The 72,089-nt window shown below is 41.2% G+C and overlaps 1 long non-coding RNA gene across 1 annotated transcript; it reads left to right on the plus strand.

Moving 5' to 3' along the window:
* Nucleotides 1–30,649: 30,649 nt before the first annotated feature.
* On the plus strand, nt 30,650–42,801 carry LOC108411870. The gene is made up of 3 exons (XR_001856598.1): nt 30,650–30,752; nt 31,255–31,413; nt 42,583–42,801. It is a non-coding gene; the product is annotated as an uncharacterized LOC108411870 (long non-coding RNA).
* The last annotated feature ends 29,288 nt before the right edge of the window (nt 42,802–72,089 follow it).

Consider the following 72,089-nt stretch of genomic DNA (forward strand, 5'->3'; position numbering starts at 1 on the left):
TGGGCCTCTTGGCTGCCTCTCTGATCAGTGATCTCCTTGTTCGGCCTGTAAGTTTAGGTGGACGGCCTTGTCTTGGCAGGTTTACTGTGGTGCCATACTCTTTCCATTTCCGGATGATGGATTGAACAGTGCTCCGTGAGATGTTCAAAGCTTGGGAAATCTTTTTATAACCTAAGCCTGCTTTAAACTTCTCCAAAACCATATTCCTAACCTGTCTGGTGTGTTCTTTGGACTTCATGATGCTGTTTGCTCCCCAATATTCTCTTAACCAACATCTGAGGCCGTCACGGAGCAGCTGTATTTGTACTGAGATTAGATTACACACAGGTGGACCCTTTTGAGTCATTAGCAGTCATCAGGCAACTTCTGAATGCAATTGGTTGCACTCAGGGAAAAGGGGGCTGAATACTTTTGCACGTCGCACTTATTAGTTTTTTATTTGTAAAAAATGTTTTGATTCATGTATAATTTTCTTTCCACTTCACAATTGTATACCACTTTGTGTTGGTCTTTCACATTAAATTCCAGTGAAATATATTTATGTTTGTGGTTGTAATGTGACAAAATATGGAAAAGTTCAAGGGGTATGAATACTTTTGCAACCCACTGTATATAGTATATATAAATTAATGGATAATTAGTGGATAGGGCTGCCCACCGCTCCGGGCAAGTGTGCTCACTGCCCCCTAGTGTGTGTGTATTCACTAGTGTGTATGTGGTGTTTCACTTCACGGATGGGTTAAATGTGGAGGTGGAATTTCCCCGTTTGTGGGATTTAAAAAGCATCACTTAATTATTTGTAACGACAAACCCAAGTTCAAAAATGTAAATAAAAAGAAAAAGTAGTGATTTCCAAAGCCTTTTTGACCTGTGTTCAGTTGAAAACAATATAGAGATGAGATATTTCACGTTTTTACCATTGTAATTCACACTTATTATAAACTTGATGCCTGCAACATCTTCCAACAAAGTAGAAACAGGAGCACATCACCTTTACTTTTAACAACACTAACACAAACCAACACCATGCTGGCTTTTGAACTTTAAGCTGGTAACAGTCTGGATGACCCATCTCCTTTTTTGCCTGGAGAACAAAGTCCATTACATACATATACATTTTTTTCCTCATTAGTGCTCAATCAAATCCTGACAGCAATGCTTGGACACGTGTAATGTAAACATGTGTAGTCTAAAGCTTTCTTAGAAGAGAAGCTGCTAATATTGTTTATTTCATTCATTATATGTGAATATTACATCACAACTGGACCAACAAAATAATACAAATTTAATTCAAATAAAATCCTGTACATGCAAGTTAAGAATGTCTTTACCTCTCTAAATTAAAGTAGCATTTCAGAAAGACAAGCCATTGACTACAGAGATAACAAACTAACAAGTAAGAAACAAAAAAAAAACCTCACATCTACTCAGTCTAAGATACTGTACTATCAGTCAGTGTCCAGAAACCTGTGCCCAGTTGTGTTTTAACAATATACACTATATTGAAAAAAGTTTTCACTCCCCCATCCAGATCATTGGATTCAGGTGTTCCAGTCACTTCCATGGGTTTCACTGTGTTTTACGTGTTTTACCGTGTTTTACTGTGTTTTGCCGTGTTTTAACATGTTTTACCGTGTTTTAACATGTTTTAACATGTTTAACGTGTTTTACCGTGTTTTACTGTGTTTTACTGTGTTTTAACATGTTTTACCGTGTTTTAACATGTTTTAACATGTTTAACGTGTTTTACCGTGTTTTAACATGTTTAACGTGTTTTACCGTGTTTTAACATGTTTTATGTGTTTTACCGTGTTTTAACATGTTTTACGTGTTTTAACATGTTTTACAGTGTTTTACTGTTTTACCGTGTTTTAACATGTTTTACGTGTTTTACTGTTTTACCGTGTTTTACTATGTTTTCCTGCTTACTGCACATGATGCATGTGTGCCGTGTTTTTCTTTCCACTTTGTGTCCATCACACCTCACAGCGCTTCATTTTTTTTCTTTTGGCCACAACCTAAAATCATGAAAATACTTTGATCACAAATTTTTCTTCTCTCTGTCTCTCTCTTTCTCCATCTGTCTCTCACACATTGTAGCTGTTGAAAGTAAGAAAGTCAGACATAACATATGGAACAGCATCTCAAACTGACTTCGGCTTCTGCAGATGGTTGTTCTGTGGGTCTGCAGGGACTCCATCCTTCTCCTCCTGTATCCGGCTCTGGCTGTAGAAGCTGGGCTTCTTGGAAGGTGTTGTCTTCTCTGGGTTTGAGGTCCCTCCAGCAGAACATACAGGAGGACAGAATGAAGGGACACAGCACCTTCACACTCTTACTGCCTGCAGGTCCAGTGGGGGGTCAACAGTGTGAAGTCAGCGGAAATGTATTTGTTTATATGATCTTCACAGAAAACAAGCCAAAGACCAAGAAGTTTGAGCTTGAAATAATAATAAATCGCATCATTTTTCTTTTGGCAAATATTGAAAACTGGTCCCACAGACTGCAACACCACACGAGGGAGAAGCTGTAACAGATACAATCTCTCTCTCTCTCTCTCTCTCTCTCTCTCTCTTTCTCTCTCTCTGTCTCTCTCTCTCTCTCTTTCTCTCTTTCTCTCTTTCTCTCTCTCTCTTTCTCTCTGTCTCTCTGTCTCTCTCTCTCTCTCTCTCTCTCTCTCTGTCTCTCTGTCTCTCTGTCTCTCTGTCTCTCTCTCTCTCTCTCTCTCTCTCTCTCTCTTTCTCTCTTTCTCTCTCTCTCTCTCTCTCTGTCTCTCTCTCTCTCTTTCTCTCTCTCTCTCTATCTATCTCTCTCTTTCTCTCTCTCTCTCTCTCTCTCTCTCTATCTCTATTTCTTTCTCTCTCTCTCTCTCTTTCTATCTCTATTTCTCTCTCTCTCTCTCTCTCTCTCTCTCTCTCTCTCACTCTCTCTCTCTCTCTCTCTCTCTCTCTCTCTCTCTCTCTCTTTCTCTCTCTCTCTCTCTCTCACTCTCTCTCTCTTTCTCTCTCTCTCTCTCTCTCTCTCTCTCTCTCTCTCTCTCTCTCTCTCTCTCTCTCTGATGAATTTCAATCATTATTTTCTCACACTCAGCCCATTATCCTCACACACCTCTCAAAAGTGCTGCCTTATGAATGACAGTGAGGGGAAAAATGCCATTTTAGGGAAATTGACTTCAAGAGCTGAAGTCTGTCTTTCTAGCAGACAAGAAAAGACACAAAAATGACTTTTATGAGGGAACTTCTGCTTCTTAGCTAGAGATAAGGGAAGTCTGTGTGATGCCTAAGGTCTAGTGCGTACAGTAAATATTTGGACAGTTGGACAGTTTTAGTTGTTTTGGCTCAGAACTTTAGTACATCAATTCAGAATCAATGATAATAAACCATACATAATAAAAAAATGATAAAAATACAGAATATTAGCTTTGATTCAAGGGTAATTTATATTTGTATTAGGGAATCATATGTAAGGGGAACCATGTGTTAAACTGGGGATATTTCCATTTTTGCACTCGATATACCATTAAAATATGGAATGATTTCATCTATGAAATAAAAAAGGGGAAGGCAGTTCTAGTGTCATGTTTTTTGGACATGAACTGCTAAACTATAATAAACTATAATATTAGTGAAGGCAAACTCATAAAACTGGGTACTAATTAAGAAACTTTTTAAACCAGGTCATAAATTCATGGTCAGTTGCTTACCATGGTGAATGAAGCTCATAAACTAATAAACCCTTTATGGAAATAAAGTCACTCAGTAAAAAGCGTCTCAAAAGTCACTAAGTCTACCACAGCGGTCAGCAACAGAATGCTCTTTTATGAGAAATATTTAAGATGAACATTGATAATTTGGAGACAAATGGACTTATTTGCCTTTATAATCACTCCAGCTGGTTTTCTGGTATGATTAATCTGCAACGACCCCACAACCCTGACGGAGAAGCAGCTTAGAAAATGGTTGGATGGATGGATGGATGGATGGATGGATGGATGGATGGATGGATGGATGGATGGATGGATGGACGGATGGATGGACAGATGGACGGATGGACGGATGGATGGACGGATAGATGGATGGATGGACAGACGGACGGACGGACGGATGGACGGACGGATAGATGGATGGATGGACAGACGGACGGATGGATGGATGGATGGATGGATGGATGGATGAATGGATGTATGGACGGACGGACGGACGGACGGACGGATGGACGGACGGATGGATGGATGAATCTGCAACGAGAAACTGTCAAACACTGAAAGGTTTCGGAGCTGAAGTCACTTCTCATTCACCAGCTTCTTATTCAGATGTTCCTGTTCTGTTTTTAATGGTGCAGCAGTTACATCCTCACCATTTAAGGTGGAACAGAAAACACATGAACACAGAGCTGGTAAATGAGAAGCGACTTCAGTAAAAAGTCAAACGTTGAGCAACATTTTATAAGAAACTCTTCTTCTTTTGAGTAAAAGTTTCCTGCTGGAGATGCGAGAAAAGCAGCTATAGCTGAGCTGAAGCTTAAAGCAGAGCAAAGTGAGTCTCTGTTTTTGTTTAGAATATATTTTTGTCCTATGCTAGCACAATAACACATACTGACATTTACAGCCAAGATGGTAAAATGGACTTAAAATGTGGCTCTCGCGGTGAATAGATTTTTGTAGAAAGGACAAAATGGCTCTTCTTAACATTTCGGTTGCCAACGCCTGGTCTAGCGCCTGGTCTCATTGGTTGTATAAGCCCAAAATTCATATTGATATGAAATATTTTGTCAGTAAACAGAGACCCATGACCACAGAAAAAAGCCCTGTGACTGCCTCCCAATAGCCAGACCCTAAACACACCACTGGGCAGCTCCAGTTCTGGACAGACAGCGACGCTATGTGCCATGGGTCATATATGGAGGCTCAAAAAGTGACGCAATTTCAAAAAATAATGCTGTGTTTGCTGACCACACGGTAGCTACATTCTAGTAGATGTATGCTTATATAAATCAGAGACCACCGATCACCTGGTAGTATGATTCAAGTCCCGTAATTCCACCCCTGCTTTAATTGCTGGGTTAAACCTTGAAACGACTCACTTGACACGTGTGAGCTTCTGGTCAAATTTTACACCGCAGCGTTCTCTAAAACTAGGTGAGACAGCGGTCAGTAGATAGCATCAGAAGCGCCCTCTGTTGGCCTGGCCTGCAAAACGTCTAGACGTATTACTATAAACAGATGCATATCACTGCTGTCGGAAGAAAACCTCGTATCTCTAATTTTGTCATCTTTTCAGTTATTGGCATAATTTGAAAATGCCTGTTGACATAGTGTGTAAATTTCATGAAGACTAGACTAAAAGAAACACCCCCAAAAGACTTGGAAACAAGTCTGGTTCCACTGACTTACATTAAAAGTTTTTGTTACCATTTTTAAGGTACAACATTTTCTTCCAACAACAGCGACATGTAACCAGCTACAGGACTTGGTTGGCGTAAGATCAAGTGACCCTTATTAGTTCCACAATGGGGAAATGTGACCTCCGCATTTAACCCACCTGTGGGGTGAAACACCACATACACACTAGTGAGCACACACACACTAGGGGGCAGTGAGCACGGTTCCCTAACCTCCAGCCCATGACTGCCCCGTAGTAGCAGCCTGTTGGGGGAGAGGTCACAGCTCTCAGAGGCTCCCATCCTCAAGCCTTTGGTGACAGGGGTCTGAAATTTTCTCAGAGAGGTCTTGGCTCTTCGGTGCACTGCACACTTTTCCACGCAGCCAACGGGCCGCCTGGTGTAGTACCTGGTGTAGGTCATCTTGGTTAGTACCTGGTGTAGGTCATCTTGGTTAGTGCCTGATGTAGGTCATCTTTGTTAGTACCTGTTGTAGGTCATCTTTGTTAGTGCCTGGTGTAGGTCTTCTTGGTTAGTACCTGGTGTAGGTCATCTTGGTTAGTACCTGGTGTAGGTCATCTTTGTTAGTACCTGTTGTAGGTCATCTTTGTTAGTACCTGGTGTAGGTCATCTTGGTTAGTGCCTGGTGTAGGTCTTCTTGGTTAGTACCTGGTGTAGATCATCTTGGTTAGTGCCTGGTGTAGATCATCTTGGTTAGTACCTGGTGTAGGTCATCTTGGTTAGTGCCTGGTGTAGGTCATCTTGGTTAGTGCCTGGTGTAGATCATCTTCGTTAGTACCTGGTGTAGGTCATCTTCGTTAGTACCTGGTGTAGGTCATCTTGGTTAGTGCCTGGTGTAGGTCTTCTTGGTTAGTACCTGGTGTAGATCATCTTGGTTAGTACCTGGTGTAGGTCATCTTGGTTAGTACCTGGTGTAGGTCATCTTCGTTAGTACCTTGTGTAGGTCATCTTGGTTAATACCTGGTGTAGATCATCTTGGTTAATGCCTGGTGTAGATCATCTTCGTTAGTACCTGGTGTAGGTCATCTTGGTTAGTGCCTGGTGTAGATCATCTTGGTTAATGCCTGGTGTAGATCATCTTCGTTAGTACCTGGTGTAGGTCATCTTGGTTAGTACCTGGTGTAGATCATCTTGGTTAATGCCTGGTGTAGATCATCTTGGTTAATGCCTGGTGTAGATCATCTTGGTTATTGCCTGGTGTAGATCATCTTCGTTAGTACCTGGTGTAGGTCATCTTGGTTATTGCCTGGTGTAGATCATCTTGCTTAGTGTCTGGTGTAGGTCATCTTGGTTATTGCCTGGTGTAGATCATCTTGCTTAGTGTCTGGTGTAGATCATCTTGCTTAGTGTCTGGTGTAGGTCATCTTGCTTAGTGCCTGGTGTAGGTCATCTTGCTTAGTGCCTGGTGTAGATTATCTTGTAACTAATGTGAATTATTTAGTAGCGTTGCTATTTCTGCATTTGACTAAAGCTCATAATTCATAATTCATAATTTTCCCACTGGAACAAATCAAAGAAAACACCCCCTTCACTAGAAATTCCTGCTCAGAAAGTTGTGACGGGGTTTTCATTAACTCCAAGCTCAGCGTAAGGTGCCCAATCAACTCCATCAATAATAATACCTATAGTAATACCAGTATAAGAAATTGAAACTGATGCAATTCTGAGCTCCAGCTTCCTACCTTCAGGGAAAAACGGAGCACAGCACACCTACAGCACCTGCTAGAACTTTGCCAAAATTAGGAAGTTCTGTCACCTTTTAATTTCCAGTTTGTGAAAGTGTAATTTCTATATGGTTCACACAATATAGTTGTAATTCTCATGAACTAAAGGGGATGGTGTAATCAACAGCACGATGTTGAACGATAAAGTGCTAATTTGCAGAATTCTCACACCTGCTGACTCATACAGAACTGTGAAATGAAGCACCAGTGTCTTTCAAGGACTTCCATATAAAAGACATTCATTATGGTAGAAATGGCTGCTTTTTTGTGTGCAAGTAGTATTTTTATCCAGGAAAAATAAATCGTGGACGATGTGGCCATTTTAGCTGAGATAAAATAGGAACGTGTACAAAAGGAATGGTCAGAATGCTCAGTTAATTCAGTTGTTTTTAAAATGCCTAAAAATCTAAGAATAGCTCAGTCAGTTTGCATACTAGTCCCTGTAGTTACTGAATAATAAGCTGTAGTATATAATAACCCTGAGATTTTAAAGGATTAAACAAATCTTAAACAGGTTACTCAGCCCTCATGGTCAGTTTGTTTCAAGGTTTATATAGTATGTGGGTCAGAGTTTGAGATGCGATTATTATTGACAGGGTCTCAGGACAGAAACTTGAAGTTTGGTATTGATTTGGAAAATATCTGCATCACTCATGTCAAAGGCTATAACAGCCACAGGCCATAAAGCATACGGTGATTTATCATTATGGATTATTTTGGCGAAACCTTTACTAAAAGTAAGCCCTGCAATCAATACTTCTCAAACACTTGGAGCGGCATCAAAACAAGGCAGCAGAAGCACATTCGGGTAGAGTAAACATTCAGGACACAATGGAATGTAAACTATTATTATTATTATTATTATTATTATTATTATATATCATTAGCAGTAGAAGTAGTAGTGGTAGTAGTGGTAGTGGTAGTTGTGGTAGTAGTAATAGTGGTCATAGTGATAGTAGTAGTAGTAGTAGTAGTAGTAGTGATAGTAGTAGTAGTAGTAGTAGTAGTAGTAGTAGTAGTAGTAGTAGTAGTGATAGTAGTAGTACTAGTAGCAGTAGTAGTAGTACTAGTAGCAGAAGTAGTAGTGGTAGTAGTGATAGTAGTATTAGTAGCAGAAGTAGTAGTGGTAGTAGTGATAGTAGTACTAGTAGCAGAAGTAGTAGTGGTAGTAGCAGTAGTAGTAGTAGTAGTAGTAGTGATAGTAGTACTAGTAGCAGAAGTAGTAGTGGTAGTAGCAGTAGTAGTAGTAGTACTAGTAGCAGTAGTAGTAGTAGTAGTAGTGATAGTAGTACTAGTAGCAGAAGTAGTAGTGGTAGTGATCGTAGTAGTACTAGTAGCAGTAGTAGTAGTAGTAGTGATGGTGGTAGTAATTGTGGTAGTAGTAATAGTGGTCATAGTGATAGTAGTAGTGGTAGTGATAGTAGTAGTACTAGTAGCAGTAGTAGTAGTGGTAGTGGTAATAGTGGTCATAGTGATAGTAGTAGTAGTAGTGATAGTAGTAGTACTAGTAGCAGAGGCAGTAGTGGTAGTGATAGTAGTAGTACTAGTAGCAGTAGTAGTAGTAGTAGTAGTGATAGTAGTACTAGTAGCAGAAGTAGTAGTGGTAGTGATAGTAGTAGTACTAGTAGCAGTAGTAGTAGTAGTAGTAGTGATAGTAGTACTAGTAGCAGAAGTAGTAGTGGTAGTGATAGTAGTAGTACTAGTAGCAGTAGTAGTAGTAGAGGACATATAGTACTGCTTATTCACTTAGCTGTTCTGGAAAAGTGAAACTCTGGCCACTATCACCAAAATAAATTGGGGGAAAGCATTTGATGAAAGGAACACCTTGCCAACTCTTTCCATAGAGATTGGATCTGTTATGCTTTGTGGTTGTATGGCAACCCGTTTCACAGGGAACATTGCACAGGTAGATGGAAAAATGGAATCAACTAATCTCACCAAATCCTGGAAGCAAAGTTGACACAGTCAGTCAAGACACTGAAGCAAAAAAAGAGTCCAGGATCCAAAGCACACGTTAAAATCCACAAAGAACTAAATCCGCCAAGAACCAATGACTAAGATCATTGAAAAGGCTTCGGAGAACTGGAGGTTTTCTGTGAGGAAGGTTGAGTGAATATTCCTAAATCAAGAACAGAAAGACTCCTAGATTGCTTAAAGTTCAGCAAAAGGAATGAATGGCTACACCAAATAGCAGTGATTTCTGCGTAATGTTCTTCTCCTGAAGTCTACAATTGTGTTGACTCGGTCTCTCACTGCCTCAAGGACGCCAAACATGAGGGCATGTTGAGGAGGGCATATAATGTTTGTTAGCACAGGTGCTGACTTTGGCAGTGTTTTGTGTTGTGAGGCTTAAATAAAACCACCAATAAAAACTTAAATCACTGAATATATTAGAATAATAGTAATAATAAGGGAGTTTATTTGGATTTCCAGGGAGGGAATATAGGACCAAGAACTGTGGAGCAAAACTGTTGTATTTCGCCGCTTGTTTCATCGAGCAACAAGTGCGAAACATTACAATAAATCTACAACGTGCTTTTGTTATCGCTCGATAACTGCAGTGGTCAAACCGCATGGAATGAATGGCAAAAACTGACTGCCAATTCCTCAGCAATGCAGACTGTGATTCAGCAGGAATAAATAACTCATTTAATCCCTCAAAGGAGGGGCAGAAAAGTGGGGAATATGCAGTTACCTGCTGGGGATTACAGATGTTTCCCTGAGAAGCGTTTAAATCTCCTCGGCAGCATCATCTTATCAATCACCCGCTAAGCACTTGGGACGTTTCGGAATATATTATACTGTGCCTGATGTCTGCTACAAAGACAGCGTGAAACATGAGAGGAGCTTGATGAAGGGCTTTCTTCTCCGGATCAACCGAAGCCAATTATGAGTACTTTAATTCTGAGTGGCTGCTGCATAGAACCGTAATCTTTCTTCTCTCTTTTTTGTCTTTGCCTTGTTTTAGCATAAACGCAGTTGCCACCACATCTCAGAGCGCAACCTTGAGCTTGTTTGCAAGGCGGACTTTTGTCCACCGACGTGGAGAGTTTTGATCAAGTGCTCTCGGAAATCAGGAGCTAGGTCCGGCCGTATTCCTCCATGCACACGCCCCATCATCTTCCCCAGCGGGTTGCCAGACTCGAGAGAAATTAACGCACTCAAGACATCGACTTAAGGCCAAACAAAGTAAAGCTGACCGCCTCTCAAACCAGCAAAGTCCTCTAAGTCTACACTCAAAGCACAAAACTTCCCACTTCAGATTCCACCAGCCTGGCTTCTCAGACTTGTCCATTTAATTGCTCACCAACTTGACTTTTCAATCTCAAACTGAAGCGAATGCATAAGGCCATTCAGAGCGCATATTTATTTTGCCGTTGACCTTCTTATGGGTAAAGATGAGAAGGAAATTCTCCAGAGTGTTCGAGAAGAGCAGGGATGATGAGCACATATTTATTTCTACCACACTTTACATTTAGCCCCAAAGTGTCTCCAAGGCAGTTTTTCATAGCAGTAAATATGAATAATAACAGTTCCAGCTGAAGACGTAATTACAGCAACCTTGCAAAGCAAATGAAAGGGCAAATTCACCATCCTGAATCCTTTTAGAAGAAAACGGCATGACGTCCTCGGATTGAACATTTCATCTCGGTGCCACAGGGAGATATTTTATGTTTAGCATGTGCACTAATGCACATAATGCTATGTACCTTCACTGTGTATATAATACTTTGTACGTTTCCATCTGAAAACAGCACATTTTGTCATGTAGGAATGGAAAAAAACTGAAAACAAAATAGTATTTATTGTTTTCAACATAGAACCTGAACATGCAAATCACAAGAGCAACAGGCAACAGTCTGCATGTTCCAACCAATGACTGTTTGCATTTATATATATATATATATATACATATAGCTCTTTATTAAGAAATGTTTAGATATCAATGTCCAATCTTGTTTGTTTAAGTGATTTAATTGCAATTAAACAACACAAATTAACATTTTTAATGTACAGCTCATTTTAAGTCACTCCACAGCATCTCAATGGGATTAAGATCCGGACTTTGACTTGGCCATTCCAGGACTCTCTGCTTCTTAGTTTTCAGCCAGTTCTTGGTGGATTTACTGGTGTTTTGGGTCATCGTCACGTTGCAGGGTCCAGTTCTGCTTCAGCTTCAATTCTTTATACAGATGGTTTCACATGTTCCTCAAGCACCCTCTGATGCACAGTAGAATTCATGGTGGATTCTATGATGGTAAGCTGGCCAGGTCCTGCTGCAGCAAAGCATCCCCAAACCATGACACTTCCACCTCCATGCTCCACAGTTGGTATGAGGCTCTTTTCTTGGAATGCTGCATTTGGTTTGCGCCATTTGTCCAGAGAACATTATTCCAGAAGTCCTGGTCTTTGTCTGCGTTCTCTCTGGCAAACTTCAGTCTGGTCTTCATGTTTTTCTCAGAGAGCAAAGGTCTCCTCCTTGCACACCTCCCATGAAAATTAAACCTGTGCAGTCTCGTTCTGATAGTCGAGTCATGCGCTTTCACATCGACAGCAGCAAGAGCCTGCTGAAGGTCCTGTGATGAAGTTTTAGGATTTTTCATGACTTCTTTCAGAGTCTTACGGTCTGCTCTGGGGTGAACTAGCTTGGACGGCCAGACCTGGGCTTGGTCGCAGTTGTTTTGAACGTCCTCCACTTGTAAACAATTTTCCGGATGGTGGAACGGCTGATGTCAAATTGTTTTGAGATCTTTTTAAATCCCTTATCAGACTCACAAGCAGCCACAATCTTCCTTCTGAGGGCCTCAGACAGCTCTTTGGATTTCACCATAGTGCTCAATCTCACTTCAATAGGCAGAGACACACCACTCTAATTTTCTGAGGTTTAAATAGAGCCAGCCTCATTCAGGACGCTGGGTAACGGTGTTCTGATCACGTGCACCTGATGTGATACACCAGTGTGTGATACGTAACTATTTTAAGTGGGACAATATGTAGGGGTGTCCTAATTTATGCCTCACCTGAAATTGCATTCTTTTTAAATTACATTTTACAGAAAATTGTAAAAAGGCCTTTCTTAATTTTTAATTGTGTAGTCATATTACTTAGATCCCACAGTATTGTTAATTGTTAAGTATCCACATGTCAAAATATGTTAAAAGATATATAGGACTTCATAGGGTGTCCTGATTTTTTCACATGACTGTATATATATATATATATATATATATATATATATATATATATACACACACACTATATTTCCAAACGTTTTCACTCCCCCATCCACATCACTGAATTCAGGTGTTCCAGTCTCTTCCATGGCCACAGGTGTATAAAGCCGAGCCCCTCGGCCTGCAGACTGCTTCTACAGACATTAGTGAAAGAATGGGTCGCTCTCAGGAGCTCAGTGAGTTCCAGCGTGGTGCCGTGATCGGACGCCACCTGTGCAGCAAGTCCAGTCGTGAAATTTCCTCACTACTAAATATTCCACAGTCCACTGTCAGTGGGATTATAACAAAGTGGAAGCGATTGGGAACGACAGCAGCTCAGCCACGAAGTGGTCGGCCACGTAAAATGACAGAGCGGTCAGCGGATGCTGAGGGGCATAGTGCGCAGAGGTCACCGACTTTCTGCAGAGTCAATCGCTACAGACCTCCAAACTTCATGTGGCCTTCAGATCAGCTCAAGAACAGCGTAGAGAGCTTCATGGAATGGGTTTCCATGGCCGAGCAGCTGCATCCAAGCCTTACATCACCAAGCGCAGTGCAAAGCGTGGAATGCAGTGGTGTAAAGCGCCGCCACTGGACTCTAGAGCAGTGGAGACGTGTTCTCTGGAGTGACCAATCACGCTTCTCCGTCTGGAAATCCGATGGACGAGTCTGGGTTTGGCGGTTGCCAGGAGACGGTACTTGTCTGACTGCATTGTGCCGAGTGTAAAGTTTGGTGGAGGGGGGATCATCATCCCAACACCTTTGGGACGAATTAGAGTGGAGACTGTGAGCCAGGCCTTCTCGTCCAACATCAGTGTCTGACCTCACAAATGTGCTTCTGGAAGAACGGTCAAAAATTCCCATAAACCCACTCCTAACCCTTGTGGAAAGCCTTCCCAGAAGAGCTGAAGCTGTTATAGCTGCAAAGGGTGGGCCAACATCATATTAAACCCTATGGATTAAGAATGGAACATCAGTCAAGTTCCTAGGCGTGTGAAGACAGACGACTGAATACTTTTGTGGAATACTTATTTAATTTTGCTATTGTTATTGTCATCTTCTTAAACCACTTGACCCAGTTTGAGTCACAGTAGCAATAGGGACACCAGAGAAGCCCAGATGACCCTGACTCTGCAAGCCATCCTCCAGCTCATTCTGGGGCATTCCAAGCCGCTCCCAGACCAGGAGATATAATCCCTCCAGCAGGTCCTAGGACAACCTCAGAGTCTCGCCCCAGTCAGCCGTGCCCGGTAAACCTCCAACAGGATCCTAATCAGATGCAAAAACACCTCAACTGGCTCCTCAATGTGGAGGAGTAGCAGCTTTACCTCCTAGTGTGCATTTTTTTAAACTTCTTTCCTGTTCCCTCCAAACACCACACAACAATGACAAACTTCAGAGTGACAGAGATGATAATTCATCCTTCTTTATTCCCCACCAAGCTCCTCTTCACTCCTCCTTTATACTCCACTGCAGACATGCAGAGAGGGGAGGTTTTAAAACCCTCATTTTTCATATCATTTGTCAAAATTTCCCATGTTTTTTCAGAAGATGTATATATCTAAGCTCTCATTCATCAATGGGGTTCTGGACTGGGCCTAAAATGAAATCAATAAGGACTTTTAACAATAAGCTCTAAAAAAAGGAAATTGACTGATGATACCTGGTGGGAGTCTCAATGCTAAATTGATTGGATTCTGTTCTGTTAGGGCTCAGTGAGAGGACGATGAATTGGGCCTTGAGTTGATGTGCAGGTTTCTAGCTCGGGCCTTCTGGCATTTTGCTTTTCCACAATTCAATTTGTCAAAGAAACAGCACAGCAGCTAAAATAAAGAGCTAAATATACATTTGCAGGGAGAAATGGCAGCGAGGAAACACAAATTGTTTTCCTTTCTATGATAAACAAACAGAACTGCAATGGAAAAACTAAACTATTACCTTCTTAGGCTAAAGTTCAGCCAAAAATCAAAACTGCAGTTTCCCAGTCTTTAGCCTGAATGTAACTGATCAGCCAGAATCTTTTTTTCTTAAGTATTTTAAGTGTTTTTTGTTAGTTTAAGCTGGAGCTTTGAGGCTAATATACACCATAATTCCAAAAGTATTCGCTCGTCTGGCTTCACACGCTTATGAACTTGAGTGACATCCCGTTCTTAATCCATAGGGTTTAATGTGATGTCGGCCCACCCTTTGCAACTATAACAGCTTCAGCTCTTCTGGGAAGGCTTTCCACAAGGGTTAGGAGTGTTTATGGGAATTTCTGACCGTTCTTCCAGAAGCACATTTGTGAGGTCAGACACTGATTGGTTGGACGAGAAGGCCTGGCTCACAGTCTCCACTCTAATTCATCCCAAAGGTGTTCTATAGGGTTGAGGTCAGGACTCTGTGCAGGCCAGTCGAGTTCTTCCACACCAAACTGGCTCATCCGTGTCTTTATGGACCTGCTTTGTGCACTGGTGCGCAGTCATGTTGGAACAGGAAGGGGCCGTCCCCAAACTGTTCCCACAAAGTTGGGAGCGTGAAATTGTCCAAAATCTCTTGGTGCTGAAGCTTTAAGAGTTCCTTTCACTGGAACTAAGGGGCCGAGCCCAACTCCTGAAAAAAAGCCCCACACCATGATCCCCCCTCCACCAAACTTTACACTCGGCACAATGCAGTCAGACAAGTACCGTCTCCTGGCAACCACCAAACCCAGACTCATCCATCAGATTTCCAGACAGAGAAGCGTGATTGGTCACTCCAGAGAACACGTCTCCACTGCTCTAGAGTCCAGTGGCGGCGCTTTACTCCACTGCATTCCACTCTTTGCACTGCGCTTGGTGATGTAAGGCTTGGATGCAGCTGCTCGGCCATGGAAACCCATTCCATGAAGCTCTCTACGCTGTTCTTGAGCTGATCTGAAGGCCATGGGGCATGGAACATCACTCAAGTTCATATGCGTGTGAAGGCAGACGAGCGAATACTTTTGGCAATATACTGTATGTATGTTTTAACAGTAGAAACATTGACTTTGTAGATATCCATTTCTATATATGTATCTGATTAGCCCTGCTACAATAAAGCTAATTTCAGCTTGCTATAGGATTCAGTCTCTCAAGGCTTTTTAATGTCAGGTTAGCACCAAGCTAGTAGTGGTGTATATTTACTATATCACTAAGTTTAATAGTATATAACTCAAGCTTGTCAGACAAGTACCGAGCTTTACTTTTAATGTAAGTCAATGGAACCAGACGTCTTTCCGAGTAATTTTGGGTCATTTCTTTTGGTCCATTCACCATGAAATTTAGATCAAATTTAAAAGGACAACAGGCTTTTTCAGATTACAAGAAAAACTGAAAAACTGACAAAAACAGAGAGACGAGATTTTGTTCCAACAGCAGCGACAGAACTCAGCTAGACAAAGCTTGCATAGTTTATGATGACCACCAGCAAAACCAGCAGATGTTGCGTTTAAGCCGGATTTGGACCAGTTTAGACTGCATAGAGTTTATGTTGGTCTGTGCTGTGTGTTTTTTTTTTTTTTTTTTCAGTGAATGTGTGATGAATTATGCACGCAGTTAGCATCATGCTAATTCATGTTTTAGTCCTAAGACTAAAAAGACCTCATAGCATCAGTCCTAATACTAAAGAAGCAAATTTCAGACCCCTAATGTCAAATGTCTTGGCTCTTGGACATTTTGGTGGGAAATCAATTTTTGAGCATACCACCTTAAAAAGAGCAAAAAGAGGATAATTAGATAATTACACAGTGAAATGACTGATTATTCATCACCTTTGGCCGTTTGCAGCCTAATTTGTGAGTAAAATTGATGCTCCAGTGTGGCGAAAACCAAGCCAAGTAAACAGCTTTGTATCTAACGCTGTTTTTTTTCTCACTCGCCTCTTTGAAGTCAGAGTTTGCTGACAAAAGAGCAAGAAGCGATCTTCGGATCCAGGGAAAAAAAAGGACAGAAAGCAGCGGGGGGATGTTTAGCCTGTGTTATATGCTGGTTGCCTTTTGAAGAGAAACAACAATTTACTGTCTCGTCCTCTATAGCCTTTGCTCCGAGGCTTTTTCCGGAGATTTTGTTTCCAATAACACGATGGGCCGCTGGGAAATAAATGACAACAGCTTGAGAACATGGGGAAGCGAAAATTAAAATAGGTCAATTAAATTCAAGCAATCAATATGCAAAAGTGTTCATTCATTTTTAATAAGTGTGTTGAGACAGGGCTGACTGAAATGTCTCAACCGTGTCGGAAGTGGAGGCTGTAGGCACAATCCGAAGAGAACAAGCCTGTTGACTGTCGCATCTCAAACATCAAGGGACAATCTCCAGTACGCTTACAGCACAGCCACTTTCAAAATGACAAACACACAGCAAATATCATTAAGGTTTGATACGGTGTGCATATTCATAGAGCTTCAGTTAGTCAGGGAGAGCTTTTCCTACTCCTGATCAGCATCAATCTACTGGGTTTCAGCACCTATCCACTATATATCTAGCTCTCTATGCACACACACACACACACACACACACACAGATCAGGCATGACGTTCTGACCACCTCCCTGTTTCTACGCTCACTGTCCATTTGATCAGCTCCACTTACTGTATAGTGTATATACTGTTCAACATAAATGATGAACTAACCTAACTTTGTGTAAATAGAGCTCAATATAGAAATATGTCCACATATGCAGTCGAGACTGACGCGGCTTTTTTCTGAATTTCTACAAACACCAGTTCATTTTATAGTAAATGAGTTTGGGCTGGTTTATGTTTATGAACAGACGCCTACAGATCAACATAGTAAAGGAGCTCATCTGTGATCCTGAGTTTAAAGCCAGTTTTTATTCAACTTAAACTTGGAACTAAGTTGTAAATAAATCTGAAACTGAAACTTTGCTTGTGTGTAAAAAGTGATTTCAGAGCCACTCGGTTCTCCCTGATGGAAACTGTTTACCTTCAGTGTTTTGTGCTTCTGATCATTTTAATAGACGTCAGCGTCACTAATTAATGACGTTCTATTAAAAGACTGGTTTACCAAGAGAGACGCTGGAGGACTTTCACCTGAAATGAGTTCATGAAGCCAGTCTGGTTATAAAAATGATAACAGGACATCAGAGCCAGAATTACTCTTTTAGTACTTTTACTTTATACTTAAGTACATTTGAAGGGAAATACTTTAGTACTTTTACTCAAGTGGAGGTCTAAAGGGAGGAACTTCTACTTTTACTGGAGGAATATTTTACTACTTTAACTCAGGTACCTGATTTGTGTACTTCGTCCAGCACTGATATCCAGGGACCTGAAGTGGGAGTGAGAAACGCTCTCCATCGCCAACAGAGCACAGCAGAGGTTTTCTTCCTGAGACGGAGAGCTGAAGAAATTCAACCTGCTTCAGAGTCGGATTATCCAGTTCTACACAGCGAGTCCTTCCTCACATCATCATAACCATCTAATCAGGACAGTGGAGAAGATCGTTGGATGTATCCGCCAATGCTTCAGGACATCTACAACAGCAGGATGGTGAAGCAAACTTAGAGCTGACCTCTCTCTTCCTGGAGCTGACATCACCTCGTCCAGACACTCCCCTCTGGTCAGGGCCATCAAAAGCAGCAAAGCCAGACATGCTAACAGATATTTCCCCAGAGCTGTAGCTCATTAACGACAGTGGACACTCACACTTAAACTAAATCATCTAACCTGGAAGTGCAAGATAGGTGTTTCTAATAAAGTGGCCAGTGAGTGGAGGAACAAGCCAAGTGTTTCTAATAAAGTGGCCAGTGAGTGGAGGAACAAGCCAAGTGTTTCTAATAAAGTGGCCAGTTAGTGGAAGCACAAGGTAGGTGTTTCTAATAAAGTGGCCAGTGAGTGGAAGTACAAGGTAGGTGTTTCTAATAAAGTGGCCAGTGAGTGGAAGCACAAGGTAGGTGTTTCTAATAAAGTGGCCAGTGAGTGGAAGCACAAGGTATGTGTTTCTAATAAAGTGGCCAGTGAGTGGAAGTACAAGGTAGGTGTTTCTAATAAAGTGGCCAGTGAGTGGAAGCACAAGGTAGGTGTTTCTAATAAAGTGGCCAGTGAGTGGAAGCACAAAGTAGGTGTTTCTAATAAAGTGGCCAGTGAGTGGAAGCACAAGGTAGGTGTTTCTAATAAAGTGGCCAGTGAGTGGAAGTACAAGGTAGGTGTTTCTAATAAAGTGGCCAGTGAGTGGAAGTACAAGGTAGGTGTTTCTAATAAAGTGGCCAGTGAGTGGAAGTACAAGGTAGGTGTTTCTAATAAAGTGGCCAGTGAGTGGAAGCACAAGGTAGGTGTTTCTAATAAAGTGGCCAGTGAGTGGAAGCACAAGGTAGGTGTTTCTAATAAAGTGGCCAGTGAGTGGAAGCACAAGGTAGGTGTTTCTAATAAAGTGGCCAGTGAGTGGAAGCACAAGGTAGGTGTTTCTAATAAAGTGGCCAGTTAGTGGAAGCACAAGGTAGGTGTTTCTAATAAAGTGGCCAGTGAGTGGAAGCACAAGGTAGGTGTTTCTAATAAAGTGGCCAGTGAGTGGAAGCACAAGCCAAGTGTTTCTAATAAAGTGGCCAGTGAGTGGAAGCACAAGGTAGGTGTTTCTAATAAAGTGGCCAGTGAGCGGAAGCACAAGGTGGGTGTTTCTAATAAAGTGGCCAGTGAGCGGAAGCACAAGGTAGGTGTTTCTAATAAAGTGGCCAGTGAGTGGAAGCACAAGGTAGGTGTTTCTAATAAAGTGGCCAGTGAGTGGAAGCACAAGGTAGGTGTTTCTAATAAAGTGGCCAGTGAGTGGAAGCACAAGGTAGGTGTTTCTAATAAAGTGGCCAGTGAGTGGAAGCACAAGGTAGGTGTTTCTAATAAAGTGGCCAGTGAGTGGAAGTACAAGGTAGGTGTTTCTAATAAAGTGGCCAGTGAGTGGAAGTACAAGGTAGGTGTTTCTAATAAAGTGGCCAGTGAGTGGAAGTACAAGGTAGGTGTTTCTAATAAAGTGGCCAGTGAGTGGAAGCACAAGGTAGGTGTTTCTAATAAAGTGGCCAGTGAGTGGAAGCACAAGGTAGGTGTTTCTAATAAAGTGGCCAGTGAGTGGAAGCACAAGGTAGGTGTTTCTAATAAAGTGGCCAGTGAGTGGAAGCACAAGGTAGGTGTTTCTAATAAAGTGGCCAGTTAGTGGAAGCACAAGGTAGGTGTTTCTAATAAAGTGGCCAGTGAGTGGAAGCACAAGGTAGGTGTTTCTAATAAAGTGGCCAGTGAGTGGAAGCACAAGCCAAGTGTTTCTAATAAAGTGGCCAGTGAGTGGAAGCACAAGGTAGGTGTTTCTAATAAAGTGGCCAGTGAGCGGAAGCACAAGGTGGGTGTTTCTAATAAAGTGGCCAGTGAGCGGAAGCACAAGGTAGGTGTTTCTAATAAAGTGGCCAGTGAGTGGAAGCACAAGGTAGGTGTTTCTAATAAAGTGGCCAGTGAGTGGAAGCACAAGGTAGGTGTTTCTAATAAAGTGGCCAGTGAGTGGAAGCACAAGGTAGGTGTTTCTAATAAAGTGGCCAGTGAGTGGAAGCACAAGGTAGGTGTTTCTAATAAAGTGGCCAGTGAGTGGAAGCACAAGCCAAGTGTTTCTAATAAAGTGGCCAGTGAGTGGAAGCACAAGGTAGGTGTTTCTAATAAAGTGGCCAGTGAGCGGAAGCACAAGGTGGGTGTTTCTAATAAAGTGGCCAGTGAGCGGAAGCACAAGGTGGGTGTTTCTAATAAAGTGGCCAGTGAGTGGAAGCACAAGGTAGGTGTTTCTAATAAAGTGGCCAGTGAGTGGAAGCACAAGGTAGGTGTTTCTAATAAAGTGGCCAGTGGGCGGAAGCACAAGGTGGGTGTTTCTAATAAAGTGGCCAGTGAGTGGAAGCACAAGGTAGGTGTTTCTAATAAAGTGGCCAGTGAGTGGAAGCACAGTGTAGGACTTTCTAATAAAGCTTATTTTAAATGTTGGACACTAAAATATTCCACACAGCAGAAGCAGAAGGGTTTGTTAAAATGACCTTATCTTGGCTTTTCTCTTAACATCTGCCTCATTTCCTCTGTTTTCAGCTTAGAGTCCTAATTAGATGTTAAAAGCTGGCATTTTCATTAGAAAGCCTTTTTTTTTTCTTACTGCAAATAACCACAAAACTTCATTATGTTCTTGGCTGAGGACCATTTGTTATAGCTAAAGAAGGCTTTATGATGTGCAATAACTCAGAATTAATTAAGCTTTCAATGTCCTTTGTCTCTGAAATTTGGTAAACATTATATTTGACGGCACATTATCATGCAGGGAAGCGGCGTTTTGTCCTCAAAGCACAAAAGACGTTAATGTTAAGCTTACAACATTTTTTATAGACATTGTGGTGGGTCACAAATCATACTCGGAAGTGAAATAGTATGTCTGTAATATATATTATGCATATGCAACGTTTTTGAGATTGTGTGGTTAAATGATCTTTTTCCTTTGGTAGATTTGTTTGTGTCTAGACATGATGCATAAAGAGAACATCCAACATTATCTCCCATGGAATACCGTAATTTGACTAGATGACAAAACCTCATATAAGTAAAAAAACATCTAGATTTAGGTTGAATTTGATCAATAAAACTCAAAAAATGCCAATGAAATCAGTAAAAATCACCAAAACTCAATATTCATATCATTTCTACATTGTCCTTTAATGACAGCTGACGTAAACCTACATAAGAAGTGACGAGTGTTATGAATCCCACTTCGAACAATTCCAGAATTCACAATTTCATTATGACAACTTCAACGTTTTGAGGTACGCCTTGCAGTGTCTAAACAGATGATTCCACTGAACTCAGTCAGACTCAGAGCTGAAACACATTCGGGGCTTTTAAGTGATCTTGGACTTTGGACTCTATCCCTTTTGCTCTGAGTGATTCTCAAACGTACGCATGTTTATTTTATTGAAACTGATGATGGATCGTTCCATTTTCTGCCAAAACAATCATGACTCTGTTCAAACTTGACCAAACCTTTCAGTCGTGACTGTTTCAGTGACAGTTTCAGCCCATTTTGAGCTCAAAAGCACAGCCAACACAGCTTTGAGCAGCTGCTCACTCAGAAAATCCTTCTCCTTTAAAGCACTGAAGGGAAATCCATTTTTCTGTAGTGACATTTCAGACTGATTTTCAGACTTTGGGACACATTAACTTCAAAATATTGGGATGTAACTGCTCACTGTGTGGCTGTAAGGGACAGCGATGCCTCACTCCTTGCTCTAAAATAAGGCCCCGCCCACAAAACCAAAACTCTTTTAGGCCCGACCTCATTTCTTCTTTTACCCTGCCTCTTGTTTTCGGGTGCTGCCCCTTGTTCCTGAGCTACAGGGCGGTGGTTGAGATCTTCCCTCTGAAATGAGCCCCTCTAATAAAAGAGCATCACTTCATTAACAGCTACCAGCGCCGCTCTGTAGGCGACCCTGCCCGTCTGCAGGGACAGCAGAGGAGGGGGAAGTTCAGCTCCTCACTGCTGGGCTTCAGTTACATTTAGGGATCATACGCCTTCAAAGAGGGGGGCAGTTATTTATTATCACCCCCCCTAATTCTTCAGTGATGTGAAGCTGAAGTCGGATATTCTCCAGATTCTTGTTAGAATTTTCCAGTTCCACCTTAAATGGAGCAGCAGGTACATTCTGGCGCTTCAGGCATCAGAACTGCTGGACTATTTAAGGTGGAACGGGGAAGTTACCCAGCCAGCTCTCGAGACATTAGGATGCGTGATTAGTGATTTTTTATGCTTGTTGTGAAGGAAAATGACCAGAATCCACTGAAAGCACATTAAGATAAAACTGGTTATTGTGATTTTTAACAGAGAAATTTTTCACATTTGTGGGTTTCTCTCGTCTCTTGTTCATCATCTTGCCGGATTTTCTTTTTTTCTCATATCACTCCGTTTGGAGCCTCTGTTTAGAGGGTCAAGTAGCCCTAAGACCTCACCCTACACATCTCAACAAGAATCAGGACACCCTACCCCTAGACGTGAACGTGCAAAGCCGAGGGCTAAGGGCTCAGTTGTAGGGCCGAGGGGTGTTTATACATTGCAGTAACATGTTTTATATTGAGATTAACTTGCCCTCAGTGTGACCTTTGTCTGCCACTGTACACCCCTTAACTGCTGCTGCACTCAGCACTTTAACTTCAGACTCTTACAGGTATGACTGCGTGTACAGCTGCGTTCACATTACCAGGCTGAAGTGGAGCAAATCCGATTTTCTGCCCTGATGTGAATCAGATCTGGTGTTTTCAGGGCTGTGTGGACACAAATCTGATCTTTTCAAATCCGATCTGAGCCGCTTTCATATGTGGTCCTAGATCGGATACGTGTCCGATTCGTGGCCATGTGACCTCAATGTGACGCTCAGATCGGAATTCATGTGCTTTGTTTCCATTGCGCTGTACCACCATTCAGCGTTACCATGGCAACAGCGGTGAACAGACGTTAAATCCTGTAAACGGTGGAAAAGCAGCTCGTCTCACCTTTTTCTCCTCCGTCTGGCTCTAATAATGAAGCCGAGAGCTGATCAGAGTTAATGATCTTCTCAGAGAAGCTCGTTCTGCTCGTTAGTTTGTGCTGATGATGCAGTGATTCAGTCACGTGATGTTACTGAGGAGGAGGAGCTCATGAGGGTCAGTTCAGTCCGGTTCGTCACATTAATGACAGATTAGAGTCACTGACCTAAACGAGTGTGAACTGTCGTGTCAGAGAGATCGGACTAGTGCAAAAGAATTGGATTTGAGAAATGAGGCTTGTAATGTGAACGTGGCTTATGTGTATGAGTGAGTGAGTGAGTGAGTGAGTGAGTGAGTGAGTGAGTGAGTGAGTGAGTGAGTGAGTGAGTGATGGTAGGAATGTATGTTTTATTTTATTTTATATTTATTTTATTTTATTCACCACATTTAAATGTCTGTCTGATACGGTGCTCTGTGAGCTCCTGTAACCAAAGCTAAATTCCTTAAAGGTGTAAACAAACCTGGCCAATAAAGCTTCATTCTGATTTTGCTAAGATCCGATTAAAGTTTTGTATTTATGTAATAATTTATGTATTCATTTGAACTAATTCAAGAGAACGGTCCATACTGGTTCATGTCAGTTGTCCTCATGTATGTGTGGCCGTATGAAAGATGCCCTTCAATAAAACATTACCCAACAATCTTATAAAGAAAAAAGTTACTAGATTTATGTCAGATATTTTAATATCCGATATATAACAGAGTAAAGTGCTGCCACTGAACTCTGGAGCAGTGGAAACGTCTTCTATGTAGTGATGAATCAGCTCCTCCATCTGTCAGTCTGACGGACGAGTCTGGGTTTGGCAGATGCCAGGTGAACAGTACCTAAAGTTTGGTGGAGGAGGGATAATGGGCTGGGGCTGTTTTTCAGGGGTTGACCAAGAACCCTTAGTTCCAGTGAAGGGAAATCTTAATGAATCAGCACCAAGATATTTTGGATATTTTGAACTCTGTGTGAACAGTTTGGTGTCTCAGTCCACAAACCAAGCTCCATAAAGGCATGACTGACTGAGTTTGGTGTGGAGGAACTTGACTGGCTCTCACATAGCCCTGCCCTCAACCCCATCAACACCTTTGGGATGAACTTTGTGAGCCGGACCCTCTCGTCCAACATTAGCGTCTGACCTCACAGTTGCTCTTCTTGGATGAATGGACAGAAATTCCCACAGACACTCTCCAGAGTCTGTAGAAGCTTTCCAGAGGAGTAGAAGCTGTTGGAGCTGCAAAGGGGGACCACCTCCATATTAATGCCTATGGATTTAGAATGGGATTCATAAATGCTCCAGTAAGTATCAGGTGTAGGTGTCCCAGTACTTTTGTCCATATAGCGTGGATTTTGCCATGTGTAGCCATCCGAGTTAGTCCGAGTTTTACTCCCACTAACCAATCTGTCATCCATAATCAAACAGTTTGACATTTTCATATTCACCGTGGTTTGGGGCAGACTCATTAGTTGCTTTCCTGTGGGCCTGTTTTCCGATTAGCTGAAAGTAGGAAAAAGCCCCATTTCACAGGACTCACACAAAGTCTCCTCATTAATGAAATCATGACCAGACGGTTTGAGTATGAGTTTTGCCAGAATTGTTATGGGAGCATAGAGGACTATAACAAAGCAACATGGCAAGAAAACTCACCTTTATGCTCTCAATGTTGTTAAAAAAATACATATATATTGTTGTTAATTGCATAAGGATAAACTGCTCTTAAAGGTGCAGAGATTGTGGACAAAGATTTATTGGCATTTGAACTAAACAGCAAAACAAACACACCTCTCTTCAGAAGCTCCAGCTTCAAAATCATGCACAGGAATTACCGAGACCAACAACACTGCGCTAGCAAACTTGCTTTGTTTAGATCTTTGTGGCCATAAAACCCTTTAAAAATGTTATATGGACAAAAATCTGACATTAACTAGGTTATGGGTTAGCAATCGGCTGCTGCTGCAAAGCTAACTAGTTGGAATAAGCTGTCACAACTTTAGCAAATGGGACAAAACAATGCTGACCCTTTAAACAATGAACATAATCTAATGTTCCCTACCCATAAAGCAGCGCTGCTTTCGTTAATTATGCATTTTTGTACATTGGGAGCAGTCTGGCTAAAACACAAGGCAATGAGGAGCGGCCTCCTCATCCATTTTCATGCCTTTCAACTCTAGATTCATTCAACGCTTCTTCTTCTCCAACTTCTTGTTTGAATTTTCTGGTTCCATCTTAAATGGTGCAGCAGGTACATTCGACTGGCAGAACTTAAGTGCTGCACCATTTAAGGTGGAATGGGAAAAAAATGAAGAAGTTGGCGAATAGGAAGCCAACTTCAGCGTCATAAACTCTCTGAGATCTGTCCACTGCTGAAACACCTCACCGATGTCAACGCAGCTCTTCACCCTCGCCTGATCTAAGAACTTCTGTCTCAATCTTTGTTCTTCAGATTGTCTCCTCTTGGGCTGTTTTTTGGCCATTTCTCCTTCTTGACAATGCATTGAGTTCAGCATGTAGGGCTTGACAGATGAAATGATCATCTAAAAGTCACACCACACCGTACATCTTTAGGTATTGAGGTCAGGCTTGACATGTAGGTCTAAAATTATCTCAGGATTAACATTATACTGTTAAAGATGTGATGGCAATGGTAGATAATTTACTCACATCCTGTGTATACGCATCCTTCGCCGAGTTTAGCCTGAGTTGTCTTTGAATTCTATTTCAATCACCAGATTTATCTGCTTGGGAAGGTGGGGCCCGACACAACCCATGCTACTATATGTTCTACCACATGTTGCATGCAATTACACATTTCCAACAGAGAGGTCTCCAAATATCACATTTTGTGGATTTAAGATCTATGTGTGCTAGTCTTGATTGGAGTTTATAATTTTATTTTATGGTTTATTCATATATTTGTAGAAACTGCACTTTTTATGGTAATTATGCATTTTTATTACAGCAAGCTTTGGGCACATGTGGCTAAAACAAGCGATGTATGTGATGAGCCATTTTCTGCCCAATCACAGCCTACAGTGCTTTTTTTCAAAATTGTAAATGAGCTCCATTCTGATCGGCTGATCTGTATTTTGCCTCATTCAGAAAGAATCCAAGCTCCTTATAACTTTGGCGGTAATATTTAGGGGAAATTGGCAGCTCAATGTAAATGAGTTGGTTAATGTGACATCACAAAATAACTGGTTTGTCAAAATAAATACACCATATTAACCACCTACCAACCCTCTGGAAACCATCTGGAGCACTGGAGCAATCACTAAACAAACACTCTTTCAACCACCTGAGATACACCTATTAACATCCTAAGAACCACCTGGAGTTTCATAGAAACCACACAGTCCCTAACTGTTTAGCAACACCCTGGCAACCACCAGGGAAACCCAAGTAACCATGAGCAACACCCTGCCAGCCAGCTGGGATACCATAGAATTACCTAGCATTACCCTAGCAATGACATAGCATCATCTTGGCAGTCACCTGGAACAGCATAGCCACTGCCTAGCAACGACTAAAGTTACCATAGCAACCAGTTAACAATAACCCTTCAAGCAACTTGGATACCATATGAAGCAAACTAGCAACACCCAAGCAATCAACTTGGATAGCATAGCACTGAGGAATATATCAGCAATCTGACTGGTCGCCATTCACTTCATTTGCATAAAGTTCACCCAGAAGGAGAGAGCAGAGTGATCAGGTGTGTTGATGTGGCAGGTTGTGACTGTTTTGCATATTATTTTGCTTGATGTCGCTGCATGTCGTTTTTTACATGACTGTTTTTCCAACCTCTCTTTGAACAGCCTGGCTTTGTTTTCTGTGCCTTTAAGACTAACATATGTAAATGAGTTCCATTCTGATTGGCTGCCCTGTATTCTGACTGGTGGTAAATTGCTTTAGGGAAAATCGGTGGCTTGATGTAAATGTGTTGGTTCTTGTGACATCACAAAAACAACAGGCTGTCGCAGCTTTTTGCGTGAATGATTTTGGAGCAATGTTTACACAGCAATCAGACTATTTTATATCAAATATGGTAGAAAAAGTAGGATTTTTTTCCATGATATAGACCCTTGGAGTTTAAAGCATGCTAATATTTTTTCATTCCAAGTAATTTTGGGTCATTTCTGTTGGTCTGTGAGTTGTTTCCACAACTTTAAGGAGCGCCTGATGCAAAAAATAGCAGGAAAATGGAGGCAGGTTTTGATACGACAGCGACGATTTCCGAAAAAGAGAAAGTTTGCTGAACTCGCGCTCCACATTGCTAACTCTTACACCACATTCGACGCACATCATTTTATTTTACACCCCTGAGACGTGACTTACTTTCAGTTAGGCCTTAGGGGGAACCTTCAGGACCCCTTCTGTTGATTTCCCAAACCGCCGTGCACTATTGTTACCAGCCTGACGTAACTTCAGGGGAAAAAAAAAAGGAGAAGAAGAAGAAGCTGATATGTCACTCCATTAAATGGCTATTTATTTCTCCAACAAGCTTCAGCCGTCATTACAGCCGAGGTGGAGAAGTATTATTTATTCATCAGAGCCGCGTGGGCGTGCGGTAAAGATCCACCGTCTCACTGGCCTGAGGGGACCAGCGTCCTTGTAATGCAAATCAGGCAGAGCGCCGCGTGGGCTTCCGCATGCTCCGCTGGGCCGTACCTGTGTCTTCTGGGTTAATGCAGCACTCGTGCGAGCTCGGTAACGTTGTAGCATCACACTGTTCTGTTTAACACGTCTGATTGCTTTTCTTTGTTCTGAAAGCAGAAGGTTACAACAGAGAGGGGGGTTTTAATAAAATTCCAGGTCCAGTTAGAGAAAATCATAACGTCTGACCAGCTTGATGATTCAGTGCCATATACTGTTTACTGAAGTAGGAATATCAACATCTTATATATCAGATCAAATAAAGTCCGTCCATCCGTCCATTTTCTAAGCCGCTTCTCCCTCAGGGTCGCGGGAGCCTATCCCAGCGGTCATCGGGCGGAAGGCAGGATACACCCTGGACAGGTCGCCAGTCCATCGCAGGGCAGACAGACAGACACAGACAGACACTCACACACCTAGGGGCAATTTAGCATGTCCAGTTGGCCTGACTGCATGTCTTTGGACTGTGGGAGGAAACCGGAGAACCCGGAGGAAACCCACGCAGACACGGGGAGAACATGCAGACTCCACACAGAGAGGACCCCGGTCACCCAGCCGGGGAATCGAACCCAGGCCATCCTCGCTGTGAGACGACCGTAAATAAAGTCCAATTATATTAATATTTCAACAATATTTACAATATCGACAATATCGAGTGTGCGTCACTCACTCAAGTCTCAAATGGAGATACAAGGTTATGCGATATGGACCCCTTACTCAAAAGTTCTAATAGGAATTTTGCAGCTCTCACGGTGTGAATTTAGCAAATTTTCCCAAAAGTAAATAAATACATTATTACATGAATTAAGAAAAGAAACAGTGATCAGAAGTTCACTGAATAAAATAATCTGCGGATTCAAAGCTTGGGTGTCGGAGGAATGAGAAGCAACCTTGAGATACCAAGCGCTGGCTAATTATCTGGGCTAATCAACTCTGTTTGTGTCGAGGGAGAAACCGTACAAATGCGAGGTTTTGGCCAAACTATCGCTTTACTTTCAGCTCTACGAGGATTTCCAATCACCCCCGAAAATCCACTGATAACCCACTCGTGTCTGCTCGAGCAACAGTAGAGATAATGGAGCAGAAAAGGCAGCCGGAGCGCTGGACTCGTCCTTAAGAGCTATTTGGCCAGCATGGTAATTACAAGTAATCAGGGAAATGATAGATTTTCAAAAATATCCACTGGGGGGTTTGAGAGACTGAGGCCCTCAGCACGGTATGCAAATATGCCGCGGGTCCGACAGCAAGCTAAAGCGAGTTATTTCCCCTGAGTGAGGAATAACCTCTCCATAAATATCTCCCTTTCTCCACATCTGTGATACGGCCCGGCGCCGCGGACCCTCAACATACGTTATGCTGCTGTAATTGCACCCGGAATCCCTCTGCACCACACGCGTCTGAAGAATGAAGAGTAGACTTAGCATCTGTATAATGAGCGAGCATAAAGGAAGGTTAGCACACTGGGATATTGACACTAAATGCTTTGGTGTTTTTGGTGAATCCCTTCACGCCACTCACGAATACAAACCAGCTGCAGCCCCACTGCGAGCTGTAAGGCCTTCGCAGAGCAGCTTATTTGTTTAGCGTCGCCGCCGCTCAGGATTTCTGTGGTTTTCTCTGCATTCAAATGCGATTTTATGTTGCTGTGAATGTGTTTGGCTTGTTCCTCTCTCATATGTACTGTGGAAAGGGTAGGAATGAAGTCAGAGTGGAGAGCAGAGATCCAGAGGGAAAGGGAAAGTAACCAGAACCAGTTGGTTTTACCAGTTAGCAACATCCTAGCAACCACCTGGGAATTGTTTAGGCTGCGCAGTTAAAAAATATTGGAATGGTCCTTTAGGAAAAGCAGAAATGATTTTGGTGCAGTCATTGGCTTTTTTACAATAAACTGCATTAAAAATGCCTTTAAAATATCAGCTCTGCAAATTCTTGCATTCAGGAAAATTTACATATTAACATGTTGCTGTTGTCGGAATAAATCTGCATATGTCCAAAATAGTAAGTTTACAGGAGAAGGAAAAAAAAATATTTTTAATGTGAGTCCATGGAACCAGAATTTTTCCAAGTCATTTTGGGTCGTTTCTTTTAGTCCATTCATCATGAAATTTAAATACAATGTAAAGGACAACAAGCATTTTCAAATTATGTCAAAAACTGAAAACTGAAATGAAAACCGAAATTATGTCTGTGTGTGTGTGTATATATATATATATATATATATATATATATATATGTACATATGCCACCTAGCATCACCCTAACAGCCACCTGGAACATCATAGGAAGTGATTAGGCCCACCAGAGATACCTTAGCAACAAGTTAACATCCTAGCAACTGCCCAGGAATTGTGTACTCAGCAATTCCTGTAAAATTCTGAGGTAATCGATCACAAAAAAGGCAGAGAGAAAGTTGGAAAACTCTGGAATGTTCCTTTAGGGAAAGACACTACAAGCAGAAATTATTATAATTATTATTATTTATTTTATTTTTTAGATAAATTGCATGCTTAAAAATGTTTTGAAAATATCAGGTCTTCTCTACATTCAGAACCAAATGTCAATCTCTCTCTCTCTCTCTCTCTCTCTCTCTCTCTCTCTCTCTCTCTCTATATATATATATATATATATATATATATATATATATATATATATATATATATATGAAAATGAACATAATCATTACTAAATATATTCTGAAGGATAGTACAGAAGGATTCCCGAATATATGCAGGTTTTTGTGCTACAAATTTTTTTTTTCTTTTTTTTTCTTTTCTTTTTCTTTCTTTTCTTTTCTTTTCTTTTCTGTATCATCTGCACTGTGTTTATTGTATTGTTTTGCGTTTGTGTTCCTGTGTTGTGGTTTTGTTTCACTGCAGAGCTGAAATGACGATAAAGTCTCACTTGACTTGACCTTAAAATCGTAAATCTCCATTTTTATTGCGTTGTGAGCATGTCTACTTTTCCTTTCACTGTGTTGTAACCAAAACCTTGTTTCCTTGTGTTTGTAACTCCTATTCATTACTTTAGTTATTTAATAGTTTTTATTCTACCCAACCAGTAGGGTGCGCCCTGGAGTCACCAGCTAAGTAATAGGAGGCTCCACCTAAGGAAGAAAGAGTCCTCCATTTTCCAGCAACGTGCTAAACAGCTGTGAAATATAGGAGTAATGAGCATTTATGGAGTTATTCATGCACCTGAAGTGAAGAGCACCCTTCCTATTCCACGAGCGTTCCGGTGTACTCCGGTGAGTTGAAATTCCGTATGTTGTTTCTAACTCAGTTCAGTTGTTACCCTAAGTTTAGTAACTATAATGGAAGCCAAGGAAACCAATCAGAGCTGTATTTTCATGCAGGATTATTCTTTGATTACCGATGGCCTCTTGTTTGTTCTTTGTTAGTCATTGAACCCTTTACTTTTACGTCCTTAGTGCTGACTTGGCAAGTTTGCATGTTAAGCCTATTGAGTGGTTAAAAACTCTGTTTGAATTGGATTATTGGTAGACTGACTATCACAGCTGCAGTTAGCTGATGTAGATACGTTTAAGTGAACAATTGTGGCAACTTTGATTGCTTTTGTAAAAAAATAGACAACGTAAAAACTTAATTGAGCTAAAATGCATGTGCAGTTGTGCACGTAGGCCACCTGGGACCGTACCGGTAGCTGGTTTTGCTGGATTCTCCTGGCGAGTTTTGGGTTTCTCCTCTCTTTCTGTGTTGATTAGTAATTGTTTGTATTATCAAATGCAGACTGGGGTTTTTGTACTGATGATTGTGGATGGCGAGCCGAGCCCTGGACTTGATCGAAGAGACTTGGAACGTTGGGATGCGAATGGACTGAACTTCATCTTCAGTGCAGCCAAGACTTGTGGAACCAGATAAGATAGACCTTCATAACTCACTACCCAGGTAGATGGCTTTGCTACACACACACACACACACACACACACACACACGGTGCGTGGGGGGGGGGGGGCCGCAATTAGTCTTTACTGAGTCCCAAACATAGTAACTCGTTTGCACGGGCAACATGTTGGAACTATATATTTTCTTTTTTTAATTTTATATATTTATTTAGCTAGTTAGTAAGTCGTACTGTGTTGTTACCAGAACTGCTTTTTTACTGTGTTGCAACTGAAATAAATAAATAAAATAGCCAAAAATATTCAGTCATCTGGCTTCACACGCATTACATGAACTTGAGTGACATCCCATTCTTAATCCATAGGGTTTAATATGATGTCGGCCCACCCTTTGCAGCTCTAACAGCTTCAGCTCTTCTGGGAAGGCTTTCCACAAGGGTTAGGAGTGTTTATGGGAATTTCTGACCGTTCTTCCAGAAGCACATTGTGAGGTCAGACACTGATGTTGGACGAGAAGGCCTGGCTCACAGTCTCCGCTCTAATTCATCCCAAAGGGGTTCTATGGGGTTGAGGTCAGGACTCTGTGCAGGCCAGTCAAGTTCTTGCACACCAAACTGGCTCATCCACGTCTTTATGGACCTGCTTTGTGCACTGGTGTGCAGTCATGTTGGAGCAGGAAGGGGCCGTCCCCAAACTGTTCCCACAAAGTTGGGCGTGAAATTGTCCAAAATCTCTTGGTGCTGAAGCTTTAAGAGTTCCTTTCACTGGAACTAAGGGGCCGAGCCCAACTCCTGAAAAACAGCCCCACACCATGATCCCCCCTCCACCAAACTTTACACTCGGCACAATGCAGTCAGACGAGTACCGTCTCCTGGCAACCGCCAAACCCAGACTCGTCCTTCAGATTTCCAGACGGAGAAGCGTGATTGGTCACTCCAGAGAACACGTCTCCACTGCTCTAGAGTCCAGTGGCGGCGCTTTACACCACTGCATTCCACGCTTTGCATTGCGCTTGGTGATGTAAGGCTTGGATGCAGCTGCTCAGCCATGGAAACCCATTCCATGAAGCTCTCTACGCTGTTCTTGAGCTGGTCTGAAGGCCACATGAAGTTTGGAGGTCTGTAGTGATTGACTCTGCAGAAAGTCGGTGACCTCTGTGCACTATGCCCCTCAGCATCCGCTGACCGCTCATTTTATGTGGCCGACCACTTCGTGGCTGAGCTGCTGTCGTTCCCAATCGCTTCCACTTTGTTATAATCCCACTGACAGTTGACTGTGGAATATTTAGTAGTGAGGAAATTTCACGACTGGACTTGCTGCACAGGTGGCGTCCGATCACGGCACCACGCTGGAATTCACTGAGCTCCTGAGAGCGACCCATTCTTTCACTAATGTCTGTAGAAGCAGTCTGCAGGCCGAGGGGCTCGGCTTTATACACCTGTGGCCATGGAAGTGACTGGAACACCTGAATACAGTTATTTGGATGGGCGAGTGGAGACTTTTGGAAATATAGTGTGTGTGTGTGTGTGTGTGTGTGTGTGTGTGTGTGTGTGTGTGTGTTGTTTTTTTTTTTTTCTTTTTTTTCCCTTTTTTGCCTATTTCAAATGTTTATTTGCTTAATTCTGCAACTACATGTGTACTGTTGGGATTGCTGTCCATGTTAATTGATTGTATGATCAATGTTAGTCTTCCTATTTTTTGAGCATCGCTCAGGATTCTGTGGTTTTCTCTGCACCTAAATGGGATTTATGTTTCTGTAAATATGTTTTGCTCGTTTCTCTCTCTTGCGTTCTGGGAAAGGGATGGGAATAAGGTTCCAGTGGCAGGAGTTAAAAGCAGTTTTGATTTTTTTTCTTCTTTTTTTTTTTTTGTGTGAATATCTAACAACCACAGGCAGAGTAACATGATAAATTAGCCCTCTGGCAACCATTTCTTTCTGGACCTCTCATAACACAGCCCTGGCAGTCGCGTCCCAGAGGCCTTTCGCTGCTTTTGTTTTTGATTGTGTTATATTTTTATTTATTTCACTTTGTGTGTAATCCGTCCAGGCGCTGGTTATGGTGGTCTGCGATAAATGCTACGTACTGGGATGCAAGGCTGATGCTTTTGGAGGCTGTTCCGTTTCCTCTTAAAGCGAGCGTGAACAATTCCAGTCAATCACCTCTAAATTACTTTAAGAGAGTTATTCCTGATTTTGTGACAGTAAAAGTGCTTTATAGTTTTATTTGAATTACTGACTCATGGGTCACTGAAAGAATTGGTGAAATTGAGTAGAACATTTTTTTCCAGACCACATTAGTGTTTGTAAGTAGAAGAGATATTGTATTATAATTTGAATTTGATGAAAAGTGATTTTTGTCTTGTTTTGAAGAAAGAAAAACAGTGACAAAATTACCGAGCAGGCGTAACACGTCCACCTCCTCGTTTCTCCGCTCACTGTCCACTTTATCAGCTCCACTGACCGTATAGCTGCACTCTGTAGTTCTACAGTTACAGACTGTAGTCCATCTGTTTCTCTGATACTCTGTTACCCTGTTCTTCAGTGGTCAGGACCCCCATGGACCCTCACAGAGCAGGTACTGTTTGGGTGGTTGGTCATTCTCAGCGCTGCAGTATCACTGACATGGTGATGGTGTGTTAGTGTGTGTTGTGCTGGTACGAGTGGATCAGACACAGCAGTGCTGCTGGAGTTTTAAACACCTCAGTGTCGCTGCTGGACTGAGACTAGTCCACCAACCAAAAATATCCAGCCGGCAGCGTCCTGTGAGCAGCGTCCTGTGACCACTGATGAAGGACTAGAGGATGACCAACGCAAACTGTGCAGCAGCAGATGAGCTGTCGTCTCTGACTTTACATCTACAAGGTGGACCGACACGGTAGGAGTGTCTAATAGAGTGGACAGTGAGTGGACACAGTGTTTAAAGCCTCCAGCAGCCCTGCTGGTGGTCATAACGTTATGCCTGATCGATTTAATTATATATTTAGATATGTATTTGTACCTATGAAGAGTGATCAAAGTTTTAGTAACTAAATTTTGTTAGGTGGTTGCTATGGTTTCCCTGGTGGTTGCTAGGGGTTTTCCAGGGGGTTGCTGCTTTATTCCTTACTAAGGTGTTTCCAGGTGGTTGCTATGGTATCATAGGTTGTTAGAATGTTGCTAAGTGGTTGCACTTTCATCTAGTCAGCCACATTAGCATAAAGTGAACCAGGAGAATCTTTTTATCTTTCAAATCATCTTCTGCTTTCTTTTTGTGTCCTTGTATTTGGTGAAAACAGTCGTTTGAAATGATTTTGTTCAATATGATCGTGTGCTGTGTCATCAGCACTTTGATTGGCTGTTTCATTATTTTTTTTTCAGAAAGTTGTGGAGGGCAACAGCTGCAGCTGAGTTAATTATTCGTGATTAATGACACTCTAGCTGCTCAGTTTATATTCAACCTTTTCTTTTTCTTCTATTTCTTCTTATCTTTCGGCCAGATTTTTGTTTTATATCCCAACTGGCAGTTTTTCCGATATCAACACCAGATAAAAAGCGCCGCCACTGGACTCTAGAGCAGTGGAGACGTGTTCTCTGGAGTGACCAATCACGCTTCTCCGTCTGGGAATCTGATGGACGAGTCTGGGTTTGGCGGTTGCCAGGAGACGGTACTTGTCTGACTGCATTGTGCCGAGTGTAAAGTTTGGTGGAGGGGGGATCATGGTGTGGGGGTGTTTTTCAGGAGTTGGGCTCGGCCCCTTAGTTCCAGTGAAAGGAACTCTTAAAGCTTCAGCACCAAGAGATTTTGGACAATTTCACGCTCCCAACTTTGTGGGAACAGTTTGGGGACGGCCCCTTCCTGCTCCAACATGACTGCACACCAGTGCACAAAGCAGGTCCATAAAGACACGGATGAGCCAGTTTGGTGTGGAAGAACTTGACTGGCCTGCACAGAGTCCTGACCTCAGCCCCATAGAACACCTTTGGGATGAATTAGAGCGGAGACTGTGAGCCAGGCCTTCTCGTCCAACATCAGTGTCTGACCTCACAAATGCGCTTCTGGAAGAACGGTAAGAAATTCCCATAAACACTCCTAACCCTTGTGGAAAGCCTTCCCAGAAGAGCTGAAGCTGTTATAGCTGCAAAGGGTGGGCCGACATCATATTAAACCCTATGGATTAAGAATGGGATGTCACTCAAGTTCATGTGCGTGTGAAGCCAGATGAGCGAATACTTTTGGAAGTATAGTGGTCAACTGAACAGCTCTCAGGTTAGTCATGCCAAACTGACAAAACCAGCTCCTGTGGAATGAGAATATGTGCCCAGAACTCAGACTGACCTTCCTTTACACTTTAAATTGAGCATTCAAAACAAACACCATGCGTGACCACTTAGAGCCGACTCTGTAAAGATCTCATGCACTAGTGCTAAACACTCGCCCCATATATAAATATATATATATATATATATATATATATATATATATATATTAAAAATATGTGTGTGTATATGTATAATGTATATGGCAAATCAATAAGCTTTAAATGACCTTAAGCAGTAAGTCAGTGTGGAGCGTTTTTCACTTGGATTCCTTTAAATGTAGTTTTGTGTGTAAATTTGCAGACAGTCTTTTACAGAAATGAGTCAATATTGATCCACTTAGTACCGATGGCTTCAAACAGCTGAAGAACTCTGACAAGGTAATTGGCGCTTAATGTGAGACCAGATGTTCTCTATTGACCGCATTCTGAAGACGTCACAGTGGTGCTGAAGTTCATTCAGCAGTGCTGTGGTGGTTTGTGATGAGATAACAAGGCGTAGCAGATCCGGCAAAGGCAGGAAAACATGTTTTCAAAAACACCGTTTAAATACATTTTTAAAGCATATTAACCAGTAAGTGTGTTGACTTGATTCTGTTTGATTTGTTGCTGTAGCGACAACAAACGAAAGCTATTTGACTGTGTTATTATTTCCACATCCCAAACTGCATAGCAGCACACTAATTCATCACTAATTCGTCACTAATTCGTCACTAATTCGTCACTAATTCATCACTAATTCGTCACTAATTCGTCACTAATTCATCACTAATTCATCAGTAATTCGTCACTAATTCGTCACTAATTCGTCACTAATTCAAGTGTGTGGTTTGGCATGTGGCGATGGATCAGCCAGTGACATGTTCAGCAGCTCCAGTGGCTGATTTATAGCTTCGCTGCTCGGTCGCTGTTCAGTAAACACCTGTTAAACTCTCAGTTGAAATGTGTGTTAATTAAAGGCCGTTACTGAGGTAAATTGATGGTCTTACTGAGGTAAGATAATGTTTCACCTTGTGAAATTCCTTCTTTGTCTAAGGTGCCTCAATGTAACTACAGCACCATTTAAGGTGGAATGGAAAACTTCAAATGAGAAGCTGGCGAATCAGAAGCTTGACCTTGATGAGAGCTCATAGGTTATGATAAGACTTTGATAAGCGTTTATTATTTAAGAGCTTTGGCAGTTTTAGTAGCTGTTATTGTTTATAACACATCACACACTGTTCTGATCCAGCCTACCAGTCTCACTTATCCTCATAGACTTAATCTAAGGCATCTACATATCCTTCCGTCCTTGATCGGATTAGTGGTTAACACCTTTGCCTTCTACACTGTAGACTGGGGTTCAATCCCCGACCAGGGTAACCACCCTACACTATACCAATAAGAGTCCTTGGGCAAGACTCCTAACACCGCCTTGGCCTCCCTGTGTAAAATGATCAAATTGTAAGTCGCTCTGGATCAGAGCGTCAGCCAAATGCCATAAAAAATGTAAACATATCAGGAGATTCAGCAACTAGAATGCTTGAGCTGTGTCGTCAGCATTAGAGAGGAATTCGACTCGGAAAACCACCTAAAATCCTGATGTTATTGCTCTGCTGGTTTGGCTTCATATTCCAACAAAGGGTTAAAACAGCGACGGGATTCCCAATCAGATCACTAATCAGACTCTGACCCACCATCCAGAGCGATTTCATCCACCTGTGACCGTCCATCAGCCAGAGATCAGCTCCACAATCACCCAAACCCACTGGCTACTGTTACACTACAGCTCTGCTTTCAGCCTCATATCATAAACAAAGGGCTTTCAGTTTACATTGAATTTAAGTGTTAAAAACATCTGATATTAAATATGCAGCTGAATTTATAATTAAAAATAAAGCCAGTCCTGCTGAGTATCAGAGTTTTAGCACTGAGTCTGAATCCAAGAAAATAAAAATTAATAAAACATTCCCACCTTATGATCTTATGATCTTATATGTTTCTTTTTATTCATAATAACTAACAGAATGAATCACTATCAAAAAATATAAATAAAATCGAAAAAAAAAAATAGAAAATCTTGCAGGTGCTGGGCAAACTTTTGATCAGAAATGATCCAATGGCATATCTGAGCAGCCCAGGATTTCAGGATTCCTGAAAATAACAACAAATGGCACGTGTGACTGTCGCATGCAAATCCATTATAATTGCCTTCGTGATTGTCATTGACCCAAAATTAACCCTTGAAAATGCAGGGTTTAAATCTGGACTCTGACCAGCCATAACCCTCAGATTCTAGGCATGGCCCATTTTCATGCATGCAGTCGCACTGTGTGGACTTGGGAATGAATGGTATGTTTACATAGCAAGAGAAAACCAGCTTTCCGTGATATTGGCCCTTTAATGTCCTTTTGTTATCAGTCCAATAGGCTCCTGCAGATGGATCCGTCCACCCCTTGACTTATTGGAGGCATTAAATGAAACTATCTGTACTGCGACCGAACAGTGGTTATAACAAAGTCACAGTTTATCTACAGCTGAAGTACGTACCATTCATCTTTCACTATGGGAACATATTGACAATACAGTATAAACGCTCATCCATCACTGCTGACACTTCACAATATTACAGCCTTCATGCGGCCGTCTCCATTTACCAGCCTAAACCGTAAAGGCCCAATTCTGCACATTCAAAAGATATATCACCGCTGCATTAGGAGATGATGTTATATTGATGTACAATATGCGATGATTAGTCTGTCTGCGAGTTCTATGGTACCACCAACTTGATGACTTATTCAGAGTACAGAACGGCCACGGCGCTCACGAAAGCAGACAGAGATGAATGAAGTTATTAGGCTGTATTTAAAACGAATGGAGTGAAGGACGACTTAAAGGAACACTTCAGCATTTTTCAACCTAATCTCTGTCTGCTGCCTCTGTATCCTATGGTCAATTACGGTGGGCGATAATTTTGCAAGTTCTTAGAAAAGAAGTGACAACTCATTTACTCTAAACTCGCTCCCAATAGAAGCCGTCAGGCAGATGACAAGTTCCGTGATTAAGCGTTTGTAGTACGCGACTTTAAAGAAGCCTGTGGAAAAGAAAGTTAATTAACTAGTATTTTGTTTTGAGGTATTACGTTTGGGTTGAAATGTAAAACCAGCAGCATAACAGTACTAGATCTGCTGACTGACTGACTGACTGACTGACTGACTGACTGACTGACTGACTGACTGACTGACTGACTGACTGACTGACTGACTGACTGACTGACTGACTGACTGATACCCACTGTTGAAAATGGGCAAATGTTGCCCGAGACATGCAGCAGGTGATGCTGTACACCATTAAATGACACCCTCATTCCACCTCAACGCTGCCAATATAAGGCTAACAAACAAGAAGAAGGCAGAAACACATTCAGTGAAGCACATCATGGGTAACATGATGATGATAAACCTAATAACGGGTGAAGTATTTGTATTTGAGCTCAGGCTCGACTTCAGTTGGGACCTTTATCTTACTGTATGAGCAGCTGTTCTTATTTAACTGTTCCAGGTGATGATAAAGCGATTAAATACTACTACATGGCCAATAAGTGCATCTGGAATAATATTCTGAGGTCTCCACTGTTTTTGAATTATAACTTGGAGTTCACCAAGTTAACAAGGTAAGATTAGCTAGCTTGGAAGCTGTCCAAAGAAAAACAAGCATCTCCAACGGTCAGTTTACAGGTCAGAAACCTTTACTTTCAACATAAGTTTATGTAAAGAGATTTTAAGCTGCTTATCCTCCTGGGTCGCAGGGAGAGCTGGAGCCTATCCCAGCAGTCGTTGTGAGGAAGGCAGGAAACAACCATATTTTCTAGTATAAATGCCCGGAGTGGTGGGCAGCCCTATCCACAGCCCCGGGGAGCGGTTGGGGGTGAGGTGTCTTGCTGAAATGCACCTCAGTTATGTGCTGTCGGCTCTGGGGATCAAACCGACGACCTTCCGGTCACAAGGTTGGTCCCCTAACCTCCAGCCCTCAACTTAATATAGAGCCCCCTCTTAATATTTAATTAAATCTTAATATTTCAAGAAAAAATGACTTTATTCTCAAAATATTATGACAAAATATTAAGTCTATCATTTTTTATTTTTTTAAAAAGAGCCCCTAAAACACTGCTGTAGTTTTACTGAATTAATTAAAAGTGCAAAAAACAGGAGCCTATCCCAGCAGTCATTGGGAGGAAGGCAGGATGAACCCTGGACAGGTCACCAGTCTCTATTGGTCCATTCTTTATCAAATTTTCAAACAATATAAAGAATTTTAATTTAACATTTTTTCTTTTTCTCTTTCTGTTTTTTGGACAGAGACAATATACAATTGTATCCAGTAGTTCTGGGCAAACTCCATGTTTTGTTGATTTTCTAATAAAAAATTCCTGCATGTTTTAATGCACAATTACTTGTTTTTTTAAAACATAAAATGTGCCCCGTGCAAAAGTTACGCCATGTTTTTATTTGATATTTGTGTTTTATTGTTTATTAATGTAAAATTAGCATATTAATAGAAATGATGCAGTAAAATTTGCTGAAAAATGTCATTTTTAACCTAAATATTAAGTTAAAACCTCCTCTAGCGTGTTCACTGTAGAAGATGCATTAACTTATTTTCACTTTAGAAAGTCAGTAAAACATGATTTACTCCGGACGGTTCAACCTCTTGCATGCATATGTCCTAGCAGCTAGAGAGTGAGTGGTTTTTGTTATATAATATTAAATATAATCATATAATATAAAAAAACACATTGTCTTGACTCTATACACAATTCTGACTCACTGTAGACATTTGTGTGATGCACGTGTGAGTAGAAATCATTGTAGAGTCTAAGAGAAATGTAAGCTTGTGAAAAAGAGCCAGTTGTTATAATTTGGAGCTAAATCTGTCTTCATGAATTAACAGCAACATATCAGAAGTGTGAAATGATCAAAAGAATCCAGAACACAAATCCTTCGCGAAAGGATTCCGCAGCCCTACCCCTCCGTTCGGCATGTTCTCGTCTAGGGGTAGGGTGTCCCAGATCTTGTTGAGATGGATGGGGTGAAGTGTTGGGGTCCTCCAAAGATGGTTTTTCAGAGAGTCCAAAGAGAGTTATGAGAAAAAATGTAAATAAAAACTGGCCAGGTGGAGCACAAGAGACCAAAGAAACCCACAAACGTGAGAATTTCTAAATTGAAAACTTCCATAACGATCATATTATCTTAGTGTAATGTTGTTTCAGTGTATTATGGCCCTATTCTTCATACCAAGCATCAAAAATCACTAGTAGTGTGCTAAAGTCTCAGTAGCTAGCTAGCTAAATTTCCCATTCCACCTTAAATGTGGAAGATTTAAGGTGGAATGGGGAAATCCAAACAAGAAGCTGGCGAACATCTCAAGGGAATTAATGGCGTTGGACAGTGTAGCCTGTTAATGAAGTAATGTTGTTTTTATTTGAGGGTTTTGTCCTTGTGTAGGGAAGGTTTCTCAGTTCTAAGGGGCCAAGGAGACACTTAGAAACATGGTATAAAAAAAAAAAAGAAATAGGATTGGTCCTAAAAGAATAACAGTACTACTGAAACAAGGTTGAAGTTGTAGTGTTAATAGTTGTAGTATTGGTATCATTGGTGCTACTACCATTATTACCACTAGTAGTAATAGAATTAGTAGTAGTAAATATAGGGTGGGCAGCCAGTGGTGCCCCCAAGTTTTTTTATTCTGTTTTGAAGCTCTGAGAAGAACAGAAACAGAAAGAAAATGACTTTTGCTGTGGCTCCCAGCTCGAACGCAGCTGACGGGCATGAGGAGTGGCGCTAACCTGCTCTATCTGTTATTGATGTAGCTATAGAACACATCTAAAGTGAACAAAGTCTAGCAAACAACTTGTAGGTCTGTTTTAGGGGCGGGGCTAAAGGAGGAGGCCGTATTTCTTTTGCAGTTGAGTTTCAGAACAGCTAACGGGTGAAATCGATGAGCCCTCCTTTAACCGGTTATTACTCCGCTCGGTCGCAAGATTTTAGCAATAAGAAGAGAGAGCCAATAAAGTTAATGTGGAAGGTGGAGAGCTGGTGACAAATCGCCGGCGCTTCTTGGAGAGGTTGGGTACAGCCATTTGTCCAGCTGACAGGTCACTTCCTGAGGGCACGTGCTTGTTTTAATGCTCTGTATCAAACTGCTGCTCTTGTTTAGAGCGCATGCCTTCCAGCCACAGCAGATAAATAGCACTAAGCTCAATGTAGCCCTGTCAGAGGACTCCTCTTCCTTAATGGATAGGATCCTTAAAGTGCACAAGTGTAAAGCGCACAGTGTTATTACACGCACTCGGAATGTACCGGAATGTACTGCTCCAGTCGAGTGACGGGAGAAGATAATTCAAGATTATCTGCAGGGACCGAGTCTGTATAAGGACCATTTTACGTCCACTGTTAAAAAAAAATCATCAATAAAAATGATAGAGTTTGAGAATAAAGCTGCATTTTCTAGAATAAAATTCAATTTCAAGAATCGTATGGTTTAGAATACAGTCAAACTATTTGGAGAACAAAGTGTTAATATTTCAAGAAAAAAATTCTAAATATTATGGCATAATATAAGGGATATAAAAAAAAACCCTGCTGTAGTTCTACTGAATTACTTCAAACTTCCAAAAAAAACACCCAAAAAACAATAAATTCTGATCAGAAGTTAAACTCTGATGTATTTATAAACCTGAGACATTAATAGGAATAGTATTAAGCTAAATATGTATACAATCATCATTCATAGGGCGCTTTCTGCTTTCAGAGTCTCCTTTATTTGCCATTTTCTGCCTTTTTTAAATTCCCATTCATTGAGGCTTTTTTCCATTATTGCCTGTGCTTCCCAGTGGCGCAGCGGTAACTCAAGTAAATTAATTTGTGACCCTTTCTCACAGGTTGTCCATCTCCCTGCCATCCCGTAACAATGTCACCACCAAAACCCAGAGATTTTGTCTGTGGGTGGAGCCTATCGTCTTAGCCACGCCCCTACACATTAGCACAGGAAGTGAGGCTGCATCCCTGTCCCTCATGGCCACATGGTGAGCAGTTAGATCCCATTGTTTTGAAGTGAATGTGTCCCAAAGTCTGGAAATCGGTCTGGAATGTTAAGAATTGTTACTACTGAAATACGCATGTTTTGGAGTTAAGAATAAATGAGAGAAAAGTAATGCGGCAAAAAGTAAGAATAATGTCCTGCTGCCAAAAAAGTAACTGCTATTTTGTGAGCTGGTGAGAAGAAAACAGGTTTGGTTCCTGATTTCACCTCCAGCCTCCACCTCATCAGCAGCATCTGATTTTATTTAATTAAGTATTGATCAAATTGATTTAATCAGGTATTGAATGAAAACTACAAATAATACTAGGCTTCCTCAGAGAGAAGACAGGAACCGATTAAAGGAAAACTTTCATACTTAAAATTAGTACTTAATTACTATGTATTAATGGCATTTGTATTTATTCATTATTTACCATAATAAACATATAATTATATATAAAATACATATAAAAATAAGAAACAACATGCATTCGCATGAACAGCTGAGGTGCCAGTTAAAGTCAATCTATATTGTTGCTGTCGGTATAAAACCCTGTATTTCTGAGAAGGGACCTTTCCAGGATAAGGAGAAAAATAAACAAATGTAAATTTATCCATCCATCCATCCATCCATCCATCCATCCATCCATCCATCCATCCATCCATCCATCCATCCATCCATCCATCCATCCATCCATCCATCCATCCATCCATCCATCCATCCATCCATCCATCCATCCATCCATCCATCCATCCATCCATCCATCCAAATTTCAATTGAATGTAAAGGATTTCAAATTTAATCAAAATATGAAAAACAATGGAGATACAAGGTTTTGTTCTGACAGCCGTGGGACCAAAGCAGAAGTGTTAAATGTGATGAAAAGAGCTTTAGAAGAATCTAAAATGATAGAAAAATCCATAGGACATTAAGAATGAGTTTATAATAACATCAATATCTAAACGGCCACCAATTTGAATAGTCCTCACATCTAAAAGCTGAAATCTTATAAATGAAGCGCAGTCCAGCTAAAGGAAGACTGCACACTATATTGCCAAAAGTATTCACTCCCCCATCCACATCATTGAATTCAGGTGTTCTAATCACTTCTATGGCCCCTGGCCTTCAGACCAGCTCAAGAACAGCGTAGAGAGCTTCATGGAATGGGTTTCCATGGCCGAGCAGCTGCATCCAAGCCTTACATCACCAAGCGCAATGCAAAGCGTGGAATGCAGTGGAGTAAAGCGCCGCCACTGGACTCTAGAGCAGTGGAGACGTGTTCTCTGGACGAGCGAATGGTTTAGTTTTGGCGACAGCTACACGGATCACTGCTTATATGACGTGAACTGTTTGCGGCAGGGTTAAAGGAGAGCGTGAATAATCAGTCTATTGTCCACAGCATGGACAACTGACCACCTGGAAGGGATTAGATAATGATCGTTGGCCTCAGATCGGGCGGAGTGGGATTGGTTCAAGATGGGCCTCCACCATCAATCATCGCTCATATTTAACAGAGAAAATCATTTAAGCCATTAAAAGGAAATGTAGAACGTGCGATAATTCATTCTCATAATAATAAATTGTGCCTATGTAGGATAAGAGGCATGAAGGCGGGGGGGGGTAAATAAATAAATAAATACATGAATGAACGATGAAGATACGGAGGACGAGGAGCGCAGACACTCTGGTCTAGGAAGCTGTCAAAGCTCCAGGAAGATAAATGTCCTTTATCGACTGCAGGCAGAGCGGCAGAGACGATCAGTCATGATTAAATGTTTGGAAAGCTTAAGGAAATGGTCCGTCAAAAATCATTTCCAGACTGCTTTACACTTCCACCACGCTTCCGCAGTCAAGATGATCGGCTTGACCTCACGCAGAGTTCACAAACATCTGCACTCGGAGAATATCGGTCTTGGAGATTTGTCGACCATCGCTGGTTGTCCACTGGAGTTCACACCGATATGTGGAGCAAAATTGCCAATAACGCCAAATAAACCCACAGAGGAGACTGTTGTAAACTAATGAGCCCATTTGTGTCCATAATCGGAACTTTCCTGATCACAATTTTGAAGATTAAAAAAAAAAAAAATCAAACTCAAAATATGGTTCGTCAAAGATCCTTCAGTAAAGTCAGACTTGACAGTTCTATGAACATTTAAATGGTCATTTGAGTGCATAAATGGTGGTTTTCCATGATGCAAAACCTGCTGGACACTCTAAATGGTCACTGGGTCAGTTCCCCTCTTGTCACAAGGGTCCATCTCAGTGCCTTCAGTCAGGGATCATAACTGAACCATAACCCACTGAAATGACCTGTTCTAAGCTGGACTGACTCCACACACCCCGCCTCGCCTCCAGGCTTTTACTCTACTGCTCTGTTTTAAAACATTCGGTTATGAAAAGGAACAAATACCAACTTTTCACCTGGAGAACCTGATTTAAGCTCCACAGTCAGACCTTAAACCCACTGTAGAACCTGTTGAGGGAACATCTACACTGTTTGGACCTTCATGAAAGAAAAATGGACCTGAACAGAACCTTCATTTCTCACAGTGTTAATAAATCTTTTTAACATGGTTCTACACCACTGTGCCAAATTCAGTAAGCGCTTTTATTTAATTTAGTTATTAAAGTTAAACAGTTAAGCCCACGTTATTTATTTCTCAGCCTCAGTAAAGAAGCAGAAGACGTATGTCTCCCAAATGGAAACTTTACAGGAAAGAGCTAATGTAAAAGTTAATGTAAAGCGATTTCATTACAAGCAGTTTTGGAGCTTTTTTATTGGTCCAATCATCATGAAATTTCCCACAATGTACCAACTCAGAAATAAAGGTACTAGACTGTCGCTCCTGTCTCAGGGGTGGTTCCCCTCCTGTCTCAGGGGTGGTTCCCCTCCTGTCTCAGGGGCGGTTCCCCTCCAGTCTCAGGGGCGGTTCCCCTCCAGTCTCAGGGGTGGTTCCCCTCCTGTCTCTGGGGCGGTTCCCCTCCTGTCTCTGGGGCGGTTCCCCTCCTGTCTCTGGGGCGGTTCCCCTCCTGTCTCAGGGGCGGTTCCCCTCCAGTCTCAGGGGTGGTTCCCCTCCTGTCTCTGGGGCGGTTCCCCTCCTGTCTCTGGGGCGGTTCCCCTCCTGTCTCAGGGGCGGTTCCCCTCCAGTCTCAGGGGCGGTTCCCCTCCTGTCTCAGGGGTGGTTCCCCTCCTGTCTCAGGGGCGGTTCCCCTCCAGTCTCAAGGGCGGTTCCCCTCCTGTCTCAGGGGCGGTTCCCCTCCTGTCTCAGGGGCGGTTCCCCTCCTGTCTCAGGGGCGGTTCCCCTCCTGTCTCTGGGGCGGTTCCCCTCCTGTCTCTGGGGCGGTTCCCCTCCTGTCTCAGGGGTGGTTCCCCTCCTGTCTCAGGGGCGGTTCCCCTCCTGTCTCTGGGGCAATTCCCTCCTGTCTCAGGGGTGGTTCCCCTCCTGTCTCTTGGTCAGCTCCCCTCCTGTCTCAGGGGTGGTTCCCTCAAGGCTCCATCTCAGTACCTTTAGTCAGGGAACATAACTGAACCATAATCCACTGAAATGATCTGTCATAAGCTGGACTGACTCCACACGCCCCGCCTCGCCTCCAGGCTTTTATTTGTTTATTTACCTAATAAAACCTTGGAGAACCGTTTTAAAGAGTGTGGTGTTGGTTGTATAAATATGGCGTCTCATAAATATTTTACTGCTCAGTTAAATCAATTAAACTCACGTTTTACAGTAGAATGTTCTGCCGTAATGTGGCAGAACAGACCAGATGCTTGGAAATGCATCTCCAGCTGGAAATATTTCCAAACACAGAGGAGACACACCTTCATTACCACGAGCAAACCAAAATCTGGAACCTACAGTACTAGACTGTGCTAGACTGATGGCCAAAGGAAAAGGCACAGCCCCATTTTTCTGATGCCAAAGATTCTAGTTATTTATGCAGTTTGTCCCCCAAATCGTTGGATATGAATGAGCTTAAGCTGTTGAAAGTGGATGGAAATGAAACGGGAAGGATGTTTTGAGTTCCAGTGCAACGTCTGCTGTGCCATTTTTCCACAAATATCTCTCAAGTGAACAAACAAAGCTTTGAAGTTTCCGTAAATCTTCTTTCTGACGGCCTAATCACACAATTATTCGTACACAACAGGTTTCCATTGAGCGCGCTTGCTGCCGGGGCTTCTGATGAGGTCCTCCCAGCAGGTGCCGTCGGCTCCATCCGAGGGATTAGCAGCCTCTGAGAATTACTTGCTTCAACTGCCTCCGAAGCATGGGTCAACTTTTAAGGCAGAAATGCATTACAAGCGTGACGGTCTTCATTCAATCATCCCTTCACTCCGGCAAGCAAACCAGAAACTCTCAAAAAAAACGTGAATGTGAATACAAGACTTCAGAATCTCTCGTCTGGAATGACGCATCAACAATCCGCAGCGTTCCTCGTGCGAAGTCTCAGACTTCCTAGTGTTTCGAGAAGCAGCTCTCGCTTTAGCACTTTTTTTACCATCCCCATTTTGCTTCATTTTCAATATAAAGGGATTAGCCTTTTGTTCTGAAGTTTTAGAAGACGCACACCAAGGCTCATCCAATTAGTAATAGGTGGCTGGGTCCCAATTTAAGACGAAATAAAGGGTCCTCAACTGTTCTGAGTGAAAGTACAAATCACTTTAACCCGGCAAAGAAAAGCTGGTGTGAATACAGAAATGAGGTTGTGGACCTCCGTAATTGGAAACACTGCTATGATCTTTTGCTATTATTTGTTAAAAAGCTGAAGGCGCCGTCACTCCAGCCTCCCTGTCACATCACTACCAGCAGATTAGGCCAATGGCTTGTGGTCACTTTGTCCAATCTAAACCATTCTTTGTTGCTACAAAAGATTCAGAATTCACGAATGCGCCGCAGTCAATGGGCCTTGCTCTCAGCCGAAGAGCTAAAGAAAGCCACTGAATAAGGGTGGTCATCAGTAAAAGGCGGTTAATATGGAGCCCAACAATCTGACCACCGTGAGGCTGAGGGAGCAGCAGAATGTCCAGAATGTAGAACTGGACCAAATAAACTCGTTCGTGATGAAGGACTCACAAAAGAGTCTAAACATCTACTGTATTAAACAAGCAAAGCGATGAAAGAGTGATTTTGAGCGAAGCGTCTGGCTTTAGATCACCAGTGAAGCACAAACTGGCTTTGTTTAGGAACTACTAAGGTGGGGGTCTCGGATTCTAATTTTCTGGGACAACCAGGTGGTCTTCTCCAAGGAGGGCCAGTTGAAAAATGCAGAATTAAATTAAAGTGTGCGGAAAAGTGTGACACATTTTTGTATGAATTCAATTTGCAATATACACACATTTAAGCGCATCTTAGTATATTCATTATTGTAATTAGTGTAATTGGTTAGCGTGTGTTGTGCTGGTCTGAGTGGATCAGACACAGCAGTGCTGCTGGAGTTTTTAAACACCTCTGTGTCTCTACTGGACTGAGAATAGTCCACCAACCAAAAATATCCAGCCAGCAGCGTCCTGTGACCACTGATGAAGGACTAGAGGATGACCAACACAAACTGTGCAGCAGCAGATGAGCTGTCGTCTCTGACTTTACATCTACAAGGTGGACCGACAAGGTAGGATCGTCTAATAGAGTGGACAGTGAGTGGACACAGTGTTTAAAAACTCCAGCAGCACTATTGTGTCTGATCCACTCATACCAGCACAACACACACTAACACACCACCACCACGTCAGTGTTACTGCAGTGCTGAGAATGACCCACCACCTGCTCTGTGAGGGTCCATGGGGGTCCTGACCACTGAAAAACAGGGTAACAGAGTATCAGAGAAACAGATGGACTACAGTCTGTAACTGTAGAACTACAGAGTGCAGCTCTACAGTAAGTGGAGCTGATAAAGTGGACAGTGAGTGTAGAAACGAGGAGGTTAGGATGCAGTGACTGATTGGTGTTGATTGCAGGTTGTAGTTAAAGCATCAATACAGAAATACATATATAAACATGAACCACTGCTCTTTTTCTCCGTCTTTCAGATGTATAGAGCTCTCTACTTTGGTAATTTTGTCAGATGTTTTCTACTTTCTATCCCCAAACAGTCCAACGTGCAGCACTTTCACCTCAAATGTAGATGAACTGGTTTATTTGAGAGCGATACGTCTGTATCTGTCCTGAAAGACCGTCTAATGAGGTTTAATGAAACGTGAAATGATGCTGAATGATGGACGCATGTTCATAATGAAGGCTTGGTCTGAGTGTAGCTCTCACACAATCCATCACAAGTGGACCTTATAAAGAAAAGACCGACTTTTTGCATAAAGGATGTAAAGAGAAATGTAATAAGAAGCTGAGCACTGGCTACGATGGGCTTCCCTTATGAGACAATGCTTACGTTAGAGCAGATAGGCAGTGAGATCTAATGAAACCGTCCACTAATGGCCCTTCAATTTCCTCTTCCATTATATAGACACAGGGTATCACAAAATAAAGATTTAGTTGTTACCAGTGGAAAGGATTATACACTATATTTCCAAATGTTTTCACTCACCCATCCAGATCACTGAATCCAGGTGTTCCAGTCACTTCCATGTCCACAGGTGTATAAAGCCGAGCCCCTAGGCCTGCAGACTGCTTCTACAGACATTAGTGAAAGAATGGGTCGCTCTCAGGAGCTCAGTGAATTCCAGCGTGGTGCCGTGATCGGACGCCACCTGTGCAGCAAGTCCAGTCATGAAATTTCCTCACTACTAAATATTCCACAGTCCACTGTCAGTGGGATTATAACAAAGTGGAAGCGATTGGGAACGACAGCAGCTCAGCCACGAAGTGGTCGGCCACGTAAAATGACAGAGCGGTCAGCGGATGCTGAGGGGCATAGTGCGCAGAGGTCACCGACTTTCTGCAGAGTCAATCACTACAGACCTCCAAACTTCATGTGGCCTTCAGATCAGCTCAAGAACAGCGTAGAGAGCTTCATGGAATGGGTTTCCATGGCCGAGCAGCTGCATCCAAGCCTTACGTCACCAAGCGCAATGCAAAGCGTGGAATGCAGTGGAGTAAAGCGCCGCCACTGGACTCTAGAGCAGTGGAGACGAGTTCTCTGGAGTGACCAATCACGCTTCTCCATCTGGAAATCCGATGGACGAGTCTGGGTTTGGTGGTTGCCAGGAGACGGTACTCGTCTGACTGCATTGTGCCGAGTGTAAAGTTTGGTGGAGGGGGGATCATGGTGTGGGGTTGTTTTTCAGGAGTTGGGCTCGGCCCCTTAGTTCCAGTGAAAGGAACTCTTAAAGCTTCAGCACCAAGAGATTTTGGACAATTTCACGCTCCCAACTTTGTGGGAACAGTTTGGGGACGGCCCCTTCCTGCTCCAACATGACTAGACAAAGCAAGGTCCGTAAAGAGGATGATCCACCACCCAAACAGTACCTGCTCTGTGGGGGTCCTGACTACTGAAGAACAGGGTAGAAGGGGGCTAACAAATTATGCAGAGAAACAGATGGACTACAGAGAATGTACAAGAAAGGAAGGGGATTGGTTGGTGTGTGTGTGTGTGTGTAGGTGTGTGTGTGTAGGTGTGTGTGTGTAGGTGTGTGTGTGTGTGTGGCATATAAAATGGTACATAAGCTACTAACGTATTCATCACTGCTCAGCTACCCACCGCTCACTGCTGTTTAATAAAGGACCACTAAATGACTCGTAATATTACTGTATGATAAATCAATTGCATTTTTAATTGTCCCATGTCTCCGTGGGAAACCTACAACGGCCAATCAGCATGCAGCTGTCCCCTGGAGGCAGATCAACTGGCATTTAAAAATTCAGTAGCAAATGCATATAATAAATCATCGTGCCTGAGACGAAGGAGAATTATAAATCAATCTGCGTCCAGTTACGGAGGAGAGAGGAGGCTGGAAATGGAGCAGGAGGGAATGAAGCTCCTCCTCTGAGGAGATGAGGTGCTTTGATTCTGATGAACTGATTCACTCGCTGCGTGTTTCACAGTAAAGTTTCGTAAACGTCCAAAGCATTTCTTCAGATCTCAGCATGGAAACAGTGATGTAATGGAAATATTTACTAAACTGTGCAGTTTGTGAACATTTATTCAAAAAAACGCCATTTTCTCATAATAATGATAATTCTGTTCTGGTCAGTTTGCATTTAGTTTCAATGAACTGATAAAATAAATACAAATCAATAAAATAAGTAAAAAAAAAGTAATGTACATGTAAACATTTTTTTATTGATTTATTAAAATAATTTCCATTGTTTTGATCAACATATACAGTGTAGAATGAAACACTAAGATAGACTTGAAGGTATTTTGTTTTAATATGTATTTAATATAAAATGTTACATATTTAATCAAATGTTTAGACAGATTAAATATTTATTTAATATTTCTTAATAATATTTTTATTTAATATTTTTAACATTTAATATTATTTAATATTTTATTATAATATTTTTTGGCGCTATAAATGATAAATACTGTACTGTCTGTCTAACCTGTCTTTATTTTTATTTTTTTTGAACAGCTTCCCACTGATCTGATGAAGCTCAACTTTTCTTGTTTTTATTTTTTTAATGAATGAAATCAGTAATAACACAATTCTAAATGGTAGTGAATGTAAAACTACACAGAACTGTCCAAAAGTCTGGGGGTATCTGAGGAAATGACACGTAAAGCTTATGTAGGCCGTGTGTTAAATTGCCTTGTTTAAGTTCACTTATTTACACTCAGATCAATTTGACCTGGATGTTCAAGAGCTCAAACTGTGAGAAATGAAGGTTCTGTGCAGGTCCATTTTTCCTTCATCAACAAACAGTGTAGATGTTCCCTCAAAGGTTCTACAGTGGGTTCTAAGGTCTGATTGTGGAGCTTAAATCAGTTCCTCCAGGTGAAAAGTTGGTATTTGTTCCTTTTTATAACCGAATGTTTTAAAACAGAGCAGTAGAATAGAAGCCTGGAGGCGAGGCGAGGCGGGGTGTGTGGAGTCAGTCCAGCTTAGAACAGATCATTTCAGTGGATTATGGTTCAGTTATGTTCCCTGACTGAAGGTCACTTTTTTATCACTGTAATAATTTCCAAATCTCTCTTGTCAGAAGTCCAGAATTTCCAGTTACCATCCAACACCTAGTTTATCTAAACAATCCTGAGATTAAATGACATCAGATGATGGATGAACTGAAAACAATGCATTCTTGTTCTATTTTATTGATTTTAGGTTTATTTGTATTCATTCTGATGCCTTACTGACAGAACCCTCATTGTTCCAGCCTGTTCTTTTCTCTTTCGTGTGGTTCTGCCATGCCGAAGTGCTTTAACACGCCGCGGAGTTTCTTCTACCATGTAAAGAGTTAAATCTTTCCGCTCTTCTGTGCTACACATATATCTTCTTGCCTCATGTGGATAGATGTTCTTGCTCTAAATTGGGTGGAGTATTAAAGCCTAGATCTACCTTTGCAAATGTATAAATTATTGATAGTCATGGGAGGAGACTCATCCTCTTTCTCCTGACCTTCACTGCGCTAAAATTGGGTTTTAAGGGCCCATATTTTTCCCTTTTTTTGACAAAAGAAGGTCGTCAGAAGCAACGTTTGGTAATTAGTGAAATTCCATGCCCTTGTGAAGGTCATTTCAGCAGTATTGACGAGAGGACTTGCTTAAATTTCTGGTCAGATCTGCTCAGATGGGCTGTTTTGTCCAGTAGATCGAAACATTTTTGCTCTGTCCCAATTTCTTTGATTTGAAATTGATTTTTGACTATTTTCTGTTTAGTTTTATGCAGTAAATTATTGAAAACTTGAGTATTATTATAGAGTTTAAATAAATCTGCATTGCAAAGTGCAAATCAAACATTGCAATATAAATAATACAATATTATATTAATATAATAATATAAATAAATCATTTTTTTGTCTTTTTTTTTAGTGTTTGCAGTCGTCTTTTGTTGTACCATTGCAATTCACTGAGCGTCCCCACACTGTGTTCCCTTTGGGGGCTGCTGAAAAATCAATTCAAGCCAAAATCAGTAAATCTGGAAGTAAAAGTCCAGGCTGAGTGACCGATTGCACCCTTTAATGACCATGTAGAAGATCTCCAGTGCAGTCTAAACCTGTGTGGCAGGGCTTTTGACTCTATATCTGACTATATAACTGTTGACTGCGTATTTGATGAGTTGATTTGGAAAAACGGACAAACTAGACATGGTTGCCAGCTCCTTTTCCGGCTGAGTTTTGAGGCCCAAAATGATTTCTGACATTCCACAAACAACCTGCAAACCAGAAGCTCCCAGAATGTTTTCATCAAACAATGTAAACGTCCAAAGCACTCCAGAAAAACACGGCGGCCCTTGTCACTTTCTGTTTCCACCCTGCTGCGCGTGTTTGATATGTTTGATGAATCTAATCTTTAAATTCTGTTACGTTTCTGACCGCGGTGAATTACGGACCAGCGGGAGATTCTTCTCTGAAAGTCACCTTCATACAGTGCGCCAGCTCCTCTGCTGTGATTCTGCAAATAACTCCTCATAAACAAACATCAGCTCCAGAAAAGTTAGGACGGGGTTTCAAATTCATACAAAAAGCAGGGATTTGTAAATCGAACTTGACCTGTATTGAAATTTTACTTCTTCAGCTTCATGTGAGAAAGACGTTTACATTTACAGCGTTTAGCAGACGCTCTTATCCAGAGCGACTTACAGGAAGAGCTTCGTCTGTCTAGAGAAAGTCTCTCTGCTCGTTACCAGTAGGTTAGAGAGAGAAAGACGGTCCTGAGCTCAGATACTGATAGAAACACAGTCACTGATACAGAGAGAGAAGGAGCAGAGCTGAACACAGAGCAATGGAACACACTACAACACACTACAACACACTACATCACACTACAACACATTACAATACACTACACGTCAATACAATACACTACACTACACTACAATACACTACACTACAACACAATACAATACAATACAATACAATACAATACACTACACTACACTACACTACACTACACTACACTTCAATACAATACACTACAATACACTACACTACAATACACTACACAACGATACACTACAATACACTACACAACGATACACTACAATATGATACACTACACTACAAAACAATACAGTACAATACACTACAATATACTACAAAACACTACACTACAATACAATACACTACAATGCACTACAATACAATACACTGCAGTTTACTACAATACACTACAAAACACTACACTACAATACAGTACAATGCACTACACTACAAGACAATACAATACAGTATTCTACACTATACTATAATGCACTACACTACATACAATACACTACATAAGCGCAGTACAATACATTACAATCAATACTTCCTTCAGTGCTGATTTAAGTGCTGTGTAAAGAGACGGTCTTCAGTCTGAGTTTGAAGACAGTGAGAGGCTCTGCTGTTCGGACAGCCAGTGGGAGTTTGTTCCCCCACCTGGGCTCCAGTACAGAGAACATTCTCCACGCTTGTCTTCCTCGCGCCTTGAAAGATGGCGGGTCAAGCCGAGCTGTACTCGAAGCTCGAAGGGCTCGTGGTTTCAAGATTTCACCATTGCCATCAAGTCGGGAGGGGCTGGTCCATTTCTGGCTTTGTAGGCAGCATTAGGGTTTAAATCTGATGCAGCTACAGGAAGCCAGCGAAGGGAGCGCAGCAGTGGGGTGACGTGGCTGAACTTGGGCAGATTGAAGACGAGCCGAGCTGCCGCGTTCTGGATGAGTCTAGAACCTTTGCTAAGTGCAGTACAGAGTGTAGTACAGTTCCAGACATTTGTATAATCACTGCCAAGGTGGATTAAAGGTTTTTTCTCAGCCCAGTACTTTAGTAAAACACAGTCATTTTTTTCCTTAAAACTGTCACAATTAATAATCTGATAACTGCAGAAAATCTGATTTTCTCAGTAATCTGATCGATAAACTTACATACATTTGGATAATCAGATGTCTGCTTTTAAACCAGCCGAGCAACTCACCGAACAAGACATCGCTTATTCATAACATAAAACTCCAGATCCTGCAAACGTTTTATTTTTTTAAAACATTGCGCCACTTTATCTCAAGCCTTCCTCTGGATCGACCAACCTAACAAACTACAACTCCCAGAACACTCTTCAGCTACGTTTACACAGCAGGTAAAAGGATCCTAAATCTGATTTTCTCACCAAATCCGATTTTTTTGTTTGGCTGTTCACGTTATCTTTTACATGTGATCTGTATGTGACAGTCTGAACAGATCACCTCTTAAACCCACCCGCATGGGCAAAAGAGAAGGGCTTCACGTGGCTCGTCCAGAGCTAAACCCTCATGACACCTAGCGAACACCAGTCGCTCCTGGTTTCGTCTTCGCCAGCATCACCCCCAACGTGTTCGAGTTCGGGCGCGTTATTCGGCCACGGACGCTTCTTTGGTTCTTGTCCTCGGATTCTTCAAACTGTTCTCTGACGCTGCAGCCTCGGGCTCCTCCGTTCGAAACCTCTTCAAACACAGAGCGGCTGCGATGAGGCTCCTCTATTGTTTTGGTACAGAAACATCAGCCTAAATGTTTGAGTATCTGCAGCGTGAAATGATGACGAATGTCGAGTTGGACTGATGTAAAAATCACACGAATTCAGATCTGGCTGTTCAGACGGAGTCTCATTGCCGCAGATCAGACATGTATCGGATATCAATGCCACAAATGGCTTGTTTTGGAATTGACCCACGTCTTTTTTCTGACAACAAGCTTGGATTCCATGTTAATCAGTAAAAAGCCTCTTCTAACTATATCCGTGAGTGTCTGATCAGTTCTATGGCGTTACACTTTACCTGAAGATATAAACATAAATCATCTAGAAGAGGAAGAATATTTAAATCCTTCATTTCATCAAGCATGTTTTTGGTTTCAGTGTCGCTGCCAAAGTGTTCTGCTGGCGACGCTGTTCGCTTATTTCCGGTACCGCCGTCTGTTTTCACACATGCTCAGACTGAGAAATCAGAAAGAAATCCGAGTGAGAGCTCACAGCACTGAGAAACCTGATTACTGAGCTAATATCCAGCCTCTAGATCAGATTTCTAGACCTCACTCCAATCTGAGAAATCAGTGTGCTGCTTACATGAGTATTTAAATGATCAGATAACTGCAGAAATCTGATTATGACCAGGCTATTGAGGACATGTAAACACAAACACACTCAGTGTGTTATTATTAAGAACATACACATTCTCTGCCATTGAAATGGATATTAAAATCTGCCTAAATGACTCATTTTTGCTAAGTAGATACTGTACTAGTAAGTATTAGTAATAGTAATCAACGCATATACTTTCAGCAAAGTCTTAAATTCTAAAAGGTGATTTACTGGAAGTAGCCTTAGGTTAAGTGTCCCTCATCTAGGCTGTGAGTTCCGGTCAATTGTGCAGCAGAACTAGAGCAGACTGAAAGCTATTATGACGACCCGGAGACAAATTTGAGTGATTAGCTGACTTGCACCATTTCTCAATCACTCCACCATGGTTTTTTTTTTTTTTTGCTAAGTCAATACCTCATTAGCCACACCAGGTGTGGCCAAAAGTTGGAAGCCCTGTGGTTCATCACGAAGTGTAGAGACGATCGCGGCGAGATCAGGTTTATAGAGGTTGAACAGACGAGTGAGTTTGAGGGGGAAATGTTTCATCACGTCACGCGCTGCGGCTTTGTCTCATTCATTAACGTCTAGGTCAGGTGAGGCAACCCGGAATCAATCATTCCCTCTTCTAATCCTGTGTTCCTTATCTGTGATGGATGGATTTTGTCCCCCAAATGCTTCTAAATACATTACCGGCCCTAATCACTAAAAGACTCCTGCTTCCTCCGCTTATTAGTCGGAGAAAGGACAGCCGCGATGTCCAATTCTGTTTCCGAGCAGGAGGAATGATATTAGAAACTGCTGAAACAAATTCAATCGCGACCTTCCCAGAATCAGTGCATTGGGGTACTGAAGATTTGAGGCCTGCCCCACCCAATAAACTCAATCCAAAAATGTGGTTCTGATCAGATTTAACCTCCCCAAACACCAGATACATGCCCGGTTATCTTCCTTGTTCTCTATTGTAAATAATTTCTAATATCTCATTTTCGTTTGCTAAAGTAATTCCGCCTAAGCTCATTGTAGAGGGCTGCAGTTTAATTTTCATCTGAGACTAGACAGGAATAATAATAGATTGGCAGTGGCTGATGAATCATCGGGGCTTGAGGTGGATTAACCCGGTGTTTCCGCGGTGTATGAGGTATTTACTCAGAAGACAACAAGAGAAATCCCTGTGTGGAGATCTCATTAGGATTCCTCGGGTTATTTGAGGGGTTATGACAGCAGGTGTCTGTAGTGCATGTTCGTTTTTCCGAGAGCACGAACAGGTGCGCTGCTTTATGAGACTTCCACTGACATTCCTCATTACTTGTGGTTTTAAGCTTCAGTCAACAAAGAGGACAGGACAAAAGCACAGCATAACAGTAGGCCTTCGAGGACTTCGGAGAACATCTAATGATTTCTGATAATTAACTGAATCACCCTGCTTGTTGCATTGCAAGTGTTGTAGTAATACTCTTATTTCAGAGTTTCAAAACAAAAGGGTCAAATTCTGGAAACACCCAACAGAAAACTGCCCAGTCTTGCTTTCTTTCTGGTATCTAGGCAGATGTAGCAAAGCTGTTCTCCCATTGGTCAGGGCTTCAGGAGCTGGACTGAAGGCCTTATACATTAGATTAACTACCAATGAAATTGGAAACAGCAGAGGACTCAACCAATCGTGCGCGGATTTAAAGTGAAGGCAATTTTAGTGAGACAGATATTCACTCTAGACCTTCTGGAGGTTTGAGATCATTAAAAAATAAAAAATAAAAAAGCAAGCAAGTTGTTCAAGAGGCCGTCATGGGCTGGAGGTTAGGGAACCAGCCTTGCAAAAGGAAGGTCGTCAGTTTGATCCCATGAGCTGAAAGTACGTGACTGAAGTGCACTTGAGCAAGACACCTAACCCCCGATTGCTCCCCGGGCGCTGCGGATAGGGCTGCCCAACGCTCTGGGCAAGTGTGCTCACTGTTCATTAGTGTGTATGTGGTGTTTCACTGCACAGATGGGTTAAATTGTTGTTGTTGTTATTATTATTATTATTATTGTTATTATTATTATTATTATTATTATTATTATTATTATTTATTTTTGTATGTATTGAGTTTAACCATAAATGGCCCAAACTAAAGGCTGAACTCTACACACTCAGAATAAAACTAAACTGTCACTGCGTTAGTAAAAGGAACGTCTTCAGGGAAAAAACACTGAAATTTCGTCCAAATTTTTGTCCAATTGCCGAATTGTAATGTCATTGGAATCAGAACCGACAACAAAACTTTAATTTCCTCTAAATGTCACATATACAGATGATTCTACTGAACTGGTTTAGAGTCAGAGCTGAAACATATTCGGGACTTTTAATTGATCTTGATTTTTTTTCTGTACCTTGTGTTTATAAACTAATGATTGACGTTCCTTCCAGATTAATGATAAAACTGCCAAATGTGTCAGTTGTGACTGTTTCACTGACAATTTTAGCTCATTTTGAGCTCAAAAACACAGCAAACGTAGCTTTGAACAGCCGTTCACACAGAAAATCACCATATATTGAAATACAAACATACTGACTTTCAGACTTTGGGACACATTAACTCCAAAACAATGGGATCCAGCTGCTCACCATGTGGCCATGAGGGACAGGGATGCAGCCTCACTTCCTGATGTAAACTGCAGGGTCATCGCTAAAATAGGACACCCCACCCCCCACCCCACCCACAGACTGAAACTCTGTGTTTCAGTACTGACAAGAAAAGATTGATTTTTTTTTTTTTATATATAAAAAAATTAAACTCATTATAAATGTAAATCTTTCAGCCTCACTTAAAAAGAAAATGTAAATATTATTTTCACAATTGTAATTTTAGGGTTTCGGACAGACATAATACAATATTCCATATAAATGCTAAATCTGTATGTATTTACTTTGTTACTATGTCTATTAATGTCTTGCCTTAAATAGAACAATCCTGCTATTTCAGATCTGAATCCTTAACCCTCTACTTAAACATAATCAATTGTTTTAATGTGTTGTTGTTACTTTGCATAAATAATGGAAATTTAAAAAAAAAAAAATCTAAAAGTTTAATGTGCTACTTCATAAATTGTTGCCAATCGTACCATAGCATCATAAAATCTCAAAATAAAAGCACCATAAAATTAGATTTTTCTATAAAACATCATTTTATTATTTTATTGAAAAACAGAACAAAACATCCAACTTATAGTGAAATGTATGACCAAATATTTACAAATATTGGAAATTAATGCAATTTAATTTACAAATTAATACAATTGGTATATGATACGTATGGTAATAACAACATCATAACTAAAAATCGTGGTCATGAGATGTCATTAAGTATTTGTCCTTTCAAAGTAAAAGACCTTTTTTACCCAATTAAATAGCTTTTTAGTAAAATTAAGATAAATGTATTGTGGCCATATGGCAACACTGTGCAGTAGAGGGTTAACTGGGTTACTTTTCTACTGTGGGAGTGGTTTGAATAATTCAGTAGATGTTCCATATAAAATAACTCCAAAAAAACTATGAGCTTATTAAAATTACCCTGTGCATTGTTGCAAAGTGAGTTTACATTTATCCTTTCATTCATCTACAGTGGGAATCAGAAATAAGTGTTGGTTATCTGGTAAACGTCCAAATGTAAAGAATTTTGGTAACTAAAAAAAAAATAAAAGGCTAAATGTGAGTCTCATAAAACACTTTATAAACAACGTACAGCTGCTGTTACATCGAGCAGCACTTTAGTTTTTGTTCATCTAAATGCAGATTTCTATTAGGGAGGCATTCAGTGCAAAGCTTCTTAATGTCGGAGGTGAAGGTTAATCACAGCCACTCAGACGGGAGAAAGTTGTGAAGCTTAAAGAGAGTCAATATCAGATTTATTAAGTGTTCTTTCAGGAAATCTGTGAAGGGTTCAGTAAATTCACTCTGACACTCATATCAGAGTTCAGTTTCTCATTAGACTGAATGAATAACAGACTCTAAATGTAGGTATTGTGATATAAACCGAGTCCGTTCTACAGTTTCTCATTAGACTGAATGAATAACAGACTCTAAATGTAGGTATTGTGATATAAACCGAGTCCGTTCTACAGTTTCTCATTAGGCTGAATGAATAACCGGCTCTAAATGTAGGTATTGTGATATAAACCGAGTCTGTTCTACAGTTTCTCATTAGACTGAATGAATAACTGACTCTAAATGTAGGTATTGTGATATAAACCGAGTCCGTTCTACAGTTTCTGATTAGACTGAATGAATAACCGACTCTAAATGTAGGTATTGTGATATAAACCGAGTCCGTTCTACAGTTTCTCATTAGACTGAATGAATAACCGACTCTAAATGTAGGTATTGTGATATAAACCGAGTCCGTTCTACAGTTTCTCATTAGACTGAATGAATAACCGACTCTAAATGTAGGTATTGTGATATAAACCGAGTCCGTTCTACAGTTTCTCATTAGGCTGAATGAATAACCGGCTCTAAATGTAGGTATTGTGATATAAACCGAGTCCGTTCTACAGTTTCTCATTAGACTGAATGAATAACCGACTCTAAATGTAGGTATTGTGATATAAACCGAGTCCGTTCTACAGTTTCTCATTAGACTGAATGAATAACCAGCTCTAAATGTAGGTATTGTGATATAAACCGAGTCCGTTCTACAGTTTCTCATTAGGCTGAATGAATAACCGACTCTAAATATAGGTATTGTGATATAAACCGAGTCCGTTCTACAGTTTCTCATTAGACTGAATGAATAACCGACTCTAATTGTAGGTATTGTGATATAAACCGAGTCCGTTCTACAGTTTCTCATTAGGCTGAATGAATAACCGACTCTAAATGTAGGTATTGTGATATAAACCGAGTCCGTTCTACAGTTTCTCATTAGGCTGAATGAATAACCGACTCTAAATGTAGGTATTGTGATATAAACCGAGTCTGTTCTACAGTTTCTCATTAGGCTGAATGAATAACCGACTCTAAATGTAGGTATTGTGATATAAACCGAGTCCGTTCTACAGTTTCTCATTAGGCTGAATGAATAACCGACTCTAAATGTAGGTATTGTGATATAAACCGAGTCTGTTCTACAGTTTCTCATTAGACTGAATGAATAACCGACTCTAAATGTAGGTATTGTGATATAAACCGAGTCCGTTCTACAGTTTCTCATTAGACTGAATGAATAACCGACTCTAAATGTAGGTATTGTGATATAAACCGAGTCCGTTCTACAGTTTCTCATTAGACTGAATGAATAACCGACTCTAAATGTAGGTATTGTGATATAAACCGAGTCCGTTCTACAGTTTCTCATTAGACTGAATGAATAACCGACTCTAAATGTAGATATTGTGATATAAACCGAGTCCGTTCTACAGTTTCTCATTAGACTGAATGAATAACCGGCTCTAAATGTAGATATCGTGATATAAACCGAGTCCGTTCTACAGTTTCTCATTAGACTGAATGAATAACCGACTCTAAATGTAGGTATTGTGATATAAACCGAGTCCGTTCTACAGTTTCTCATTAGACTGAATGAATAACTGGCTCTGAATGTAGGTATTGTGATATAAACCGAGTCCGTTCTACAGTTTCTCATTAGACTGAATGAATAACCGACTCTAAATGTAGATATTGTGATATAAACCGAGTCCGTTCTACAGTTTCTCATTAGACTGAATGAATAACTGGCTCTGAATGTAGATATTGTGATATAAACCGAGTCCGTTCTACAGTTTCTCATTAGACTGAATGAATAACCGACTCTAAATGTAGATATTGTGATATAAACCGAGTCTGTTCTACAGTTTCTCATTAGACTGAATGAATAACTGACTCTAAATGTAGGTATTGTGATATAAACCGAGTCCGTTCTACAGTTTCTGATTAGACTGAATGAATAACCGACTCTAAATGTAGGTATTGTGATATAAACCGAGTCCGTTCTACAGTTTCTCATTAGACTGAATGAATAACCGACTCTAAATGTAGGTATTGTGATATAAACCGAGTCCGTTCTACAGTTTCTCATTAGACTGAATGAATAACCGACTCTAAATGTAGGTATTGTGATATAAACCGAGTCCGTTCTACAGTTTCTCATTAGACTGAATGAATAACCGACTCTAAATGTAGATATTGTGATATAAACCGAGTCCGTTCTACAGTTTCTCATTAGACTGAATGAATAACCGGCTCTAAATGTAGATATTGTGATATAAACCGAGTCCGTTCTACAGTTTCTCATTAGACTGAATGAATAACCGACTCTAAATGTAGGTATTGTGATATAAACCGAGTCCGTTCTACAGTTTCTCATTAGACTGAATGAATAACCGACTCTAAATGTAGGTATTGTGATATAAACCGAGTCTGTTCTCCAGTTTCTCATTAGACTGAATGAATAACCGACTCTAAATGTAGGTATTGTGATATAAACCGAGTCCGTTCTACAGTTTCTCATTAGGCTGAATGAATAACCGACTCTAAATGTAGGTATTGTGATATAAACCGAGACCGTTCTACAGTTTCTCATTAGACTGAATGAATAACCGACTCTAAATGTAGGTATTGTGATATAAACCGAGTCTGTTCTACAGTTTCTCATTAGACTGAATGAATAACTGGCTCTGAATGTAGGTATTGTGATATAAACCGAGTCCGTTCTACAGTTTCTCATTAGACTGAATGAATAACCGACTCTAAATGTAGATATTGTGATATAAACCGAGTCCGTTCTACAGTTTCTCATTAGACTGAATGAATAACTGGCTCTGAATGTAGGTATTGTGATATAAACCGAGTCCGTTCTACAGTTTCTCATTAGACTGAATGAATAACCGACTCTAAATGTAGGTATTGTGATATAAACCGAGTCTGTTCTACATCTTTTCTACGAAAAACAAGTTAATTCAATTAAAGTTCACTCATTTATACTTTAGTTTTTAAAAAAGAAAACACTGACTTTCTGTAACAATGAAGAAATACATTTGTAAATAAGAAATTGAAGTGTATATTTACTAGAAATAAAAAAGAAAAGACATATATTGTCTAAAAAGGTATTAATAAATTAAATATTTGAATAATTAATGGACATATTAATGAACTGTTTGATTGATTCATTGATTAATTACATAAAGTTTAACTAAAGTCAGTTTGATATACTGTTTGAATGAATAAATCAATATGAATTTATCTCACATCCCTTTAATAATTAATTATTTCGATTTTAAAAACATTTCTGGATTTCATGAAACAAAGAGTCATGTGTGAAAATGAATTAATGAATGAATGAAAATGGAAAAAAAAATATTGTTTAGTTAATTTTAACCAGCGTGAAGGCAGATATATCATCTGAATGGTAAACAAACAAACAAACAAACAAAGATGTGTTTCTTGCCTGTGTGTGGTTAAGATGTCCATTTGAATTTGCTGACCTCTTTTTCAAAGACCTTTGGTCAGATCTCGGCTCTCTGAATGTCAGTTTGTGCGTTATGACCACAGGGTGAGTTTACTTGTGTTCTGAGAAAGTGTTTAGCGACTCTGTGTAGGTCTTTACCATCTGGAATGATGTTTATGTGTAATCAGCAGGAGTGGTGGGGTCAGCTTTCTCAGAAACAATGTACATTATGATGCAGTTGGTCGCAGTGGTCATTCTAATGAGCCTGCACTGCTGTGACCTGCTGTCGTTACTGTTTTTAACCCTCAAATCATTAGAGTGTCATTTGCTTATCTCACCTTCATGGCTGAGGAAGGACAGATGAGTATAGATGGGGGCGTGTGATCTGAAAGACTGACCGTTTCCCATGACGGATAATTAAGCTGACCATAAATTGACCTGCTCATGCCTTTATGCTGAACTGCTGATACACATCCCAATTCCTCATTTGGTCGAAAGAGTAATGTAGAGTATGAATAATAAAGTGCAAAGGCTCGAGGAAGAACCCTAAAATCAGTATAGAGTAATTACATAAGCAGAACCTTCAAAAAGGTTCTTCACGCTCATAAACAAGAAACCGAGATTGATTCCTCTGTGGTGTTACTCAGAGAGCACTTTATGGAATATGGCAAGGCTTGTCAGCTTCATTTTACAGCAATACGAATGTTTGTAGGTTTATTTATTTATTTATTTGTGAGGGTGTATTACTGCCATCTCACTCGTAAAAATGAAGAGCCAAAAAGGGTGCAAGCATTTTAAGGTTGAAATAAATAGAAGATATTAACATGTAGCCTGTCACGGGCTCTAAATGTAGGTATTGTGATATAAACCCAGTCTGTTCTACAGTTTCTCATTAGGCTGAATGAATAACCGACTCTAAATGTAGGTATTGTGATATAAACCGAGTCTGTTCTACAGTTTCTCATTAGACTGAATGAATAACCGGCTCTAAATGTAGGTATTGTGATATAAACCGAGTCCGTTCTACAGTTTCTCGTTAGACTGAATGAATAACCGGCTCTAAATGTAGGTATTGTGATATAAACCGAGTCTGTTCTACAGTTTCTCATTAGGCTGAATGAATAACCGACTCTAAATGTAGGTATTGTGATATAAACCGAGTCTGTTCTACAGTTTCTCATTAGACTGAATGAATAACCGGCTCTAAATGTAGGTATTGTGATATAAACCGAGTCCGTTCTACAGTTTCTCGTTAGACTGAATGAATAACCGGCTGTAAATGTAGGTATTGTGATATAAACCGAGTCTGTTCTACAGTTTCTCATTAGACTGAATGTATAACCGACTCTAAATGTAGGTATTGTGATATAAACCGAGTCCGTTCTACAGTTTCTCATTAGGCTGAATGAATAACCGGCTCTAAATGTAGGTATTGTGATATAAACCGAGTCTGTTCTACAGTTTCTCATTAGGCTGAATGAATAACCGACTCTAAATGTAGGTATTGTGATATAAACCGAGTCCGTTCTACAGTTTCTCATTAGACTGAATGAATAACCGACTCTAAATGTAGGTATTGTGATATAAACCGAGTCCGTTCTACAGTTTCTCATTAGGCTGAATGAATAACCGACTCTAAATGTAGGTATTGTGATATAAACCGAGTCCGTTCTACAGTTTCTCATTAGGCTGAATGAATAACCGACTCTAAATGTAGGTATTGTGATATAAACCGAGTCCGTTCTACAGTTTCTCATTAGGCTGAATGAATAACCGACTCTAAATGTAGGTATTGTGATATAAACCGAGTCTTTTCTACAGTTTCTCATTAGACTGAATGAATAACCGACTCTAAATGTAGGTATTGTGATATAAACCGAGTCCGTTCTACAGTTTCTCATTAGACTGAATGAATAACCGACTCTAAATGTAGGTATTGTGATATAAACCGAGTCCGTTCTACAGTTTCTCATTAGGCTGAATGAATAACCGACTCTAAATGTAGGTATTGTGATATAAACCGAGTCCGTTCTACAGTTTCTCATTAGACTGAATGAATAACCGACTCTAAATGTAGGTATTGTGATATAAACCGAGTCCGTTCTACAGTTTCTCATTAGACTGAATGAATAACCGGCTCTAAATGTAGGTATTGTGATATAAACCGAGTCCGTTCTACAGTTTCTCATTAGACTGAATGAATAACCGACTCTAAATGTAGGTATTGTGATATAAACCGAGTCCGTTCTACAGTTTCTCGTTAGGCTGAATGAATAACCGACTCTAAATGTAGGTATTGTGATATAAACCGAGTCTGTTCTACAGTTTCTCATTAGACTGAATGAATAACCGACTCTAAATGTAGGTATTGTGATATAAACCGAGTCCGTTCTACAGTTTCTCATTAGGCTGAATGAATAACCGGCTCTAAATGTAGGTATTGTGATATAAACCGAGTCCGTTCTACAGTTTCTCATTAGGCTGAATGAATAACCGACTCTAAATGTAGGTATTGTGATATAAACCGAGTCCGTTCTACAGTTTCTCGTTAGGCTGAATGAATAACTGGCTCTAATTTTTTTTCTCATTAGGTTTAATTTAATTAATTTTAATATTCATTTCTACCATTGTTCTGTAAAGCTTGTTCATTCTCTCAACAGTATATGTGAAATAACATGGGCACCACTGTGGTCTATCAGCCTGAATGCAAATGTGCTGTAAACCTAAAAAATATTGTTTTTCTGTCATTTCCTTTTTTCCCCTCTTTTTCATATACACTGCTTTAAAGTCCTTGCTAGATTATCTGCTGCTTCTGCGCCAATTGTCATTTTTTATAAATATCGTTTTTATAAGACCAAAAGGTATAAAACTTTGAGTAATTGTAATATTTGTAGGGACCATCTTTCCTTGCTGTGCATAGAGTTGAGTGTCTTTAATGTGGTATTTACTGTATCTGTATTGCTACGGTTTTATAATTTTATATTTGGCATATATTATATATTCATATTTGGCATGTTTTCCTCTGAATATCTATAAATTAATTAAGTTACCATTAAGACAAGCTTTAAAGCTTTGTCTTAAACTAGAGTAAACATTGCATACTTTATAATATTACATACTGTACATGTTTCTCATTTACACTGATATTTTTAAACCAAGCATTCATTTTAGAGGCTGCCTGTAAAGCATTGATGGAGTTGCTCTTGCAGTGAGAATCTTTCTATGACTAAATTAAAATACCCAGAACTGCAGCCTATGAGCCTGGAAATCTGGTTATACCTCACACCAGGCCACAGATCGAGTGCAGCCTCTCCACCAAGGCCAAAAGCTCCCTGACACTGTGAATCCCATATTTTGGAGTTTTATACATTCCAGCGCACACTAAACGTTGCCACTTTCATTTCTGTCGCAAGCAAAGTACAGCACAATAAGTAAAAATGACTATGAAGCTAAAACGCACATTTATGAAAGTTAGAAATGAAACACGTAAAATACTGTAGCGTTCTATGGTTAAATATACAATGGTCAGTTCTGGCAACGCAAGCTGATTGGTTGAGAGGCGCTCTAACTGCTGTTATTTCACCATAACATCACAAACACCATATCACTCCGCTGAGACACTGTTGCTAAGCAACGACTCTGACAGCTGTAGGAGACGCTTGAGCCGTTTGAATGTTTTTACTTCTTACTTTGCCACAAACAGAAAACGGACGCTGTTAAGTTCACATCTGACCGACAGCCGATTTGGTCCGACTCTGAAGACGAGACGACACTAAATTCCCAAACTGTCGTCTCCACTGAGCAGCTTTTCAGTCGGCAGCTGTGACAGAAGAGCAGCTGAACAACCTGGAATCAGCCAGAAATGAACCCAACACCATTCGCCAAACTAAACGGGCTGTAAGAAGCTTTACAGACTGGCTGGAACAGAACAACATTAATACTGATCTGGACAAACTGACCAAACTGAGCTGAACCTGATATTGGGTCAGTTTTACGGCTCAGTCTGATTTGGTCCGACTCTGAAGATCAGACACGTCTGGCGAATGGTGTTGGGTTCATTTCTGGCTGATTCCAGGTTGTTCAGCTGAACTTCTGTCACAGCTGCCGACAAACTGGCAGCTGTGCAGCGAGTGGGCTGGGGCTTCTGACGCAGCAACAAGCTACTTGTTAAAGACCCCTCATTCATTGAAATAATTTGAGTTAAAAGAACAATAACAGTTATACTGCAAAAAATATCATATGAAATATATCAATATATCAATTATTGCTCAATATGAGAATGTACAGAGATTTCAAAGAAGAGGCCTTTGTTTCTACTGTGGGAGATGCTCTTTTGTTCAAAACAAATGAAAAATGTTGTTGATAAACATAGCTTAGAAGTGCAGAAAAATTTTTAATATGAAATAATAAATTAATTTCCTCGACAAAGAATAGCATAAAACATTTAAATAAGCTCTCAGTAGCAGTAACACTAACCAATCAGCTCTCAGTAGCAGTAACACTAACCAATCAGCTCTCAGTAGCAGTAACGCTAACCAATCAGCTCTCAGTAGCAGTGACGCTAACCAATCAGCTCTCAGTAGCAGTGACGCTAACCAATCAGCTCTCAGTAGCAGTGACGCTAACCAATCAGCTCTCAGTAGCAGTGACGCTAACCAATCAGCTCTCAGTAGCAGTGACGCTAACCAATCAGCTCTCAGTAGCAGTGACGCTAACCAATCAGCTCTCAGTAGCAGTGACGCTAACCAATCAGCTCTCAGTAGCAGTGACGCTAACCAATCAGCTCTCAGTAGCAGTGACGCTAACCAATCAGCTCTCAGTAGCAGTGACGCTAACCAATCAGCTCTCAGTAGCAGTGACGCTAACCAATCAGCTCTCAGTAGCAGTGACGCTAACCAATCAGCTCTCAGTAGCAGTGACGCTAACCAATCAGCTCTCAGTAGCAGTGACGCTAACCAATCAGCTCTCAGTAGCAGTGACGCTAACCAATCAGCTCTCAGTAGCAGTGACGCTAACCAATCAGCTCTCAGTAGCAGTGACGCTAACCAATCAGCTCTCAGTAGCAGTGACGCTAACCAATCAGCTCTCAGTAGCAGTGACGCTAACCAATCAGCTCTCAGTAGCAGTGACGCTAACCAATCAGCTCTCAGTAGCAGTGACGCTAACCAATCAGCTCTCAGTAGCAGTGACGCTAACCAATCAGCTCTCAGTAGCAGTGACGCTAACCAATCAGCTCTCAGTAGCAGTGACGCTAACCAATCAGCTCTCAGTAGCAGTGACGCTAACCAATCAGCTCTCAGTAGCAGTGACGCTAACCAATCAGCTCTCAGTAGCAGTGACGCTAACCAATCAGCTCTCAGTAGCAGTGACGCTAACCAATCAGCTCTCAGTAGCAGTGACGCTAACCAATCAGCTCTCAGTAGCAGTGACGCTAACCAATCAGCTCTCAGTAGCAGTGACGCTAACCAATCAGCTCTCAGTAGCAGTGACGCTAACCAATCAGCTCTCAGTAGCAGTAATCTTGGTGTCCTGCTGCCCGAAACCCGTTTGCTGTAGTAAAAAGGTGAGTTTTCAGTGAAATCCATCCTTCTGCTTTCCACATTTAAAGGAAAGTTCTGGCTCAGAACAATTAGAAATTCAATTAGAAATTACTTTAACTTTTGATTTGTAGCCGTTCCGCTTCATTTACTGTAGAGGACTCACTCACAGGCGCCCCCTGCTGTTTTGCAGCCATGTCATTGATATAACAGGGGGGATAGGAAGAGGCCAGGCTCCTCGTAAACTGGCTGTGGTAGGAGAAAGGTGGTTGCTACACCACTGTATAGTGGAAAAAGCACAGCCACCCCATTCTGATATGGGCTCTTGCGCGAAACCCGTAAGAGGTATGAATTCGGACCATCGAATACGAGAAATGGAAGCCAACTTAATAACGTTAATGTTCTCACATTCACATGATGAGGAATATTAGATACGTTGACTGGAATTAAGACGATTTCAATCACGGGGAGATTTTTTTCCTGCAGTGTAGCAGAAACAGCACAGGTGTCGTGTGAGAAATGGAGTCTGTGGTGATTCCGGAGCGGAATTGTTTGAACAGCTCATCCTGGGCTTGCTCTTTTGTTGTTTTCTCGTTTTGCCATCAACCTCGTTTGCGCTTGTCAAACAACTCAAGGGGCTCAAAGTGCTCAGCAAATCCCTAATGAGCAAAAAGAGCGGTAGGGAAAACAGGCAGACTGGAGGGAGAGAAAAATAATGCATCGGTTGGAGAGGATAAAGCGGCGAAGGCGGTTGAGCGAGGGGATTAGAGCGTCTCGTTTCACCGCAGGAATCTGACAACGTTGTCAGCAAAAGTCCTCCACTGAAACTTGGGGGTCGCGTAGAAAGAAAGAGAAAAGCTCTCATGGAATGAAGTTTTTCATTAATTCTTTTCTCGTTCATTTTTTTCTTCATCTTCTCCCAGTACAGAGCGGTTAACCTGCTGCCTCCTGCTCGTGTCTGTCTAATTGGGTCTTCATCACTCTCAGCAGGGCGCCGCGGTCCTAATTACAACAGCTGGGGCTGCGGAGGGGAGGATGATGGGAAATGTACCTGAGAGTCTCCTGAGAGGAAGTTTTATGTACATGAATTGGGTTATAGCCCTAAAAAAAGTCTCTCCGACATGGTGAGCACATTTTTATTTCATTATTTATTTTAGAATCAGACGAATCTGTTTTACCTCTTTTCACAGCAGCCACCAGCACCGTGTATATCCCTCAGTTGTTTATGGGATGTAGTATTTGGAGGGACTCGGAGTAGAGCCGCTGCTTCTCCATGTCCAGAGGAGCCAGCTGAGGTGGTTCGGGCTTCTGGTTAGGATGCCTCCTGGACGCCTCCCTCGGGAGGTGTCACAGGCAAGTCCACCGGGGAGGAGACCCCGGGGAAGACCCAGGACATGCTGGCATGACTATATTGCCCAGCTGGCCTGGGAGCACCTCGGAATCCCTCCCAGGGAGTGGAAGTGGCTGGGGAAAGGGAGGTCTGGGCCTCATTGCTTAGGATGCTGCCTCCGCGACCCGAACCCCGGAGAAGCGGAAGATGATGGATGGATGGATGGATGGATGGATGGATGGATGGATGGATGGATGGATGGATGGATGGATGGATGGATGGATGATTTACAAGACCAGGCCTGGATTTATCTCCAGTAGGCGAGCAAACGAGTGACCAGTTCTATAAGTGTGGTTATTGGTTGAGTTTAAATGCCGTGTGTTTACAGTCTAATTCGCTCAGGATTGTGTTATATGAAGAAAACCGTAGGTGTCTGTTTTATCTCGGCGCGGCCGGCTTTGTGGAGGGGTGTGAATAGTTTTTCACATTGGGGCGGGGTTCTCACTCCTCCTCTTTCACCCCTCAGCCAGATTTACACTGTCAGGATTGCTCACAGTGGTGGTGATGGGAACCAGACGTCCACCTCTAAAACCTCCCTCACAGAATGTTCCCATATCAAATGGTTGTGAATTCACTTGTTTTATCATTAAGGTTTTGGGTCAAAAACATGTTTTTTAAGCTCATTCATGGTGGAGGGAGACATGCAGGGTGCTGTGCGGCAAAATAGTCCCCAAAGAAAACTCATTATTTCAGATTTTCCACTATTTTCCACCATCGACATTCCATATAAGCTCAGAAGACTCGTGTAGGTTCTCTGGTGGTTCTGGATGGTAAATAAAGTGTCTATATCTGTGTTGTAGTCATGGCGATGTCTGGTTCCCATCACCACCACTGTAAAGTCAGAGTTACAGGGGACAAATATTATAATTAATTCAATTATATTAAATTATTCAATTAATTAAAAAAAGAAATGTGATGCAAATGAAAATGTGAATGTCATTCCAAGCATTCCAAGAAAGTATTATGAGTGTAAGTGTTACAACTTCCCTCATTGGTGGAGTTAATTGCTCTGAGGGGCTCGTTCATATGCAAATATTTGGCACACCTTGTCCAAATCAATGTGTTGTTGATTTTCTAAGTGTAAATTAGTGAAAACACCCTCTACAGAGATCACACTTCTGCACATTTTAATATACAGTTACTGTTCACTTGCTGAGTTTAACACACTGGAGAAAGGTGAAAACGTAAAATGTGGCCTCTGCAAAAGTTTCAGCACATTTAATGTCAGGTACCTGCGTTTCCAGTACGTTAAACACAGCAAATAAGTAGGAATTGTGTGGAAAAGGTTTCTCAGCTAGAAAATCAGCAGAACATAGCTTGGAGGTCTATTTTTATCATGCCTGCTTTTCCTTATTGCTGCTATCTGAAGAAAACCTTGTATGTCCATTTTTGTCGTTTTTGAGTTTTTGACATAATTTCACAATTCCTGCTGTCGTTTAGATAGTGTGAAAATTTCATGAAGAATGGACCAAGAGAAATGGCCCAAAATGACTTGGAAAAAATTCTGGTTCCATTGACTTGCATTAAAAGTAAGGTAGGTTTTTTCCTTCTCCTGTAAAGTTACCATTTTTGTAGATGCAAGGTTTTGTTCCAGCAGCATGACACACATTTTTCTTTGTTGAAATGCTCTGAAATAATCCAAACGCAGTTCAATATAGAACATTTGTGTTCTATTTCCGTTGGGTTTACTAGCGCCATGCACACTTCGTCTTGCTTATTGCTCGTGTTCTCAAACTTAACACCACAATCTCAACAGCATGAAAGCTAACAGAGCATTCCGATTTCTCCAACAACCACCTCGCCGAGGTCTAGACTGGAGCTGTTTCTGCTGTCTGTAAGTCAAAGCCGTGATACTCACTAACACAGATTGCTCAATAATTTCTA

This window comes from Pygocentrus nattereri, chromosome 25, assembly GCF_015220715.1.
Source record: "Pygocentrus nattereri isolate fPygNat1 chromosome 25, fPygNat1.pri, whole genome shotgun sequence".
Classification (NCBI taxonomy): domain Eukaryota; kingdom Metazoa; phylum Chordata; class Actinopteri; order Characiformes; family Serrasalmidae; genus Pygocentrus; species Pygocentrus nattereri.